A 70,845-nucleotide genomic window follows, 5' to 3' on the forward strand; every position below is an offset into this window, starting at 1 on the left:
CACAGGTTCCTCAGCCTGCCTCACAGGTCTAGTAGTTTGGGCAGAGAGCTGGCGGTTAGTGGGTAGCTGGATCCTATCAGCACCAAGCCCTGACAATCCCCCCAATACTAGCATCAGGACTCTCTGTGGCTGCAAATCTTGTCACAACCTTAGTTTTATTTTGATTTTTTAAAAAAGATATATATTTATTAAATTTTCAGATATACATTTCCCACCTGTAATGTGTATGGGTTGCTCGTGCGTAAGTTGCCGCCTCTCCAGGCTTTGTTGCCTTGCTAAACCTTTCAGTCTGGGCAGCCCTTCACTTCGTGGCTGCCTCAGTCGCTAGCAGAATCCGTCAGTGGGCGTTTCTTAAATCTTTTCCAACATAAAAGTTGTTTGACACCCAGTCTCCTCCAACTCTCTCTGCGCGGAAGTCTTCTGTGCAGGGTGGACGTGGGTAGCGGAGGACCCGTGCTCTCCCCGCTGGTGTCCGGTGAAGAGTCCTGGAGCCCTCTCGCCGATTCCCCCATCAGCCCCTCTATATCCCTGGTGTTGCGCTGATTTGCTTCCCCATCTGCGGAGCTGCCTCTCTCACTGCTGGGCCCTTCTCCAGCATCATTTGAGAGCCTTCCCTCCGCCTCTAGCTCCGATGTCAGTTCCCTGACACCACCATTCCACAACAGTACACCCAGCGACTTCCCTTCTTATCCTTCCATGGTTCCTGTACTTCCAAAAGTAACTGCATATTCTGTTTCCCCCATCTATTTCTTTCCATTATATCTTAATCTACATTATGTTGTTGAATTTACAATAATCCCGCTAGCGTATTCACTTGCTTACAATTGTTTTCTAAATACTCCACAAATAATTCCCATTCCTCTTTATACACCTGTTCTTCTTGTTCTCTTAACCTGCTACTTAGGCCTGTATTTCCATCATTTGCAGCTGCCATTCCTTCTTCCTTTGATATACATATATATATGTGTGTTTGTGTTTAAAAAATCATTAATTGACTCTTTAAAATTGTGGATGAGCCTTAGGAGCTATATACTGCTCAGACTTGTGAATATTCTGGCAACCGACTGCAGAAGGCAGATGTAGGAAGCCCACAGGAAAAAGCAGTAATATACAGAATTGCATCATATTAGGGGCAATCACTTACAAAAATGTATATGCTGGTTAAAACAGCATACCCCCCCCAAAAAAAAGTAGTAAGAGAAATTCATCCCCAAAATGTTGACAAGTTTTGATAAGGGCTTTAAAAAACAAACAAACAAACAAACAAACAAAACGAAAAAACCAACAACAAAAAATTGCTGTGGAAATGTGGAGAACTGAATTTACATTTGGAAAAATGAAAGAAACCAAAATCAACATATTCATCCTTAACAATGGCCACTGGTCAGCATTTGGCCAGATCAGTCACCAGCTCAGAAGAGCTAATACCCTGACCAGACTGTGCCACCATTTACCACCCTCCTCTCTGGTACCCCAGATAGATGTCCTAGCAGTGGGTGGACAGCAATGCAGGTTTCGGCTCCCTTCCACCATGGCTGCCCGTCATTTTCATTTACCCCAAATGTAGTGCTCTGGCCCACAGATATGCAAAAGCTGGTGTTGCTGCTTCTGCTGTGGCAGAATAAATGGGGCCCATGGGCAGCCCTGGCTGAAGGCTCCCCAGGAGTCTGGTGCCAGCCCTGAACGACCAGGCCGGTCAGCCTCTGCACATGGATTGGGAGGGGGGGGTACCATCTTGTTCTCTGTCTCAGGCAGCAAAATGTCTTGGGCTCTCCCTGCAGGCTGAGCGAACATGCCAACAGGAACCAGGCCAAGCAAAGCTGCAAAGCCACACAACGCTGGCAGCCAAGGAATCTGAGAGCTGACTCACAGAAGACACCACCTCATTCCCAGGGGGAGACAGACACCGGAGCCTGCAGAGGCACAAGGAGCAGCACGGTCCGTGCCCTTCCTTCTCCTTGAGCAGTTAAGATGGGGGAAAGGGAGGCTGGGAGGTAGGAATGGATGGGTAGGATGGATAGAAGTGAAGGAAGGAGACCGGAGAGAGAGAGAAGGAAAAAAGCTCTCCTCCTCTCCGATAGCCATTCCTAGCAGCAAAAACAACTCTGCAAAGTTACAGAGACAACCACAGCTCAGGAGGCCGTGCAGCTGGGTTGCTGGCTATAATCTGGAACATCCAGCATGGCGGCCAGTCGGTGGGCAACCTTCGGCACTCTAGACATTGCTGGACTACAACTCCCAGACCGTTGGCCATACTGGCAGGAGCTGATGGGTTTTAGAGTCCAACAGCATCCGAAGGGCTGCAAGCTGTGCATACCCCTGAGGTGTGGAGTCCTGGCTTGTCCTGTTATCCCACCTGACAGCAAACGTCCCTCACCGAGAGGCTGGTTGGCTGCCAAGATTCCCATTCCTGAGACTGCGCAGTTTTCTCTGCCAGTGCAGCCCGTTTGCAGACAGGAAGCTCAGGAAGACTCCTGCCGGCTTGCTGTTTCGCACCGTTGGACGGGCTTTGCTGCAGCGTGCCCAGATCACGTAGCTGTCATTTTGCCCTTGTAAGCGAAGTCGCTGTGTAGCTTTCTAGGGCGCAGTATGAGGTGGGTCGGGGCAGGGTGGGGTGAAATAATTGATTCTTAAAGAAAAAGAATTGGAGGGGGGGAATATTTTATTTTAAAAGGTGGCAAATGGTATCTTTCCCCACATACAGGGTAGTGGTTAGAGTGTTCCATTAGGACAGAGCGGGAGAGAATCTTTTGCCTGTGGGTCAAATTAAGCCCGTTAGGACTCCCCTGTTGGCCAATGAGGTCATTAGGGTGAATAGGTAAAGGTAAAGGGATCCCTGACAATTAGGTCCAGTCGTGGATGACTCTGGGGTTGCGGTGCTCATCTCACTTTTTTGGCCGAGGGAGCCAGTGTACAGCTTCCGGGTCATGTGGCCAGCATGACTAAACGGCTTCTGGTGAACCAGAGCAGCGCACGGAAACACCGTTTACCCCCCCGCTGGAGCGGTACCTATTTATCTACTTGCACTTGATGTGCTTTCGAACTGCTAGGTTGGCAGGAGCAGGGACCAAACAACGGGAGCTCACCCCATTGCGGGGATTCAAACCGCTGACCTTCTGATCGGCAAGTCCTAGAATCTGTGGTTTAACCCACAGCGCCACCTGTGTCCCTTAGGGTGAATATATGACATCAAAGGTGGGACAGGTAAAGGCGGGGTTTTGGATGAAAGACGCTTTGCAGGCACTGGACTTCCCAGGAGTCCACCGGCAGCTCATTCTCAATGCCTGGATAGCGCTGCACGCAAGACTTCTCCCAGGGCTGATAACCTGTAGAAATTTGGTGCTAGGAAGTAGTGCCTGCCCAATTTTATTTCAGAGCACATGGGGACGAAACAGGCCAACTGATGCCATTGTGACATCAGGTGATTGGCAGCTGGGTGGCCCCACCCAGATGCCAAAGAGGGCCCTGCGGAGGTGTGTGGAGATCAGGATCTGGTCCAGGGCTGGCCCAAGACATTTGGCCACCTGAGGCAAACCACAAAATAGTGACTCCCTTTCCTGGACTGGGAAGAAGGCATAAGTGAAGATCTACATTGGGAACAAAGTGGGAAGTAAATCACCCTTCCCTGAAGTTTGAAGTGGGAATCCAAGGCCACTGTGGGGAGAAAAAGGGCCTGCTCTGAATCACACCAGGTGGGTGCAGACCCCAGGAGTACCTAGAGGGCAGTTCCTGCCATTTGCTCCCTAGGGGTGGGAGGAAACCACCAGCACCTTCTCTTTCCCAAGAGTTTGCTGTAGGGTCAGCATTGTGGGGGCTTCCAAGGAAAAGGAAGATCCAGGCTCCAAGGAATTTGCCACAGCTGTTGCTGCTACTGCAGCAGTGGGCAGTTCATTCCGTGGAAGCCAGATCTGCTGTCCCTGTGGCTCCTGTCGCCTGAGGCACCACCTCACCTTGACTCATGGGTGGGCCGGCCCTGATTGAGTCTACCAGCCAGATCCAATTCCTCACTCCTCAGACTGAGACCTGGGAGATCACCACTCGGCCATGAAGCTCCCTGGGTGACCTTGGGCCAGTTGTCATCTCTCGGCCTAACCTACGTCACAGGATTGTTGTTGAAGGTGCAGTGGGAAGGTGCAGCTCCTGTGAAGAAAGGTGGGTTAGGAAAGTGATACCTAAAGGACGGCTGTGCCATGCCTGCTATTGTGGACTCGACACAGTGGGATATACTCCCAGTAAAAGCACAATATCCCACCCAAGTGTGGAAAAAAGTCCATTGCAAACCCACTTGGTGCTGATGACAGAAGAGCAATTATTCAGTTTGCTCTGGGACCCTGGGAGCACACCAGGACTGCGGACTAAACAGTGTTCGGAATCTGTTGTTTAAGAACCTCGGCTTAGCTGATGGGAAGGCCACCTCTGCAACTGCGAGGGATAAAGGAAGAAGAAGGAATTGAAATTCAGCCGAAGTTCTAAGCGGGAGACAGCTGTCTGAGAGCACCTGATAATAACCTACCCTGCTGATGATGCCTTGTGGCTCCAAATGGCAGTCACAAGGCAGACGAGGAAGAGGAGCGGCTGTTGGCTCGGATAATAAACAAACATGATAGGTTGAGGCCTTCGTGCCCTAGGAGAGAGTTTCTGTCAGGGAGTTGCCCTTGTCGTAAAAGGCTCCTTTATTGCGCTTCTCCAAATATAAGCAGAACACGTGAGTTCAGTTGAGCTCTGAGGAGAAAAGCTTGGGTTCCCCTTTTGGTTGGCTAGCGGATCTCTTTGCCAGGGGCTTCAAGCTTTGAAATTGGGCCCAGAGGCAAATTGGCAGCCAGTGCAGCTGCTTCGAGACAGGTGGAAACAAAGGGAAAGAAGGCAAAGCCCCGACCAGATTAAGTTGATGGATTATGCCGAAATGGCAAAAATGACTGGAAGAATCAGGAATCAGGAAGACCAAAATTTTAATAAGGAATGGGGGAAATTGATAATTCACCATAAAAACCATTGCAAACAGTTAAAATCATTGGTAGAATTGGAATAACACTTGTAGTTTAATGGTGAATTTTGGATATAATGGAGATGTAAAAGATTTGGATTATTATAAAAGTGGAAGGAGGAAATGATTAATAATAGGACCCACAAAGGGGAGGAGAGAAGTCCAGCAGATTCTGTGGAATCTTGTTTTTATGTTGTATGTTGGATATGTGATTGTAAAATTCTAATCTGAAAAACCAAATAAATATATTAAAAAAATTAAAAAGATAGATGGGGAAAAGATGGGACTGCGTCATCCGAGGCCCTTCTTTGTGTGTTTCCCCCTTTATGGGAGGTTTGGAGAGATGGGCAACGCAAGAGCCTTTTCAGTGGTGGCCCCTTGCTTGTGGAGTGCTCTCTCCAGGGAGGCGTGTCTGATGGCATATTTATTTTTAGGCACCTTTACCTGGGATTCTGGGCCTTTAATTTGAAGGGTGGCATTGTGGCCTTTTATCTGCATAGCTGTGTTTTTGTTTAACCTCGCAAGTAGTTTAGTCCTCAAATCTGCTTGCTCAAGACCCCAGCAAGGAGAGAATGAACGGAATTGGGGGGAGGAAGTGCTAAGGTATGATTTAACTCAGTAGCTGACACTCCCCTCTAGTTCCTTATTTTGATCTGTATTGTGATGCCTAACTCTCTGGAGCCTCGTGACCTAGGGAGGAAAGTCCACCTTCCTTCAACCTTGCCACCTGATACGTGATGTTTTACGCATCTTCAACAACCCTCACTCCCACGTCACACCCACAGCTGTTTGTGCTATAAATCCAGCGCAAGACCAGCAATAAATCTCCAATGTTGTGCCAGTGTCCAAGTGGGCACGTCCTAGCCAGGAAAGCAACCTCAAACAACTCATTTCGTTTTGTTCCTATATAAAGAACTGCCAACCTAGCAGTTCAAAAGCATGCCAGTGCAAGTAGATAAATAGGTACCACTGCAGCGGGAAGGTAAACAGCATTTCTGTGCGCTCTGGTTTCCGTCACGGTGTTCTGTTGTGCCAGAAGCGGCTCAGTCTTGCTGGCCACATGACCCGGAAAGCTGTCTGTGAACAAATGCGGGCTCCCTCGGCCTGAAAGTGAGATGAGCGCCACAACCCCATAGTTGCCTTTGACTGGACTTAACCGTCCAGGGGTCCTTTACCTTATTTATATGTATATATATAGAGAGAGAGAGAGATACCAGGAGCACACTGGAAGAGGAAGAACAGGATGCCCTGCCTTTGGTGCCTTGAAAGTTTATCTTGATGAAATGACAGGGAACCAAGTTGATGTCAAGCTCCCGGTTTATTATTTTTGTCTGTCTGTCTGTCTGTCTGTCTGTCTGTCCACCTGTCTTCCATTTAAGGCATTCATTCACTCAAGGGATTCCCCAGGGATCAGTTCCCCGCTTTGGAGGAATCTCTCTGAGCATTGGAGAGGTCACTTTATTTTGTCTTTGCTAACCACATCAATCAGAGGCTGCGTACAGTCACACCATATATACAATGCACATTTTCTCCCCTCACTTCAAGACTCCTGGGAACTGTAGTTTGTTCAGTGTGCTGGGAATTGTAGCTCTGTGAGGGGCAAACGATAAGGGCCAGGTAAAACCTTTCCTCTACAACTAGGCCTTTAACTACTTGTGGCCTTTTGGAAGTGAGTGGGATGTTTTTAATGTATTTATCCCTCCTCCCATTGGTTTTAAAGTATCTATGTGAATTTGTTTGTTTGTTTGTTAGCTTGCTTGCTTGGTTGTAAGTCACTTTGGGTTGTTCTGGGCAAGGTAAAGTGACTAATAAATTTAATAAATAATAATACTAATAAAACAACTAGGCAGTTGGTGCAAGAGCGTGGTGCTGATAACACCAAGGTTGCAGGTTTGATCCCCTTAAGGGACAGCTGCATATTCCTTCATCGCAGGGGGCTGGACTAAATGATCCTCAGGGTCCCCTTCTAACTCTACAATTCTTTAATTTCTAAAAAATCTATGAACTACAGCTTCCAGAATTCTTTGGTTGGGGAGGGAGAAATGTGTTTTTAAATGTAGGGTTGCCACCTGTACTGCATAGTACAGGATTGTCCCGTATTTCAATGTAAAATGCTACGTTCTGTATTGTAGTTTTGTCCTGTATTTCAGGTCTTCCCTCTCTGTCTCTCTCTCTCAGGCAAGTTAAGGGTCTTCTCCAAATGCATCTCTTTGAAAGGGTGTGTGAAAGGTCATGCATTTAAGCTCTGGGTAGCCAACCACAGACAGATTTGCAGATTCGTGTGCGTGCGTGCGTGCGTGCATGTGTAGGGGTGACAGATTCCTGAGGGGCCATCCTGTTAGGCTGCAATAGATTGCAATGGGTTGCTCTGAAGTCACTTCGGTACGTCGCCTCTCAGAACGAGTGCCAGCTCATCCTTCTCCCAGAGTTCAGCGGCGATGGAAATAGGGACATTCCGGGTTCAAATCAGAAGCTGGGATGATAGCTTTCATAATTCTGGGACTGTCGCTGCAAAAACAGGACGCTCGGAGGGTATGCTAACGCTGCTTCTTTTCCTTTCCCCAGGTGTGGAGCAGAGGTAGAGTCCCGCACCATTCTCCCTTACCCACGCCTGGTACTGTGTGGCGCACGCGACAGCTACATCCTGCCCCCCACCCCCCGTGACACCAGCCAAACTGGACACATCAGCTTTGGAGCAGGCACAGCCAGGCCGGAGCCTTCCTGATAGTAACCAGCCCGTTTTCCTCCTCAGCGAAGCACCGGCAGCTTCTGCCTCAACCCCGGATGGGCGACGGAAGCAACATGATGCAACCACCCTCACTGGTGGGTACTGCCAGGGGAGCACACCTGTATTTTGACAGCCAACCTCTCTTTACAGGGAACTCTGGGAATTGCAGCTCTGTGAGGGGAACAGGGGCTCCTGACAACGCTTAGCCCCCTTAACAAACTACAGATCCCAGCATTCTTTGTGGGAAGCCATGACTGCTTAAAGTGCTATCAGAGAGTGCTTTTCTTTCCTTAGGGAATTCAGGGAAATGTAGTTCTGGAAGGAGGGCAGCGCTAGAGATGTACAGTAAAGGATTCTTAGAAGCCTCCTGCAATTCTTGGGGTGTGTGTGTGTGTGTTGGAAGAAGCCTTAGCTGTTAAATGAGTATAAATTCAATATACAGTGGAACCTTGGTTCTCGAAGGGCTTAGTTGATGAACAAATCAGCTCCCAAATGGCAAAAACCTGGAAGTGCTCCGGTTTTCAAACGTCTTTCGGAAACCAAACATCCAATGCGGCTTCTGATTGAGTGCAGGAAGCTCCTACAGCCAATTGGAAGCCATGCCTTGGTTTTCAAACGGTTTTGGGAGTCGAACAGACTTCCGAAATGGATTATATTCAAGAATCAAGGTACTACTGTAAAGTTGTATATTCCCTTTAAAAAAGTTAGCAGAATAATTCCTATTTTCCTCAGAAGTAATAGAACTGGAATAGTTTATTTTGCATGTGTTCTTATTCAGCGCAATCTTATGCATGTCTACTCAGAAGTAAGTCTCCTTAGAGGTATTCATGTGAAATGTGTTAAGCCACTCCTGTTATATTGGGGGGGGGCATCCTGCTTATTCTTCTTAATGGGGCTCAGGACATTGCTCTGATGGTACCACCGCAGCCAGAAATATTATCTCACACATTATCTCACGCATAAAGAGGAAGGTCCGTATTATTATCTTTGCATTGCAAGTTCAGGACTAAGGCTGAGATAACAGCAACTCACCTAAAGTTTATCCTCTGGGTGCAATTTGAGCCAGGGACTTCCTGGTTCACAACTTGCCCACTTAAACTCTCCACTATTACACAAGCCCTCTTTGGGAATGGAAGGGCATTGCACTATCTTCAATTAAGGAAATGAAATGATGCTTTATGGAAATATGACCTTTCTGCCAACAGCAGGGACAGTCCCAAAGTTGGGGTCCTTATCCTATTTGGCCCATGCACCAACCCAGAAAACCTAGAATCTAACTTGATGCCCACTGGAGAGACCCGTTCCCCCATGGCAATTTCTATCCACTTGTAAATACGATGGCAACTAACTTAGAAAAAAGACCATCCTAGGCTGCTGCTTTGCCTTTTACAGTAGCTTTATTGACAGCAAGGATGGAGAACCGGAGGCACTCTGGATCCTGCTGGACTTTTGTCCAATGCTGACCGGCGTTCGTGCCAATTAGGGTTGATTGGAGTTCAACAAAACCTGTAGGTTGAACTTGCAACCTCCTCAACCCTGTTTTACAGCATGGAGATTGTGTCATCGCCTTCTGCAGTTTGCAGATCATGACACAGGAGAAGTGGCTGGCTTAAAAGCAGCTGTAAAAAAAAAAAAAGTTTGCAGCTGTAGATGTAATGCACCAGGATAGCAAAACAAGAACTGCAGCAAGCAAGAACTCCAGCTCTTATAAGCCACACCCATTTCATAGAATCATAGAATTGTAGAGTTGGAAGGGACCGTGAGCGTCATCTAGACCTGCGATGCAGCAATCTTTTGCCCAGCATGGGGCTCAAACCCACAACCCTGAGATTAAGAGTCTTGTTCTCTGCTGACTGAGCCATCCCAGCTTTAAAAGGGACTTTAGAGTTGAGTAGGAATATGGCTTAGGACTGTTTGTAAGGGAGGCAGAATTTAGTGGATGCAACATTTCCCCTGCACAAAGTTGCAGCGATGGGAAGCCTGTTGAATTTCTACCCGTTGTGCAATTGTTAGAGATACAGGAACCTTCCTAGGGTGAAAAAAGAAAGTTGGCAGAGAGAGAAAACCCTGCCTGTGGGCATGGGATTCACCAGCAGCTGTGGCCGTTCTCAATCTTTGCCACCTTAAAGAAGCCCTGAACAATTTCCTGTAGGAAAGGGAAACCAGATCCTGAACAGTCTTCACAAGTACAGGCCTGCAGTTCTCCAGGAGATCAGACTGCGCCACTCCCTGCCAACATAGCTGGTTTGGCTCCAATCACGCCTAAGTTGGCAACTTCTGATTAAAATGAAATCGAACCATTGTGCCTGGGTGGAGCCGATATGGAAAAAAGGATGTCTGTTTGCCATTGGGACTAGTGCTGGCAAGCACAATGAGCTACGCTGAGTCTGTCTTTCAGTTCAAGCTGCCCTGCTTTCCCCAATGAATCATTCTCCACCGGCTGCCGCCTGTTACAATGAGGCTCCCAGGATATGGGACAACTGTGGACCTTCCTTCTGTGTGGATTTCTAAGGTCTCTGTGTAGCAGGAGGAGGTACATGTGGCCCTCCCGATGCTGATGGACTACTGCAGCTCTCATACCCGGGACCGGTTTGACCTATGAGATCGCCTTACCATCACGTGTGCCCACGCGACTGCTTCAATCAGCGGAATTGGCACTGCCACTGGTGCCGCATAATACCCGTGCTGCATTGGTAAGAACTTGATCATTTGGCATGGCAGCACCAAAAGTGTAGGTGGGTTCCCACGAGGCAAGACACAGTGATAACAGCAAGAACCTCTACTTGAACAGAACTGGACAACAGGGGCAAAGCAACTACTTATATACATTTCTGAAGGTCTGGGCTACTCCCACTCCCAACGTGATTGGCTGTCTAAACTTCCAAGCTGCGAATCATGACTCAGAGTTTAAGGGCCAATGGCAGATTCCCAAATCCTGAAATGTTCTGGGATTGGATATCATGTATCAAATCAGAACACAGGGGCTCAAATTCCTTAGTCCAGACTCAAGCTCAGGCCACTGAATACCTAAGAGCACCGACACTTTGGAACTCCCTGCCTATGGATATCAAGCAGGCATCTCCACTGCGCTCTTCTTAGCTGGAAGCATTCTTATTTAGGTATCTGAAGAAGTGTGCATGCACACGAAAGCTCATACCAAGAACTAACTTAGTTGGTCTTTAAGGTGCTACTGGAAGGAATTTTTTTATTTTATTTAGACAAGTCTGCCTAAATGCTTAGAGAGCTGAGTCAATTTATAATCTGCTTTGCTATTTTAACTTTTGTATGTTTTACAGCGTTGTTGCAATTTTTAAAATTGAGTTTATTGTTTTTTTCTTTTTGCAAACCAATTTGAGGTTTTGTTTTGTTTTTGTTTGTTTTTTGTTTTTGTTTTAACAATCAAGCAGTGTATAAATTTTATTAAGTAAATGAGCCCTGAAGGTTGCTCATGCCAGCTAGGTTTGAACATTGGTTAAAATCCAGTGGTTATTTGGCAGCACACGTGCCTGGTTCTGCCCAACTTTTCGTGGGCCTGCCACAGCCTTGGGAAGGCCCAACAGGGCCCACCACAGCTGCAGAATACTGAGGGATCTTGGCACCCTCCTTGAATTTTTTGGGGGGACTCAGCCCCCCGCCTCCCCCCAATGGCACCCCTGTTTGGCAGGCCTCTGTGGTATAGCCACAGGCTCTTGTGGTCCTTCTGCCAAGCGTTAGAACATAGCTCTGCTTTCCGAAAACTGACGAGGAGTAAGGGCAAGGCACCATATATTTAAAGTGCTATGATACCATGGCTTCCCCCAAAGCATTCTGGGAGCTGTGGCTTGTTAAAGGCTCTGAGAGGGTTTTTTTTGAGGGGAGATGCCTATTCCCCTCAGAGAGATACAATTCTCAGAGTGGTTTCACAGTCAATCCGTCTTCCAAGGAAACTCTGGGAATTGCAGCTCTGAGGGGAATAGGGATCTTCTCACAGCCTCTCAGTACTCATAACAAGCTACACTTCCCAGGATGCTTTGGGGGAAGCCATGGCTGTTCAAAGTGGTATCATGGAGACATAACTCAGCAAGGCAATCCTGCTGTGTTTTACACCCACACACACATCTATACCTGAATCCCATACTCCTTGAAGAAAGTTTGAAAACAGAGGCCACTGTTAATCAACTTTCTCTCATGAGCCGAGGAGCTTGGAGGCAGATAATAGCCTTTAAGGGAGCTGGAAGTTGTTCGAGAGAGGCTTGGCTTACCAGCGTGATCAGCAGCCTTCAACTGCGTGATGCCAAGCAGATGGAAGGCACCAGCTGGCAGTGGCGTAGCGTGGGTTGTCAGCACCCGGGGCAAGGCAAGTAATTTGCGCCCCCTAACCCGTGGATTTGCGCCCCCTAACCCTAACCCCCAGATGTTGCGCCCGGTGTGGCTGGCCCCCCCTGCACCCCCCACGCTACGCCACTGCCAGCTGGCATCTGTGGCGGCTGCTGCACAAGGCAGCCCTCTCTTCCTGCTGCCTCTTGCTAAACCAGTTTTGCAGCTTTTCGGAACAGTTACAAAACCTTGCAGCAGCTGCTTGACTGAAAACAAGGCTGGATGAGTGTTCACACGCAGGAGCAGCAACTCCGCATTCAAACCAACTTCCGTCCCTCTGGAATAGTTGTTACCTGACTCCGGTTCTCTCCCCCTGAAAACCTCCAATTTCTTTCTCGCCGCGTTATCTACCCACATCCGCCCACAAGGAGGCAGCAGTTCTCTTTCAGTAGGAGAGAAAGCAGCGGTTTATTGCTGGTTGAAGAGGCAAAGAAGAAGCAGAGCTGCTCTCTTTGCAATTGCTAGGCTTTAGACTCTCGAAAAAGGAGATCTGTGTGGCCCTTCTGCACACCCTCACGCTCCAGGTTTCGCAGTTACAGAAAATGGGTCGGAATTCGTATTGTAGTTTTATTACATTCCAGAAAATTTCCTATACCATGCTAAATTATTCCAGATCTCGAGCACGTGAGTCAACTCACAAACTGCAAAGGAAGCCAGCTCCCCCACTCACAAACCCCCAAAAGTTCTTAAAAAGAAAAGACCTCCATATTTTTATGGAATGTATATATGCATTGGGACGTGGGTGGCGTTGTGGGTTAAATCACAGAGCCTAGGGCTTGCCGATCAGAAGGTCGGCGGTTCGAATCCCCGCAATGGGTTGAGCTCCCGTTGTTCGGTCCCTGCTCCTCCCAACCTAGCAGTTCAAAAGCACGTCAAAGTGCAAGTAGATAAATAGGTACCGCTCCAGTAGGAAGGTAAACGGCGTTTCCGTGCACTGCTCTGGTTCGCCAGAAGCGGCTTAGTCATGCTGGCCACGTGACCCAGAAGCTGTATGCCGGCTCCCTCGGCCAATAAAGCGAGATGAGCGCCCCAACCCCAGAGTCGGTCATGACTGGATCTAATGGTCAGGGGTCATGTATGCATTACGTTTATATCTCACCTTTCTTTCAAGGAGCTCAAAGTAGTATCTCTCTCCTTTCCCTTCGAGGTAGGTTAAGATAAGCACCTGTGACTGGCCCAAGGCCACCCAGGGAGTTGCACAGCTGAGCGGGGATTTGAACCCTGGTCACCCTAATCTGACACGCTAACCACACCACCACCACACTGGGCTAGATGATTCTGTATGTTCCGCAGAGCCACGGGTGCCCCATACCTGCAGTACGGACTCCCCCTGTTGGATGGTGTTTCCCAGGTAGAATAGCCAGGTGACGGGGTTGGGTGGGGAAGGGCAGGGTTCCTGCACACCCCTTTATTTGTTGTGTAGAAAGGGGGGGTTAGCAAGTCCCCTTATCCTCTCCCCTCCATCCCTGGCTACCCTAATCCCAGGGCTGATATGTTAATGGAGATATGGGAGCAATCACTTTGGGAAGCAGCAGATTTTGTGGGGCCCTGTCTCATTCCTGCTCCTAATCTGCCTCTCTTTGTACTGGTGAGCTAGTCCAAAACAGGGGTGCATGTGGGAAATCTCACTTTGGGTGTGTAAATGCTTAAAGCTGGCACTGGGGCCACATATGGTGGTTCTATCTCTGGCAGTGGGGAACCTGTAGCTGTAGCTTGTATCTTGACTACCATCAGGTCTGTGACTGTTGGGATCGGGGAGTCCAGCAGCATCTCAGAGAGTCAAAGGTTCTCCAGGCCTGATCTATCAGACTGGAGCTGATGAGAGTCAGAAACACCTGAACTGCACCAGGTTGGCAAAAGCTCAGAGCCAAAGACCCCTTTTCTGTCCTTCCCAAATCCTTTTTAGCCGAAGCCATAATATTTCTTTACTCTTCCCCACAGAGCTCTGCAGTAGCACCAATGTCCCTGAGGTTGAAATCATCAGCCTCCTGGGAGAGCAGCTACCCCTGTACCAACTCCGGGCAGACACCGTGTTTGGGTACGACCACGGCGATTGGATTCACACGCCGCTCATCGCTCTCGACGCTGCCAGCAGCCTCACGCCGCAGCAGACTGAGGAGACCCTGGAGTATTTCTGTAAGTGACCTCCAGGCTATTTGTCAATCTAAGGCTCATTCTGCTGGAATGGCTATAATTTGTCTGGTGCTGAGAATGCCCTCACTGCCTCCATGTGTATGCAGAGTGCTTTCTCAGGTCACTTCCTGGTAGGGCAGACCTACTGGCTCTGCAGAGATGTGCCACTCTCCCTCACCATGTTGAACTTGTCTAAGAATCCAATAGGCAAAAGAGGAAGCAGAATGGTAACTTGGCCACCTCTGCAAAATACAGACATGGTATAGATATGAAGGTCTGTGTATACGTGCATTGAGGGGATAGGAACAGAGAACACGGTTGCACACTAGTCTGAAAACACACCTCCCCGTGTGTGCAGACAACTCTTGAGAGCCTGTGTGGTGCAGTGGTCAGAGGGTTGGACTAGGACATGGGTAGGCAAACTAAGGCTCGGGGACCAGATCCAGCCCAATTGCCTTCTAAATCTGGCCTGCGGACAATCAGCGTGCTTTTATATGAGTAGAATATGTGTTTTTATTTAAAATGCATCTCTGGGTTATTTGTGGGGCCTAGGAATGCTTTCATTGTTCCCCCCCCAAAAAAATATAGTCTGGCCCCCCCACAAGGTCTGAGGGACAGTGGACTGGCCCCCTGCTGAAATAGTTTGCTGACTAGGATCTGGGTAGGCCAGACTTCAAATCCCCACTTGGCTCAAAATTTGGAGAAATGTGCATTTCAAAAGATGGCTGCGTTTTGGTTTGCATATTCTTTTGGAAAACATGAATTTGGTTGGTTGGCCTTTAAATGTGAACTGAATCAAATTTCTCCCTAAGACACTTTTCAGTCTGGGTTTGGCACTGAAATGGCCTTGCTCACTCTGGCTGATTACCTTTACTGGGAGGGTGTGACCTTGTTGATTCTCCTTGATCCTTCTGTGGCTTAGGGTGCCATTGACCCATGACATCATCCTGGATCCACTCTGCCGGCTTCTACAAATCTTCCACAGGCTTCCAGCTTGTTTCCAGGGCTTTTCAACATCTCTGTGTGTGCAGGCAGCTGTCATCCAGGGATATGGAGTTGAGTGTTGGCAGTACGAAGATGATACCCAACCCTATCTCTCCATTCCACCTGAGTTAGGAAAGGCCATGCAGATGAAGGACCAGTGTCTCAAGGCAGTAATGGGGGCCTGGAGACTGAATCCCAGTGGCTCCTGGATTCAGGAGTTGGGTAGGCAGCCTTCTGTGGATAGAGCTGCACTTCTCCTGAAGAGCAGGTGTGCAACTTGGGGGGGGTGGTACTCCTTGAACAGGTTGGTGGTGAACCCCTTCTCAACCTGAGGGCCACATACCCTCATGGACAATCTTTTGGAGGCCACAAGCTAAAGGTAGGTGGGACCAGAGACAAGACTGGGCATGGCCAGATGAAAAAAACGAGCACAGCAATAGCTGTGGCTCTTAGCTTTGTACAGCAGGTGACATCCCAGCTATGAACAACTGAGAGGTTTCTCCCTCTACTTGCCAGCCCCTGCTTTGAGATCTGCAGGAGAGGCACTGCTTGTAGTTCCACCAGTGGGAGCGATCCGTAGGGCGGTGCCACATGCCAGGGCCTTCTCTGTGGTGGCCCCTATATGTGGAACTCCCTCCCTGGGAAAGTCTGCTTCTTCCCTCTCCCTGATGGCTTTTCAGTGTCAATTAAAAGCATTGCAGTTTATTCAAGCCTCTGGCACGTAGTTTGAGGAATGCGAGTCTACCCAGGTCTGACTGCTAGATATTGTGCTTATGTTTACATGCAGTGGATTCTGCTATACAGTGGTACCTCAGGTTAAGTACTTAATTCGTTCTGGAGGTCTGTTCTTAACCTGAAACTGTTCTTAACCTGAATCACCACTTTAGCTAATGGGGCCTCCTGCTGCTGCCGCACCGCCAGAGCACGATTTCTGTTCTCATCGTGAAGCAAAGTTCGTAACCCGAGGTACTATTTCTGGGTTAGCAGAGTCTGTAACCTGAAGCGTATGTAACCTGAGGTACCACTGTATAGGTTTTTAACTAATGCTTTATAGTTTTGTTGTGATGGCCGCTTAGGGGTGGGTGGGATAACTTTGTGGGCGGCTCTGAGTTTCTGCGAGAGGAGAGGTGAAAACAAGGAAGCCCAACAAATGAATGGATATTCACTAACATATGCCAGGTTAATTCCTGTAATTCCTTTGGCTGGCCTCTGGTTGGCAATTCTGAGAAGAGAACTCTGGGCTAAAATGGTGGTCCAGAAGGAGCTGTTCTTATGTCCTTGCCTGGGAAACTCGTTCTGAGGTGGAAGCGCCCCCTCCAGCTCAAATGAAAGCCAGCTGGACAGCTCTGCTGGTGGCCCTAAATCAGTATCCACCCTACTTACCCTCTGGACAAGGTCACCGAGAGCTAATCGTGTCTTAACAAGGTTGGCCGGGGAGATTTCCGGACTCCTAGAACATCCCTGCTATTTCTGAGTCTGAGCTGCGGCATCTTCTTACTATCAGCTATTAAATACACACACCCCACCACCCTCCTGCTGCTCTGCCCTTCCTGATTCCGCAAGGGACTAGGAAATTGCATTAAACGGGGGGAAGGTGCGCTCTGAAGGACAATGAACAAGCAGTCCCCCCTTCCCAGCTGTCTAAAGCACTCTCCCCATTCAACAAAGGTGGCCTGCCTTCCTATAAATGGAATCCCAGAAAAGCATATAACAGTAGGTGGGGTTTAGCAATGTGTGCCTGGACTCTGCCACTGTGCTCACATGAATTATAGAATTGAAGAGCTGGAAGGGACCTCAAGGGTCATCTAGCCCAACCCCCCCGCAATGCAGGAATCTCATTCAGTCATGTGAGCAGACTGAAGTGGCACAACCCAGGCATCGATACACACGGGACTCTGCTATACAGCTGCAAATAGAACGTTTTAAGTGTGTTTAAAGTGCATTATACAAATGTGACGCTAGATGGTCGATGGTGAGCTAATGGCAAATTCAATATAAATTTTAAAACTTTTTTTTATTTAAAAAAACGCATTTTCACAGCGGGGTGTTTTTGTTGTTTTTTTTGCATATATCTAGATTCAGCCACCCCACCCCCCACCCTGCACACAATAAAACAGTGTGTCAGGGAAAAGGCTAGAACACTCTGCTACATTACTGTGTGTGAGGACTTTTTTGTATTAGAGGGTTTGTTTGGAGCATCCTTTTTTTGCTTTCGCTATGACATGACCTCCTACCAGCAGTCTGAAGTAGTACAGCTCAGACACAGACTGCTAGCTGTTGCGTTTTATATTGTGAACTGCCCTGAGACCTGTGGGTACAGGGCGGTGTTCAAATTTAATAAAGAAGGAGGGGGAGGATGAGGCAGAGGAGGAACGGCTTTGAATTGGCATTAGCTTCCCATGTAGGATCCATTGTCTAGAGTAAGTAGTTGCCTTCTTACCATTTGGGGGGGGGGCTGTTCACGCAGCACTTTCCGCATCCGCATGAGCAGTTTGGAGGACTTGCTCCTTGGAGGTAAACTTGTGGCGTGCGGGGAAAATGTGTTGTGTGAACAGCCCTCCACTTACAGGCATGGTCCAGCAGCATAATGAAGATCTGCTCCTTTCTCCAATTGCCGCAGTCACCAGAATTGTCACCGGCTGCCTCCGTTCTGGAAGGGTTCATGTTCTGCTCTTCAGCCGAAGATGCATTGCTACCCTAGACCAAATTACCTTCTTCCTCTCTTTGTGTTATCTTTAGTATGCTGTGTGTTCTTTTTCTGAGTGGGTGGGCGCATTTGAGGCTGCACATGTGTAGGATCGTGTGCTCGAAAGCATGGCTTGCATTGTGACACCCCCCCCAAAAAAAACTGAGCTCTCCAACTAATCTTCCTCTGCAAAGATCCCCCGGGTAGCTAAGCAGATTGCAGGGTAACCAAAACAGGACAGCTAATTATGGAGGGGGATTACCTGCCTCCTGTGCGCCACTTACCTCTGTCCATATTTGCTTCTATCTATAGCTGTCTCAGCCACACAGGGCCTTCTGCTTCCCTTCTGTGCAGTGCTGGGAAAGGGTTGTAGCTCAGCAGGAGAGCATATGCTTGGCATGCAGAAGGTCACAGGTTCAATCCCTGGGGAAGTTTATCTGGCACCTTCATTTTTGATCCCCTCAAAATCCAAACCTCCTTCTAAAATAGAGGGTGGCTAACCCATGGCCCTGGATCCACATATTATGGGACTGCAGCTCACATCTGCCTTAACTAGCAGGGCCCAATGGTCAGGGATTATGGGAGCTGTAGTCCACCAGACACATGGAGAGCCACAGGTGAGCTGCCTCTTTTTTAAAATGCAAACCTTGGTGATGGTGGTGTCTTTCCTGCTGCCCTGTCATTCTCCACAATCCTTGGCAAGAGCTCCCTTCCTCCTCCTTCCAGCAAAAATGTCTTCCATTATTAAAGCCCCTACGTAAATTATTCAGGACTCCCTCGAAACCTTTTCACGCTGCCTGAAACGCCACGTCTGATGGAAGCTCTGCAGCTGCCAAAACCCTACACTATGCAATATGTAGGTGACCTGGACATAGGGGACTGGTATTGAGCCAACAGAACCATATAAAATGATAGCAGCAGCTCTAGCAGTTCCCCAAAGGTGGGGAAAAACTGATCATGATGGATTACTTTTATATAAAAAGGTGGGGTGTGTGCTTAAATAATTATTAGCTAACTCCAAAGGCAGATCCTTGGTGAGAGTCTGCCCAGGGTTTGCACAATGGGCTGCAGCGAAGTGGCAGCAACAAGCACACCAGCTTGACATGAAGAGGCTCTTCCTAGAGACCCCCGTTTAACCACTTCTCAAATGCTTAACCTGATCACACTGGGATCCGCTTCAGTCTCCTGTAACTGTCCCTAAAATACATCGCAGGAAAGTCCCAGTCATGCCACACTGAGTTATTTCACTCCCCACAAAGTGCCTATGGAAATCTGATTGCTCTCTTTTTAGAAACTACCCTAGTCCCTCTAATGCAGATTGAAATCCTTCTCAAGAGGCGCTGCCTGTATGCTGTACTGTTGTTAAGTACCACACCATGCATTCACACCAAAGTTAGGACCACCAACTTTTTTTTGTTTTGTTTTCTCTAGCTCCTTTGCCTTTAACAACAGCCCAAACTGCATGCAGTAGCAGGTGATAATGCTGATCAGTATTCCATTAAAAGATTCCTCCACATACAAGCCCAGGAAGGGCTCAGAGACTGGAAACTACTACTAGATCTCTAGTCCTTGACAGTTTCTAGTAAAGGCAGACTGCCAATACCTTATGTGTGTAAACATGCTTACATAAGTCCTTACACCCTTTCCAGCCCCCTTTGCTCAGATGCATGTAACACTAAGACGATTAAATATGGCTATCTATCTATCTATCTATCTATCTATCTATCATCTATCCTTCCCCTCCCCAATGCATTGTTATGCATGGGGTAAAGAGTCCGACTGATCTATGCTACTGAGTACAAAATCAGCATGTGGTGGTTAGTTTGGGTGAATTGATCCAGAGAGGAAGAAAGCGTGTCCGTGGTGAAATAGCTGAAACCACACCAACCCACACCCTCCCATTCAGAAAAAAATACTGCATAAAGATGGAGCTGGGAGTGGGATAGACCATTCTGCTGCATAACAACAGGGGGAGGCTGGCTGCTTCTCCCCCACCCGTCCCCCGCCCATTCCCCATTTTCCATTTGCAACTCTACTACCCAAGCCTTCGGTTCTCAGCTAGCAAGCTGCGCCCTCTGTGCTTTGCGCAGCTCTTTTGACGAGATGCTCTGAGCTGTGCGAATGGTCTATTTTCGCCCCTCCCTCCTGTAGACCCCCCCCTATTTGTTGAGGCGACAGTGGACTCTTCCCAAGCAGGTGGACAGCAGACTCTATAAATAAGGGTGGGTAAGGGCAAGTAGAGGCTGCATTGCAAAACAGCGCAGGAGGGTTGCGTTTGCTCCGCTTATACACGCGTTTGCAGCCCCTCTGCTTGCTTTGCACAACTGTTTGGCCTCTTGCTGGGAGGAAGGGAAGAGGCGCGTGTCCTCCTGTTAGATTCATGTTGCCCACGGAGGTCGGGGAATTGCTGGTCTCGCAGGGGATGGAATTCTGGACCAGCCCTGCCTCTTACGACGAAGTCAACGGGAACACGGAGCTGGCTGATAACACGGACTTGATATCCCAGGAGCTGGAGGAGGGTAAGAAGGCAGGGGGATAAATGGGAGGTAGGGTTGGGAAGAGAGGGCAGCGCGGGTGCGAGGATTGATATTGCGGTCTCTGACCTTCAGACTCCTTTGAGCTCCTGAAGATGTTTGTGAACAGACGACCTGAGTTGGTGGTGGGGAGATTGCAAAGCATTGTCTCTGGACCCAGATGCTATATGGTAGGGATAGACGATGGGTTTCTGGTGTGTATGTATATAAAAAAAATCTTTATCCCCCTGTGTGCTGAGATGGAACAGAGTTGTTGGAAGGCTTGCCTGTTGGTATTTTACTTACTGGACTTACGCACCACTTTTTTTCTCCCTTTACAAAATGTAAAGCGACTTACAGTATAATGCAATGCCAAAAATCAAAAGCGAGATGAAACCAAAACAAAAGGAAAACTAAAAACAGTGATATACGTTTAAAAAGCAGGCCAACAAATCCCAGCCACCCAGAGAGGCTGCAGTGTCTGGACCCTGCTATACCTGACTGCAATAGATGCTGGGCAGGTGTGTGTCTGGGAGAAGCTGGCAGTTACTGCCTGTAACCCACCTTTCTTCCAGAAGGTTAGCAAGGAAGTGTGCCTGTTCTTTTCCTCTTTCTGTAGGGCTGGCCTTCCCAACCCCACCCAGGCTCTGCCCCTGTGGCTTCAGCATCCACCTGACACACACTTGCAGGTGTGTGCTTTCTCCACCACTTCGTTGTCACGGCTGAAATAGCCTCCCTGGTTTTGTTCCTGCTTTTCAGGGATGCTCTTGAAGGCCCCAGGAGCGCAGCCAGTTTTAAGGGACAAAGCTGGCTCCCAGCTTGATGGTTTAAACCACTTTGTTGGAGCTTGCCTCTTCAGGCTGAGAAAAGAACCCAGAAGTCCTGACTGACTCTCACTTTACTCCTCTGAGTTCTTGTTTGTTTTATTTAGCATTGCACTTCCATCCCACTTTTCCCGCAAGAAGCGCAAGGTGGTGCACGTAGCTCTTCCCCCCCCCCCACCTCTGTTTTTAGCCTCGCAACCATCCTGTGAGGGAGATTGTGTAGAGAAACAAGGCCTGGCCCAAGCTCACCCAAGTGGCCGAGTCAGGATTCGAACTCTGGTACCCCAGGTACTGGTTGGACACTCTAACCTCTACACTGACACCTTCCTCAGTTGGGAGTAGAGAGAAATCTGGAGTCTGGGATCACCATTATAGGTAGATGGTCTGTCCTGCCTTTCAACAGGTGAATTAGATCAAATGACCTTTGCAGATTTTCCCATCTTAATTCCCACTTCTTTCTCTTCTTCACCCACCAAAGCGAAGCTGGAAGTGAAACATCATGATATTTGGAGTTTAAGATCCCATGCAGACAGTTAAACAAAAATTATATGGGTGTGTGGCAATTCATTACTGTTTACTGGCATCTCATAGGGAGGAATGGGGCCAGGCCTGATAGTTTAAAGAGCCCTGGAAGTGTTTTTTTGGAGTGAGGGAGGAGGAGAATAGCTGTTTTCTTCCCCTCAGAGTTGTCTCTCTATTAAACTGACAAAGAAGTGTTCCTATTAGACCCTTGTTTAAATGTAATTAAGCATGGTGATTTTGAGGGGCTGGGTGGTCTCTCTTGTGTGAAAACAATGAAATGCTTGAGGTGAGCAGAGGGTTCCCTGATCTATAGAGAGAGAAGTTTTGTAAATAAGAGTTTTATCAACATTTCCTGTAGAAGAATGTTGGTCCTCTAAATGCAGGGCAATCAAGGACAACAGACTTCGAAAAGGGAGGCGCTCCGTTTTCTGTTAAAAAATAAATGAGGCGTCTGAGGATCTGCACAATCTCTGGGCCTCATATGTTCTTTCATACATGTTTGTATAGGAATAAGACCTGGCTTTGGGAGAAAAATGTATTATGCAGGATCACTTGCCAAGAGAGCTGGGGACAGACTGCAGGTTCCTTTCGTTGTTGAATATATACATTTTTTTCCTGTGTTCATATACAAAATTGCCACGTGTGCAATGGGACGCTGGGAGTTCAATAGAGCTGAATTCACATATGCCTCTCTTGATGACTCACCATTAGATTTTCTGCACCTGCACTTATAGGAGAAGTTGTAGGAAAATAAATTATCTTGTGGTTGAAAGGATTCCAGGTGATGGGATTTGCCTTTGAGGTTTGAAATGCAATGGCTCGTTCCTACATGCAATGCCATGGTTGGGTTATGATCAAACCTTTGAACTTGCTTGTGTGAACTTGGCTCCATATTATTTTTTCCATGGGTTTTTTAATGAACTTGGAGGTGTGGGGTAGGAATGTCCACTCAATGATTCATAGGAATGCTCTGCAAAAAGCAGGTGTCCTACCAATCGTGTGGTGGTCCCTGGGCAGGATAAGGTAGACCAGCCTTGCAAATAAGACAAGGAAACTCACTAGTTGAAGTCTTGGGTATTTTGTCTGAATATGCTGCATTGTTTGCTAGGCATTGTAGTATATCAGCCTTGGTGTGACCAAGGCCCCTTGCACCTCCAGTAGTTTAGCATCACTGTTAGGTTTTAATAGCTGGCTTCTTTCTTTCAATTGGTGCTGGCTGGTGTCCTTTGGGGACAGGTAGAGCAGAAGACAGGGAGAAGGCGGAGCTGGTGCCAATGGGGACTGGTAGGGTGGGAGGCAGGGAGATCAACAGTAGGGGGCGCCAGAGCCAATGCCACCACTCTCTGATTGGTTGCAAGAAAGAAGGCAGTCAGGTAGGGGCTGGCTGAGCCTGAGAGCAAACTCAGGTGGGTGGGGCAGGCTCTCATTCACTCTAATGCACCATCCTTCTCTGCTAATTTGATGGCATGCATGTGTAAGATTGGTTGCTCTTTTTGTGTGTGTGTAAGCTGCCTTACACAATTATTATTATTTTCTAAAGCTTCATTGGGGACACTGTTCATGAGATCAGCCAATACGCACATACCGATGTAGGATGTGGAATATCCACCAATACTTAAACCAACACCCAAACAATTCTGTTCCCAGCTACCTGTTTCCTCCTTTTCCTTGGGGCTTTTGTGTCTCGAGTTGACCTGCTTCATGGGCCAAGATTTGGGTTGACCGTCTGGCTGCGAAAGGGATCAAGGATGCCTTCTGCCCGCATCCCATTTTGAAGTTTACCTCACGGTAGCTGCCCATTGTTTCATTTATCACTATTAAGCTCCTGGATTAAGGCCTAAATAAAGGCCTTAATCCGAAAGCTCAATAAAGATAAAATAAATACTCATCATTTATCTTCCTTCTGAAGTATTGAGGGGGTATTTTCTCTCCAAGGTATTTGAGGGCCGTTACAATGAGAGACAGGAGGACAATATTTCTGTTTTAGTGCTTATTGATTTATTTTATATAGAGAGAGAAAATGTTGGTTTTATTGTTGTGTCCTGCCCTGAGATCCCTTGACAGTGAAGGGAGGGAAGGAAGTTTTGTAAATAAACTAATATAATGCTGAAACAGAAATTAATTTCCTTTTGGGGAGACCTAGTGGCTGTGTTTTGCTTGATGCTTAGTAATTCTAATTCTGCTTTATGTGGGGTGAGAGAGTCATTTTCCTTCCAGCACACTGACACTGGGTTTGGGGCTGTAGATTTTTCTTTCAGCTTGCTGTTCTTAAGCCTATTGAAAGTGTCCTGGCTTGTTTGAAATGTATGGTGTTACGTTATCTTGTGCTGTGTACTATATAGATTATTTGGTGTGACGTATGTGTGTGGGGGGGGGGGCGTGTGTGTAGGATTTAGCCTGGAGGCAAGACTTGAACTTGTTGATCTGAGCTCCGTGGACCCATTGGAAGCCATATTCCACTGAGGCTGCAAGGATTTCACCTGTTTAAAAGCCTTGATGAAGTGCAGTTGCCATGGGTCCAAATGTGACCACATGAAAATCTCTGGATGCCTAGAGGACCTGAAATATTTTCCTTGAAGCTTGAACTAGTTTTATTCTGGATTGTTTTGTTTAATGTTTTAATGTGTTGTAACCACTTTGTTCTTTAAAATATAAAGAGGTATAGAAAGGAAATGAGCAATATTATCAATATTCATCCAGCGGGGAGGGGAATGGCACCTGGATGTTTCATTGTGGCGACTGTAACCTAGGTTTAAGGTACCATTTGGCGCCTAGCTTACATATCTGAGTTTCTAGCACTGCTACCCAGAGATGCCAGGCCTTGAACATTCCCGCATCCTCCTGCAGACTGAGTCATGATCTATGGATCACGTGTATTGCCAGCACCCTGGTCCTTGTTCATCAGGTCACTCTTATCTCCCCTGTGCACCAACCACAGCAGAAAGGGAGCGACTTGTAATAGCAAAATTGTCGGGAGCAGACATGTCTGAAAGCTGGGGGTGTACCAATGTTTAGAGTAAATAATGGAAGCTGCCTGATATGTGTAATGAACCACCCTTTGACAACAGGGTGCTCTCGATGCACTAGCTATAATGTGTAGACCAGCCTTTCCGATGGAGGGCAAAAAACAGAAGGGGATAAAAGTGAAGCATATTCTTTACATGCCCCTAAAGACTTCAGCTTTGGAAATCCCACTAGCAGCAGCGCTTCACATGCCTTGCACTTAGTGATCCTCACCACACCCCTGCAAAGTAGGTCAATACTGCTTACTTGAATGTTACGGCTTATAACAGGAGGCTGCCTGATGTGTTTTCAAAGGGGGCATATTTTGTAACGCTAGACCCGGAAAGACTGGAATGTCCGAATCCTTAAAATCTTGGACCCTGACTTATTTCCTATGTTTGTTGTACAAAAGCAAAGGAGATGGTAGAACGGCAAGTCCGTGCTGGCTGTGCAGGGGAATAGCTAGGTGAACAAGGGCCACGGGCAACTGCGCAGCTGTCTTGTTTATCCCTGCTCTGCTGGAATTCATGCTCCAATTATTTCCAATTATGGCTCATATGGATGATGAGGTGCCAAAGGGAGGGGGGTCCCTGTATGGCACGAAGGGGGCTGGGCAGGCAGGCGGGCATGCCGACTGCAGGACCATCATGGCGTCTCCCCGCTGTGCAGACATGCCACTAGGCACGCACGCAAGAAAGGAGGCGGGGTTAGCTGGCTGGCTGGCTTGCTTTAATGGCAGCCGGGTGGGGAAGGACTGGACTGGGTGAGGGAGTGGACAGGGATCATAACCGCTTTGACTGTGGCCCGACTCCATTGCGCAACAGCCTCATCCGAGAAGTGCATAATGGGATTTGATGTCGTCTCCGATAGTTCCAGCTAACCTACTTTCCTTGCGTCAGACGGCTGTGGCTGGGAACAGATAGGCTTAGCTCTGCAGGGCAATGATCTGCAGTTGCTTGAACCCAACAGCGTAAGGGTGAGAAGCCGAGGTGAGCAGAAGGGACTTATTTGGGACCGTGGCTCTGAGTGAAAACTTCAGAGAGTTCTGGATCTCTGTCATCCCCTTGCTTGGACATTTCTCTGCTCCCTTTATTTCAGACTACAGTGGTACCTCAGGTTACATACTCTTCAGGTTACAGACTCTGCTAACCCAGAAATATTACCTCGGGTTAAGAACTTTGCTTCAGGATGAGAACAGAAATCGTGCTCCGGCGGTGCGGTGGCAGCAGGAGGCCCCATTAGCTAAAGTGGTGCTTCAGTTTAAGAACAGTTTCAGGTTAAGAACGGACCTCCGGAACGAATTAAGTACTTAACCCGAGGTACCACTGTATTAGCACAGTGCATAACTCCTGTTGGAACGGTTGCAGGGGCAAAAGCCCCCAAGCAGGGCAACATGGTTCCTGGATCTTAGATCTCGATTAGATCCGGTGGAATGTGAAATATTCTTTCCCCTCACCTACAGCAGATTGTGCTTGAACAAAATGGAAATTTAGAGGCAACTGTTTACAGCTGATTTCCTAGTGGGATGGGTTGTATCTCTGAGGTGGATCACATGGTTTGCCTGAATAAGGTCCCAGGTTGAACCCAGGCAAGGCAGTGAATCACTCCTTGTCAGTCTGCATAGACAGGAGGTAGCCAATGTGTTTTCCTTCAGATGTAGTTGGACTCCAGCTGCCATAATCCCTAGCCGTTGGTCATGCTGGGAGTCAGGAGACCAACGTCGGCAGGACAACAGCTATCCTTGATATTGACAATATTGAGGTGGATGGATCAGTGGTTTAACTATGCATAAGGCAGCATCCAAATACAGCCTAGATCTAGGCCCTCGAGCTGCGGTTCCCCCATCAGCTTCATCCAACATGGCCGATGTTAAGTTGTGGGTTGACATAGCAGACGACACAGCGATTTCTCCAAAGCAGCTCTTTATTTGTAAGCTGGAACAGAACTAACTGAGCAGCTCAGTCAGCCTGCTTATATAGAGCTCCAGAACAATGTAACTGTTGCCATTTTCTAAAACTAGCCAATCACTGAATGTCACTTTCGATCCTTCATTTGCATACAAACTATCCAATCACTGAACGTCACTTTCGATCCTTCATTTGCATAACTATCTACAGTATCCCCCTGCTGGCCCAGGGTGAGAACTTCAGTACATAACAGCCGACATCCAAGAATAATGGAAGTTCTCCGCCGTTGTGGGGAAGGTTTCTCCAGAGTTCCCTAACTACCTACTTCACGCATGACCTTGAGTGCCTTTTAGAAACAAAACAGCTTACTATTGTGCTGAAAATTTTGGAGAACAGGTTGAATCACATTGGATGAAGCATGCATCATAAAGGCATTTCAGCCCAACAGAGGCCATTGTGGAAACATTCTTTTTGTTTTCCTCTGACAAACGTATGTTGAATTCTTCCTATCCCTCATTAACATACATCCACAGAGTGGATAAAAATCAATGATTTTTTTTAAAAATAAAAAAGATTTTTTTTATTTACATTGGATTTTTTTGATTTAAAGTGGATTTTTAAAATAAAATGCTTTTGGAGGAAAAATCTTTCTAAAGCTAGTTTTCTATTTAAGTTACATTATACAGTAGTCCAAAGGCTATTCATCAGGGAATAAGGATTTGTTTTAAGTTTTTCATGTGTGCTAAAACTCAACAAACATTATACATTATACATTTGCTATAACGTTACTGTTTAAATTAAATAAACTGTTTAAATTGTTTTTAAGGAAATGATTATTTTTCTCCTTCCAGTAAAGTACAGCAGAAAAGTTGTCCAAATATAAACAGTTAACTTATTAAACCTCACAATAATTTCATAATTATCTGTCAATGTACTTCTAATAGTATAACCAAATCAGCAATTCTTGATATAACTATAAAAACTACTCTGAAAATTTATTATTCCAAAAATGAAATTTTCCTCTGGTTGTAAATATTAAGATTATACCAGCAAGAATGAGTCTTTCTGTAAAAAAAAATGATTTAAATCAAGTCTTACTGACTAGTGATTTAAATTGATTTGATTTCAATCAAACCCACCCTGTACATCCATAAGACGCCACACTTATAGGTAACCATTTTGTAATTGACATCCTGTTGTCGGTCCCTTTCAGTGGCTCCGCTGCACAGTTCCTGGCATTAAGAGGGGAGAGAGGTCACTTCCTTCAGTCTCTTGTATTTGGAGATGTCAGATTTTCCCTTGCAAAGAAAGACCATGAAGCCAACCTTAGCTAAGGAGCCTTGGGCAAAAGGTGTGTGTGGGGAAGTGATGCAAATCTGATTGGAACTGACACTGCCCTTAGAGAGAGGCTAAATAGGGCAAGATTGACTCCGTAGAGGAGCTTGTTTGAGCACCGGAAATGTCTCCTTCAATCCCATCTTGGCCTGGCTGTTTTTCCTTTTTTCTCTTTTCCAGCTTGAGACAACATGCATTTCGCTTAGCACCAACACGCTTTTGCTTCGGAACGGGACGTTACTTGTCCCTGCCAGGAACCAAATTTAGTAAATGCAATTTATACCATCTACTTGGCCCTTAGGCTAGAGTGGAGCATTTTCACACACTGCGTTATAAAAACACTTTTGAAGCACTTCTTGCGTTCTATGTGAATATTGTTAACTGTGGGCTGGAAAGTGGGAAGAGAGCAGTTTATAAATGGAGCAAGTCTTCTGGCCTACGTAGCTGACATTGTTGTGTTACAGATGTGCGGGAATGAAAAAGGTAATTGTTACCTGGAAAAAGCTTAGGATCTGGAAAATCTGGGTTCAAATTCGAGTACAATGGTACCTCGGGCTACATATGCTTCAAGTTACATACGCTTCAGGTTACAGACTCTGCTAACCCAGAAATAGTGCTTCAGGTTAAGAACTTTGCTTCAGGATGAGAACAGAAATCGTGCTCCGGCAGCGCGGCAGCAGCAGGAGGCCCCATTAGCTAAAGTGGTGCTTCAAGTTAAGAACAGTTTCAGGTTAAGAACGGACCTCCGGAACGAATTAAGTATTTAACCCGAGGTACCACTGTAGTCTTGAGGGTTCACTGAGTGGTTTTAAGCAAACAGAGAAAGTGGGAGTGTCTGTGACTGTTACTCCTTGCAGAAAACCGGTTTCTGTAGTGCAAGTTTTTTACAGTTTTTTTAAGATGCATGATTTTGGCTAAAGAGATGCAAATGTGGTTTGGGGGGGTGCTGTTATTGTTGTTAAAAAATAATTCAAAGGACAAAATCAACCTTCTAAGTTGAAACAAATGTGACAGCCAATGCAGCTGGCACAATACAGTACTGGCATAATGCTAGCAGAATGCTTGACTCCGTTGTTTTCACACAAAAAATTGTGCGCTAAGCTTTGGGGAGTGTTCCCTCCTCCTGGAATAAAATTATCTCATGGCTGGATGTGTTCTATGCCAGCACCGAAAAACTACTGATGATGATGACTATTATTAACAACAGAATTCAACATTCTGCAAATCTCCACTTTCATGATTTACCGTAGTTATAAGTCTCTGTCCATAATGGCTGAAAACATATGCTTTGAATAGTATAGGAGGTGCCTGCTGAACAGGGATGGTGATGGTGCAAGGTTCTTAAAAAACTTGTGTCATCGCACAAATTTGCATTATATTTGCATCTGCTTCTTTGTAAGTGTGAATGCAGATTTGGGCTGGATTTCAGACTTGTGGGGGCAGAGGGAACCCCAACTCTGGCTGTTGTTGTCAGGGCATAGGAGCCAACTCCTAGGGGCTAAGGGGGCTTTGCCCCCACCCAATAAAATATTTGAGGGGGCCGAACCCACCCTAAAGATGATGGGCATTGCCATTCAAATGGTGTGTGCGTGTGTGTGTGTGTGTGTGTGTGTGTGTGTGTGCATCACATCATGTGATCAATTATATGTGGCAGGGCTTACCTGCCCCCCCCCAAATATTTTATTCAAGTTGGCACCCTTGTGGCAGGGCTTTCTCTGATGAGCAATAACAGGCTTTTCTGAGCCCAGTGCATTGGATGTGGATTGGGCCCTCAGCCCTGCCTGAAATCTGTTGGCTACAACAGCTTGGGTAGATATCAAAACTTAAACAAGCCTGGGGAAATAAAGATGGCAGATGTCTTGGGGTCTCGCTGGCACTCTGGTATGCAGTATGCCCAGCTGCTCTGTAAGCAAAGGTTGTTCTTTTTAAAGATCATTTGTGTTTGTGTGTGTGTTTTCAGTAGACTTTCTTCTGGGATAGATAGCTCAGCAGCTGAGCCACTGCTTTGCATGCAGAAGTCTCAGGTCTCAGGTTTAGTCCCTGGCATCTCCAGGTAGGACGCGGATGGCGCTGTGGGTTAAACCACAGAGCCTAGGGCTTGCCGATCAGAAGGTCAGCGGTTCAAATCCCCACGATGGGGTGAGCTCCCATTGCTCGATCCCTGCTCCTGCCAACCTAGCAGTTTGAAAGCACGTCAAAGTGCAAGGAGATGTATAGGTACTGCTCCAGCAGGAAGGTAAACGGCATTTCCGTGCACTGCTTTGGTTCGCCAGAAGCGGCTTAGTCATGCTGGCCACATGACCCGGAAGCTGTACGCCGGCTCCCTCGGCCAATAAAGCAAGATGAGCGCCGCAACCTCAGACTCGGCCACGACTGGACCTAATGGTCAGGGGTCCCTTTACCTTTATCTCCAGGTAGGCCTAGGAGAGATCAACCTCTTGCCGAATATCCTGGAGAGGTGCTGCCAGCCAGTGTCCACAGTGCAGAGCTCGCTGGAACAATGGTCTGGTTCTGTATAAGACAGCTTCAGGCTAGAGAATGAATTAAAGGTGCCTCAAGACTCACTTTTTTTTGCAGGAGGGATATAACTGCATTCCCAAACTTCAGGTTTGCACATTTGAAGTGGAATGATGAAGGACTCTATTGCCCTAGTGCAACATGTTGATATTGCAGAGTCCTTTAGCACAACGGAATGACGAACAGTACGTGCCACATGCTTAAAGTTGCTTTATTTTCAGTTCATTGTTGAGAAATTACAAACATGCATCTTGCCTCTGCGGGAGCAGAGAAGCAACCGTCCTTCTCCTTGGAATAACTAACACCGAGAGAAAAAAAGTGAAAAACAGGAAACCAGTGTACGTCACATCCAGCTTCCCATTCCCGTGGGAAAACCCAACAGTACTCTGACTGTGGAATGTAAACATTGTCTTGTGACAAGCACTTCGCTGCACAGTGAAGGAAGCAGAAACCAACATCCTCCCCCTTTCTGTGAACATCACTGGGCAGCGTGCTCGTACAATATCAGTACAAACCCAACTTCTGTACATAGGTACAGTGTTGATCCCTTGATACAATCTTGGACAATACATCAGCAGGAATTTCATTACCTGGCATATAGGACACCGTTACGAGTCCCTTCTGAATATGTTCCCTAGCATGTTGCACCTTCAACTGCAAGTGCTTCGTGCTTTGCTTACAACCTTCCGAATTCAGCAAAGCCAAACATGCTTTGTTGTCCTGGTAAACCTGGATTGGACATTTGACAGGAATTTTCATGTCTTTGCACAATTGTAACAACCATTCACAATCCTTAAGTGAATAAGACAGTGCATTCAGTTCAGCTTCACAAGTACTTAAGCTAATTGTTGTTTGCTTCTTGCATGACCAATCAAATAGACCCTGATTGTACATGTAGCAAACTCCAGACGTACTTTTCCTGTCTGTAGTGTCACTTCCAAAACTTGCATCTGCAAAAATCTCAAGACCACCAGACTTCTGATTGTTAAATCTCAGTCTGTAATGCATAGTGCCTTTCAAATAGCGTGCTATGCGTTTCAGAGCTTTCCAATCCTTAACAGTAGGATTGTTAACTTGTCTGCTTAGCAAATTACAGCTAACAGCAATATCAGGTCTTGAATATCTGGCAATGAAGTTTAGCTTGCCTAGCACACTTCTGTACAGTGTAGTGTCAGAAAACGCTTCTTCAGTGTCTTCTACCTGATAACCTGTTGTCATCGGTGTGTCTACAGGGTTAGCATCCATCAGGTTTAGTTTGCTTAACACATCAGCAATTTTCCTTGACTGATGTACTAGAATGTTACCACTTTGATCTTTCTCTATTTCCAGAGATAGGTAGTTGTTTACCTCACCAAGATCTTTCATGTCAAAGTGCTTTTTCAGTTGAGCTAGGGCGTTATTGTACATTGTGGCATCTTTCCAAAAGAATAAAATATCATCAACATAAAACAAACAATACAGCTTCTTTTGCCCCTCCTCTTTGACAAATACACATGGATCAGCTTTCCCTTGCTGAAAACCTAGAGAAAACAATGCTTCAGTGAGTTTCGTGTGCCAACACCGTGCACTTTGTTTGAGACCATAAAGGGACTTCTTCAGAGCACAAACAAATCCCTGTTTTACCTGTACGCCATCAGGTGGAAGCATATAAAGTGATTCACCTAGAGATCCGTACAAAAATGCTGTATTCACATCGTGGTGACTAATGTGTAAGATTCTCCTCTGCAGCTAGCTTGAGCATAAGCCTAATGCTCTCATATCTCACTGTGGGTGAGTAGGTCTCGTGATAGTCTTCACCTGGTACCTGTGCAAAACCTCTGGCTACCAATCTGGCTTTGTGTCTGACTATCTTGCCATTTTGATCAGTCTTCGCTTTGAAGACCCATTTGCTTCCAAGCAGTTTCATTCCTGGAACTACTGGAACTAGCTCCCAAGTTTTGTTCCTTTCTAAGGAATCAAGCTCAGCCTTCATGGCATTTAACCATGGCTCAGCTTCCTTAGAATCCAAATCCTGGATTTGTTGGAAACTTGAAGGTTCAAAAACCTTCTTGGAGCTTTTAACAGCTGCTACTGCTGTCTTAGCAAATTCATCAGCAAATCTCTTTGGAGGTCTGCCTTTTGTGGCTCTTTGTGACCTGCGAATCAGTCTTTGGTCTTCAACACTCTCCTCTTCCTTCTTAGGAGAAAAGTGACCTATTGTGAACAATGGTTCTTCCAATTCCTGATCAGAGCTTTCAGAGGGTCGCATAGAGGCTTTCGCACTCTTGAAATCCTCTGAATTATCCGATTCAGTTTCAGACTCAGAATCAGAACCTTCATCAGTGGGTGTGGGTTGTTGTTGCTTATCCTCAGTCTCATCACTGTCATCAGGATAACATTGGAAAATTCCCACGTTCTCCCCCCACTTGGCATTGTACTCAACACTTCTTGTGAGCCTAATTGTCTTAGAGTCAGTCATCATTATTCTGTAAGAACCTTTCTGATAACCTAGAAAGATACCATGCAAACCACGTTTGCCTAATTTGGAGCTTTGTGGTGAGTGAATCCACATATCAGAACCAAAAATTTTCATGTGTTTGATGTATGGTTTCTTGCCAAACATCTTCTCATAGGGGGTACAACCAATCGCTGAAGATAACCTGCGATTGTAACTGTAAATAAAACACGAGAGAGCTTCGGCCCAATAACTCTCTGGAAGATTGGCATCATGCAGCAAGGTTTTTAACCCTTGAAGCAATGTTTGATTTGCCCTTTCGCAAAGTCCATTCTGCCATGGCGAGCGAGGACTGGACAAATCGTGTTGAATTCCTTTCTCAGTCAGAAAAGCTTCAAACTGCTGAGAAGTGAATTCTCCCCCGCGATCTGTGAAAAGAATTTTTATCTTCTTACCGTGCACATTTTCCAACCAAGCACAGAATTCCTTAAACCTTGGAAAAGCCTCTGATTTCTGCTTGAGATTGTACACATAAATATACCTGGAAAATGCATCAATGAGAACCATGAAGAACCTATTGCCACCCAAAGAGGGCGATAGTGGACCAACTAAATCAGCATGAACAATCTGGTACGGTTCTGTAGCTTGCCTACTAGACACCTTACCTTTCACAGCCATTTTTACCTTGTTTGCTGCGCATGCCTTGCACTTCATGTGGTACCTGCAGGGTTTAATAGTCATACCTTCAACCAAGGCAGGCATTTTCGATACTGCCTCAAAATGCAAATGACCAAATTTCCTGTGAAAATCATGAATACATCCTGCATGCAAACTTTTGTTAGAACCTGCAATGCAACAAGTATCATTCTGCACAACATCATCATAATACAAAACAAACAAACGATCAACACATTCAGCATGCAAAACATAATCGTCTTTCTTTGTGATGGTGCATTTCTTGTTCTTGAAGGAAACGTCAATGTTGTGTTCATTCAGCTGCATCACACTTAGAAGATTGTGTGTGGCATCTGGAACATACAGTACATCCTGTATCGATAAGTCCAAACTGTGAAGCACAACAGTTCCGTAGCCTTGACTGGGGATCGTGTGGTCATCCGCCTGGTGAATCGCACCTTCCTGCGGTGTAAAAGACACGAACAGTCGCTTATCGTTGCACATGTGGTGGGTAGCTGCTGAATCAACAACGAAGAAAGATCTAGACGTCTTCTGGACCTTTGCGACGTTTGGAGTGAAGCGTGAGACCATTGCCTTGTGCTGCGTTGTCCTGGACACCGGACCTTTGCCTTTGCTTTGGCCTTTTCCACGCGATGAGCTTCCGCTGCGCTGCTCTGTCTTGGGCTTGGGATATCTGCATTCCCTCTTCATATGGCCTAGACGTCCACACGAGTAGCATTTCTCTGCCTTCAAAGCTTTGGCGCCCTCTGGTGGTTCCACTGCACTCTGGGATGACGTCTGTGAAGACTCCCCCTTACCCATGCAGCTAGCACCCCGGCGATCTGCTTCATTCTGGATCACGGCAGTAACATAGGCTACTGTGAGCTGAGCAGTTGGTTGAACAGCAATCTGAGTGGCAACGGACTCCCAACTTGGACCCAAAGAATGTAGTATCATGAAGGAATACACAGCCTCTGGAAAGTTGAGTCCTCTCTGTTGCAGCTCATGTCTCAGATTCTGCATCTCCATCAGGTGTTTACGCACATCTCCACCTTCAGCAAGAGCCATACCATGCAGCTTGGCATAGTAGTTCATTGAGGAACCAGCTTCTGTCCTCAAGGCCCACTTCGCTGCACAGTGAAGGAAGCAGAAACCAACACAACAAACCCACTTTAAAATAATGATCGGACTATTTGCTGCATGGAAATGCTGATGCTGTGTGTGTGTGTGTGTGTGTGTGTGTGTGTGTGTGTGTGAATGAACGAACGATTGACTGAAAGACACACAAACACTCCATAAGCAAATTGGGACGAATGCAGGATGAATGTTCATTATCGTGTAACTGCCCCGTATGCATGCTCAGTAAAGGCTGGATATGGTCTGACCTCTCTGTAAGCTATGCACAAAAAACCAGGGTGCATGTTGAACAATCAGGCCATCTTGAGGGGCCCTAAGTTTTGCAAACGTAAGAGGATGCATGCGAAATATGTTTAATGTGCATAATTCATACAGATCACAGAATTCAGATTTACTTTGTTTAGGATTTTGCTCTTTGATCTTGATGCTTTGTAGCACGAGGTACACTGCCCTAAGTTGGTCCTGCCTTAACAGGATTACTGATGTACAGATGTCAACTAACTCTTCCCCCCCGCCCTCTGTTTTCCCACAGTGCTCTGTTCTGAGCGGGTTAGCAGGATCACTAAGACCTACCATGACATAGATGCCGTCACCAGCCTGCTAGAAGAGGTAACCTTCATTTGCTACTGACTATTTGAAGATCAAACACTGCGCCAAGTCCTGTTGAAGTCATATAGTGGGGTCGGAGAGTTGAAAGAAAAAAATGCATGCATGCATAGAAAAATGATGTATAGATAGTATTTAACTCCAACTAAATTACCATAGCTAAAATGTATAGAATGAGAAGAGGGATGCGGGTGGCGCTGTGGGTTAAACCACAGAGCCTAGGGCTTGCCGATCAGAAGGCTGGCGGTTCGAATCCCCGCGACGGGGTGAGCTCCCGTTGCTCGATCCCTTCTCCTACCAACCTAGCAGTTCAAAAGCACATCGAAGTGCAAGTAGATAAATAGGTACCACCCCGGCGGGAAGGTAAATGGCGTTTCCGTGCACTGCTTTGGTTCGTCAGAAGCGGCTTAGTCATGCTGGCCACATGACCTGGAAGCTGTACGCCGGCTCCCTCGGCCAGTAAAGCAAGATGAGCGCCACAACCCCAGAGTCGGCCACGACTGGACCTAATGGTCAGGGGTCCCTTTACCCTTTACTTTTATAGAATGAGAAATAAGAATTGTTGGAAAAGTAATGCTAAAGAAGGGGATTTTTACCATATGTGGTGGGCATACAATAAAGCTGAACTATTTTGGGAAAATATAATGAGTTTAAAAAAATGTTTAAGTATACCTTCCCAAAAAACCCTGAAGCATTTCTGTTGGGTATGACAGGAGAGGAAATACCAAAAGTCGACCAGAAATTGTTCATGTATGCCACTACGGCAGCTAGACCTTTATTAGCCCCAAAGTGAAAACAGCAAGAATTACCAACGGTTGAAGAATCGCAGATGAAGATGATGGACTATGCAGAATTGGTAAAGCTGACGGGGAAAATCCGAAACCAGAGTGACCAAGTGTTCCAGAGAGAGAGGAGTAAATTTATTCAGTATATAGACAATCATTGTAAACATATAAAGACACTAGCAGGATTGAGATAAACCTCACAATGTTTAATAGAAAGAACCTTCTACATGTGCTTGAAGACTAAAATAATTGTTATGTACTGAGTTGAATAGGATCCAAACTGCAGCAGTCTGATTGGTCCAATATTAAGGGGAAAAGCTAGAATAGAGATGATAACAAATGTGTGGAAATATGATGTAGGTATACAAAAACCAGATAACAGGATGGAGGGAAGTTGAGTGGCTCAGTAGAGCTAAAAATTTGTAAAAGGAAATAAGACGTTATATTAATGTTAAAAATGGAAAACCAATAAAATATATACAAAAAGAAAGAAATCACATCTGGCAATCAATGTGCCCCTTTAGTTTAGGTTGCACATGGGTAGACGAGTCTAAAAAGCCCGAGACACAAACTTTCATATGCCCCTCTAGCAGCTATGGTGGGTCATTTACCAGAAGTAATGTATTCAGCGTTTGCTCTGGAGGTGTATACTCAATTTTGACCAAACTAAGGCTTCTGATGTATATTTTAATCTAGGAGGCTTAGTGCTCTGACATAGCTCAGTTGGTAGAGCAGGAGACTCTTAATCTCAGGGTCGTGGGTTCAAACCCCGTACTGGGCAAAATATTCCTGCATTGCAGGGGCTTGGACTCCAGGGCCCTCTTGCTCCCTTCCAATGCTACGATTCTACAGCTCAGCCTACCCATGTAGTATCTGAAACCCAAGGGGCGCGTTGGTTACTGGAGGTGAAATATATTTGCATTATGTTCAGCTCTCCTACCCCACTGATAGAAGTGATGGCAGTCCCCGATAGATGGATAAAGCCAGCTGGCTATTCAACAGTCAGGAAAAGTCCCCCAAGAAGGATCTTTGTTTGGAGTGGCATGGGCAAGAAGGGAATAATAATAATAATAATAATAATAATAATAATAATAATAATAATAATAATAATTTTTTATCTATATCCCGCCCATCTGGCTGGGCTTCCCCAGCAACTCTGGGCAGCTTCCAACCAAATATTAAAATACCGTAATGCATCAAACATTAAATGCTTCCCTAAACAGGGCTGTCTTCAGATGTCTTCTAAAAGTCTGGTAGTTGTTGTTCTCTTTGACATCTGGTGGGAGGGCGTTCTACAGGGCGGGCGCCACTACCGAGAAGGCCCTCTGCCTGGTTCCCTGTAACTTGGCTTCTCGCAATGAGGAAACCGCCAGAAGGCCCTCGGCGCTGGACCTCAGTGTCCGGGTAGAACGATGGGGGTGGAGACGCTCCTTCAGATATGCTGGACCGAGGAGCTCTTGAAAAGTGGATGTTTCAGAATCAAATTTCAGCAGGCAGCATGGAGCAGGGAAGGGAGAAGGAGGAGGCAAGAAGCCTGCTCTGTTATAACTGCTCCTGGGCTTTCCCCCCATCCCCACAGAAGGAGCATGACCTGGAGCTAGCCGCCCGCATCGGACAATCGCTGCTGAAGCAGAACCGGAGCTTGTCGGAACGCAATGAACTCTTGGAAGAACAGCTTGAATTGGCAAAGGAAGAGGTGAGGAAGCCCCTTCCGGTGCCCGTTGCTGACCAGGGAGGAAGCTGACACTACGTACGTGTACATGAAACACGGGGAGTTTGTTTGCCCCCCCTCACCACCCCACTCAGGATGGATAGGAGGTGGAGAGATAAGCTGAGGGCTGGGAGAAAAAGTCAGCTGGTTGTGTGTATGGCAGTAAATGCAGGAAGGATGCGTGCAGGGAATATATTTCTGTTGGGTGCATAGGGTACTTCTCAAGCTTGGGTTCCCAGCGGTTGTTGGACTACAACTCCCATCAACCCTCTCTATCCAGCCCTTAGGACTCTCCCTAAGGGCACGCCCCTCACCAACTCTACTTTGCACCCTCCTTGAGTCCTTTTGCTTTGCTGGAATGTGTCCTTGAACTGTAATAAGGCCTCTTGCTTGCCTGGATGGAGAGATGGGTGTCTGTGTATTAAAGCTTCTGACTTTGCATGGCTGGAATGTAGCCTCCTCAATGAAGACAGGATGTATAGCTCAGTCAGTAGAGCATTGGCCTCTTAATCTCAAGGTCGTGGGTTCAAGTCCCAAGCTGGGCAGAATATTCCTGCATCAAACAGGGTTTGAACAGATGACCCTTTTAGTCCCCTCTGATTCTTTGCTGTGCTCAGTTTTGCCTCTGACACCACTGGTGTGCAGTCCCTGGAAAGTTGTCCACAAGGGAATGCAACCTTTTGGGCCTCAAAATGTCCCCCACCTCTGAGCGACTATAAGATCTTAAGTTAAGGGGTAGCAGGGCTTTCAGATTAGAAGGTTCAACTTCTACTTTTTCCTTCCATGGGACCCATTGTGCCTCTTCTCTCTCCCCCTCCCCACTTCAAGATAGCTCAGCTTCGCCATGAGATATCAATGCGGGACGACCTTCTGCACCTGTACACCAACAACACAGAGGAGAGCGAGCCGACCTCTGCCACCTCCACTCCGTGAGTATCTCAAGCTGGGGTGGAAGGGGAGACCTTCTGCACAGGTCAAACCGTGTAATTTCTGCTGCCGTCCTCCTGCCCATCCTCTCCATGTAGCGAGACGAATCCAATGTGGAACGAGGAGAAAGAAACCCCACCTAGAGTCTTCGGAAATTCTGCAGTGTACATCGTTCATGCCAGCAGATCTGAAAAATGGCTAGCATCTCCCCTGTGCTTTTCTCTAATTGCGTTAAATGCAAAATTAAAACGGGAAGAGGAGCTGTTGTTCTTCATTTAACCACCAGGTGGGGTGAGAGATGCAATGGCCTTGCAGGCGAGGCAGGAAGAAATACCGTATTTCCTCAAATCTAAGGCTCACCTTTTTGGGCCAAATTACTTTGCGAAAACTAAGGTGCGCTTTAGATCTGATGGCACATTTACATTCGCCAGCAAATACTTTTTTTGGTTTTAAGGTTCTGAAAATGGAGGTGCACATGAGATTCGATGGCACATTAGACTCGAGTAAATACAGTACAGTGGTACCTCGGATTACATACGCTTCAGGTTACAGACGCTTCAGGTTACAGACTCTGCTAACCCAGAAATAGTACCTCGGGTTAAGAACTTTGCTTCAGGATGAGACCAGAAATCATGCTCCGGCGGGAGCAGGAGGCCCCATTAGGCTAAAGTGGTGCTTCAGATTAAGAACAGACCTCCGGAACGAATTAAGTACTTAACCCAAGGTACCACTGTACTACAGTTCTCATGTTTGAACTTGAACTTGGGTGTTCCTCTCCCAACAATATCTCTTCTAGCTACATCTCTCCTGCAAGACAGAGCTGTTCCACCAGGCCTTTTGTCAGGGCGCAGCCTGACCCCCTCCTCTGGCAATCTGCACAAAATTTTGCTTGATGGTTGCCATTAATTTGATTTTAATTTGATTTAATTAATTTTATAATGAATGTTTTAGAATGTTGGACTATTTTGATTGTTGTTAGCCGCCCTGAGCCCGGCTTCAGCTGGGGAGGGCGGGATATAAATAAAATTTATTATTATTATTATTATTATTATTATTATTATTATTATTATTATTACATTGCCACTCACCTCAACTCCTGTGTTGTTGCTATTATTATTATTATTATTATTAATAATAATAATAATAATTATCCTGCCCTTTATCAAAAGATCCCAGGGCAGTGTCCAACAATAAAATCACATTACAAAGCACTAATAATAAAAAGCACAATAAGAGACAGCATAATAGCAACAACAACAACAGCCACATACTCCCCCAAGCTTTAACAGGCCATAGATTATTTAATGGCTAAAGGCCTGGGTAAAGAGGAATCTTTTTGCCTGGTGCCTAAAGACATGCAATGATGGCTCCAGGTACTCCAACCATCTGCAAAACGCCTCTTTCACTACTCTGTGATTGTATCCAGGCCAGCTCCAAGCTAGGAGTAGGCTAATGGAAGATTCTCTAGTCAGAAGGTCTGGCTCCTGGGCGAGATTGAGCCCTGCAGTACTGCTGCTTCTAGAAATGAAACATTAATTCCAGGAGCCGTCTCAGGCCACTGCTGTCTCCCCTCCCCTCTGCTCTTCTCATGACTACATCTCTCTCCCGCTCCCTCCCCACAGGTTGCGGAGGAATGAATCAGCCCTCTCTTTACAGCAGTGTTTTCAGTACGACACCCTACAGCAGAAGCTCAAAGGGCTGGAGGAGGAGAACCAGAAACTGCGGACAGAGGTGAGGTTCTGAGTTATGCTGGGCTGGGCTGCAGGTGTGTGTGATTTTTCTTCTCTATCACATTGTCCAGTGATCAAGGAAAGACACTCGGCACATGCTCAGATGCTTTCGCTCAGTTGTATTACCAAGCTGAAATCCTAGAATCCAAATTGGAACGCAAGAATCATGCAGCGTCTAGCACAGGGTGTATTGCGATTGCTACAACAGGCAGGAAAATCATTAAGTGGTCTGCGAAGACCGCCGGCCATTTTGAAGTGGTCGATGGGAGGCATAAAAAAAGCTCGGGAACCACTGTCTTAAAAGGTTTTAGGTGCATTATCTCCCAGAGTGCTGCTACGTTTTCACAACGTCTTGGTGTAACATAAAGATAACCCCTTAATGTTATATATGTCTGTCTCTTTGAACCCAGGTCACAAGCATTGCCACGGAAACCTCTCAGTATGAGGAACAGGAGCAGAAGCTGATGATCGACTGCGTGGAGCAATTTTGTAGGTTCTTAGTTTTGGGCAGGGAGTTTGAAATTAAAGCCCTATTAATACCAATAGAAGGCTGCTTTCAGGCATAATTCCAGGACTGGAGGGATGATATTTGGGGGGGGGGGTTCTGGTGGGGTGGGGAGGCAAAGAATAACCCAGTCCTCTGTATCTGCTCTGACCTGCCTCTGCTCTGGAATTAAGTTTTGAAACAGTCCTCTATTATTTGTCTGTGTGTGTGAGAAAGGAGGTGTGTGGGGGGGGCACATATTTACACATGTGTGTTGCCCTGCCCTCGGAGGGTTGGCAAAGAGGGAGCATGGCTATTGGTGTAAACAAACAAAAAAAGGTTCCCCATCCCTGCTATACACACTTACCTGGGAGTAAGTCCCCTTGAGCTCAGTGGTCCTGCTTCTGAGTAAGATACACATAGGAGCACACAGCAAGAGCTGCCATTAAAACACATTCATGCATTTATGTCCCACCGTTTCTCAAAGGAGCACAAGGTGACACACACGACTCTCCCCCTCTTCACTGAATCCCCACGACAACCCTCTGAGGTGGGTGAGGCTGACAGGTAGGGACTGTCTCAGGGTCACATCCTGCAAGCTTTTATTCATGGCTGAGTGGGGATTTGAACCCTGGTCTCCGAGGTCCTAGTCTTAACTGCTGCACCACAACGCATGTGTACAAACTCCAAAAGTGAGGTTCTGATCCCAACCACCTTCTGTGGAAGGAGACGATTCATACATGTTCCGCCTATAGTACCATCATAACTAAAAAATACTTGAGGTGTGGGGCATATATGAAAGAAGGTGGCTTTTGACGTGGGAAAGGGCGGCTTAAAATGACCTCTGATTACAGACGTTCCTGACTTTCATGGATGCTTAAGGAAGGTGGGGCACACTAATAATAATAATAATAATAATAATAATAATAATAATAATAATAATAAATAAAAATACCCCACCCACTGGCTGGGTTTTCCCAGCCACTCTGGGCAGCTCCCAACAGAATATTAAAAACACAATAAAGCATCAAACATTAAAACTTCCCTAAACAGGGCTGCCTTCAGATGTCTTCTAAAAGTCAGATCGTTGTTTATCTCCTTGACATCTGATGGGAGGGCATTCCACAGGGAGGGCACAACTACCGAGAAGGCCCTCTGCCTGGTTCCCTGTAACCTCCCAGTGAGGGAACCACCAGAAGAACCTCAGAGCTGGACCTCTGTGGGACAGAAAACATGTACGGGGGTGGTTGGAGTGGGCTGGGGTGGCAGAAAGCTTTGCCCCACTTTCTGGTCGTCTGGATCCTGCTGTGGGCATATTGGAAGCTGCGTCCTGGAGAGTTGCATGCTACTGGTGTCTCTTGAGTTGTAATGATCCTGTGTGTCTCTTCCCACAGCGGATGCTAGTCGAGAAGTGGTCCTGCTCTCCGAGGAGCTGGCCCGTAAGACGGAGGACACGGCACGGCAGCAGGAGGAGATCAGCCAGCTGCTGGCACAGATTGTGGAGCTGCAGCAGAAGTGCCGCGTGGTAAGCATAAAGCAAAGGGCCGGTTGGGGCCAGAATGGGCACCCAGAAACAAGGCTGCTCCTTTGTGAAGTCAAGGGTGCCTCAGGGAGGTGGGTGTGATACAAGGGAACATTCCTAGCATATCTAGGAAGTCAAGATGAGCAGCCCTGTGTTGCGGTGGATGTGTCAATGTGTTCAGCACTCCCTTTAATTAAAAAAACAACAACCAATTAAACTCTTGGATTATGCCGAAATGGCAAAAGTGACCAGGAAGCTCAGGAACCAAGAAGACCAAATGAATGAATGAATGAATCTTTATTTGCATCAGCCATCGGCCATGGCAATAAAACAACAATACAACAGACAAAGAATAGAAATAAAAAGTCAATTATGTAAAATACATTTTAGGGTTTTGAATCAATAGTCAAATATTATTATATCTTATTCTGATTGCCCCAGCTAAAAACCTTGCAACCTTTGCTGTCACCTGCTCATCTTGATCTGCCAAGAGAAAGGACACTGTGGCAGTGGCTGGGCGACCTGGAATGGACAATAAAAGAGGGTTGATCTCATTCCTCAAGTCTTTATAAAGAGTGCAAGAATACCAAAACTTGTAACAAAGAGTGTGTGGGGAGGGTGGAATTATGGGAGGGTGTGGGGAGGGTGCCTCAGCTCGATTGGGTGTCAAATGTTCCGGCTCCTGAACAATCAAAAACCTGAAGTGAGTGTTCCGGTTTTTGAACATTTTTTTGGAAGCCGAACGTTCGACGCGGCTTCTGATTGGCTGCATGAGCTTCCTGCAGCCAAACGGAAGCCGCGTCTTGGTTTCCGAACATTTTGGAAGTCGAACGGACGCCCGAAACGGATTCCGTCAGACTACCGAGGTACGACTGTACTATGGAGACAATGGAGTGTTACAAAATATGAACTGCTGAATAATATGCAGTTGAAAGGGTTGACAATAGGACCCATGAAGGGGAAGGTGGGAAGTCCAGAGATTCGGAGGCATCTTTAAATATGAATGTGTAGGATTGTATTGCCGTATTCTTATAATTGTAAAATCATTTTTTAAAAAAAAACAAAACAAAACCCCAAGGGCACTGTGGATGTTCCTGGTGGCAATAACTCTTATCTTTCTTCCTCCAGTATGGTTCAGAAGTGGAGGAGCTGCAGCAGCATCTTGCTGCTGCCAAGGAGGTCCAGCAGCAGCTACGAACAGAGGTTTGTATCTTTGGAGACGGGGTGGCAGGGGTGGTGTTGGTGGGTGATGGCTGGTTGCATCTGTCCAGTACAGAGAGGAATCTGAACAACAACAAGCAACACGTCAGCAAATAATATACTGGCAATATTTTTATAATGCCATGCTGTTTCAATATTCATAAGCAGAAGACATATAATATGTGCCTGGAGTCACAAACTAACAGCAATCAAATAAATGTTCCGTGAACAGGAATGGTAGGATGGTTAAGTCGCTGTCAAAGATCACGGAAACGGAGGCAGAATGCCTTTCCCACAGTCAATATCCTACAGACGTGAGATGATGGGTACTCTGAACGTCGCAATAGGGTGCTCCGAGCACAGCAGCAAACAGGACAGTTCTTCCAGGATAACGAACTGTTTCAATGATAAATCTTCATCAGCAAATTAATACAGTGGACGCTCTGGTTGCGAACGTGATCCGTGTGGGATGCACGTTCGCAACCCACAGCGCCACGTCTGCACACGCACGGGTCGGCACTTCTGTGCATGCGCAAGTGCTGAAGCCCGGAAGTAACCCGTTCTGGTACTTCCAGGTTTGGCGCGGTGCACAACCTGAAAACATGCAACCTGAAGCCAGTATGACTGTAGTTCCCAAAGGTACATCAAAGGGCGCCACTACCGAGAAAGCCATCTGCCTGGTTCCCTGTAGCCTTGCTTCTCGCAGTGAGGGAACCACCAGAAGGCCCTCAGCGCTGGACCTCAGTGTCCAGGTTGAATGATGGGGGTGGTGACGCTCCTTCAGGTATCCTGGGCCAGAGTTGCAGCAGAGTTATGCACTGCAAATCAATTCTAGAGTAAAACAAGCTGCACAGCAGTGGCGTAGCGTGGGGGGTGCAGGGGGGGCCGGCCGCACCGGGCGCAACATCTGGGGGTTGGGGTTAGGGGGCGCAAATCCACGGGTTAGGGGGCGCAAATCCAAGGGTTAGGGGCGCAAATCCACGGGTTAAGGGGCGCAAATTACTTGCCTTTCCCCGGGTGCTGACAACCCACGCTACGCCACTGCTGCACAGGGAGCCCCTAGTTTCTTCTCTCATTGTGGCTTGGCCTGATTAAGATGGGGTGCCTCTCCTCTTTCCCTTTCAGCTCCGAGACCTGCAGGAGAAATACGTGGAGTGTGGGGCAATGTTGCACGAAGCCCAGGAGGAGATGAAAAACCTCCGGAACCGCAGCCTCCCCAACAGCACCATCCACCGTCACAGCTCCCCTACTTTTTTGCCCCTGGTAAGTACAGCGCATCTTGGGGGGGGGCTGCGTAAAGGAGGAGATATTGGGGAAACAGAATTGGTTTGTAAAAGAGAGTACTCTTGATAAGGAGGCAGAGCAGTGGGGATGGCAGAAGATGGTTATTTTAGGAGGCGGCGAAGAGCATGTCTCCTTATTGGGAAGAGCAGCCAGGTTGCTTCCGTCACATTCCAACAGGTGCATTTCAAGCTCCTAGTCCTCAGCGAGGGAGGAGGGGAAAGTGGAATAAAGAAGGGCATGCCTCGGGATTTCATTTAAAAAAAATATTTTATTTTTTACCAACCACCAAAACACAAACAGTGAAACCCCCCAGGCGGCAGAAACATTGGGTATACATATTCAATAATATACATATTCAATAATATTCAATAATAACATATTCAAATCAACCATATGCACACTTCTATATATCTTAACACTCCTCCCTCCGCAAGGTTTATTTAACTTTTAACATTTTAATTGCCCGCCTCGGGTTTTCATTTGAGTCAGGACTGAATTATGGGGATTTGGTTTTTCCTCAATGGGTTCTGTTCCATGAACCATGCTAACAGTGCCTCTGAGCATGCACAGTCCGACCACTAAGCAGCTCCAGCGTGTTTTCCTCACTTCCCCATTCCCCAGTCTGACATTCCTGCCTGGTTTGAACACAGGCACAGAAGCCCCCCCCCCCCCCCGGTTATAGGTGAGGGTTTTAGCCAGCCCAGTCTGCCCTGCTCTCTGTTCCTACCTCCTGGGGAAGCACAAGTGGAGTAGAAGAAAAAGAAAATGATTCTGGGAATTCCCTGGGCATCTTTTACTAGTGAAAGACCACCTGCCCACTGTGACTTTTTGAATTGCAGGATTCCCTGGCTGCAGAGATCAAGGGCACAATGAGAAAGAGCGTGGACAGCTCTGGTTCCTCAGAGTGCAAGTAAGTGGGAAGGGCGCAAGATACCTGCTGTGTGTGTTCATGGGTGCAAGATAGACCCATAAAAATGAGTGGCGAGAGCAAGAAGCTCTCAGAGGATGGCGTTGTGAATGCAGCACAATCCCTGAAGCCAAACAGGGGAAAGAGGAGGAGCCTTTGGATCAGGAGGTGAAATTCAGAATGATGGCGGGGTGTGTGTGTTTTGTTAGCCCAAAAATTAGAAAACGAGTGAGGTCCCAACTAAAGGAGAATGGCAACTTAAGCTGGCGGAATATGCGCAGCTTGCAGACTTAACATATAGAATAAGAGAACACGAAGAACATAGGTTTAGAGAAGATTGGAAAATGTTGATTGAATATATGGGGGGAAATTGTGTACACCGGAAAACGTTGGCAGCATTAAGATAATGAATTCAACAGTGCAAGTAAGTTATGATGGATGCAGTAATGAAATGCTGAATGGTATAGTTTCTGTAAAATACGCATGGATTTATGATATGTAAAATGAACCATGGAAAGAGAAGAAGGGAAGTCATTGATATTTTAAGGATGTAAAAAGGAGTACTTTAAATTGTAAAACAGAAAATTTAATAAAAAATTTATATACGGAATGATGGCAGGGGAGAACCTGTGTAGCTCTCCAGCTGTCCTTGGACTCCATTTCCCATCAGCCCCCGTCAGCAGGACCAGTGGCCAGGAATGATGGAGACCGGGGACAGCAGCAGGTTTCCCCATCCCTGGTTTAAAAACTTGGGTTGGGGGCAGAGCTAGGGTTAGAAAAGGTAACTCTCAGGGACCAGAGGAGGAGGAACCAGTGCAAAATTTAGGGTGCTGCAGATGGTTCCCCCGCACAGGGCGCTGAGCTGAGGGGGCACAAAATAACAACAACATCAGGATTTCCCAAGCTTGGGTCTCCCGCTGTTGTTGGACTACAACTCCCATCATCCCTAGCTAGCAGGACCAGTGGTCAGGGATGATGGGAGTTCTAGTCCAATGGGAAATCCCGGCCTATATTAGTACCACGAGAAGATCCATTTAAAAAAAGCAACTGGACCAAAAGGAATTACTATGACAAATTAAGAAATATGGGAGGGGGAGGCATGCTAATTTTGTCCTTGCTCAGGGCGCCATATTACCAGAGTCCTGCCCTGCCATGACCTCCCTTTCTTTCCCACTACTGACCCTGTCTCCGCCTTGTGTGTAAATCTTAGGGGTGTCCGTCGGGTCTTTGAGACGGTGAAGGCTGTGAACCAGGTGGCGAAAGCCAGATCGCGGGCAGAGTCTCCCCTGAGCCTCCCTGTGTACTCTCCCAAATTTTCCTCGCTGGGCTGCAGCTGCCTGAGCACGCCGCGCACCAGCTTCTATGGTTCAGACAGCCCCATTGCCGGAGGCCTGGAGGGGCAGGACGGCCATGCTTCTGAAGGGCCGGACGAAGCGCGGTGAGTCCTGCCAAGACACGGCATAGGCACCTTGCCACAACCTATTTTCAGATGGTAGTTTCCTCGGAGCAGAGACCTGTCTCCTGTACAACACCACAGGCCTTGCTGGTGGCAGTGATCAGCGTGGCTAATTCCACTCCCTGTTCTGTGGTTTCATTTAGCCGGCGTGAGGCTGGCACACCGGGCACACCTGGCCGGCACGACTTGGAAGCTGCCGTCCGGTGCTTGTCGGCCCGCCAGGAAAGCCACAGCACCGAGCGCTCGTTCTTCGAGATGGAGAGGGAAAGCAAGCTGAAGCGGCTGGCGAGGGACACGGAGGACTCCAGCGGGTTCCTCACGCCCAACGAAAGCATCACGTCCACCGGCACCAACTATTCGGGCAGCTCTGGCGGTTCCGGGTTCTCTCTGGGCTCCTTCTCTTGTTTCCCAGACAAGCTTCAAATCATCAAGCCTCTGGAAGGTCAGTGGGAGACGGCAGTCAAGAACTGGGGGGCAGGGATGCTCCCTTGGAGGGAGTGGGTGATCCGTGGGACACTTTGGGCTATATTTTGCTGAATTTATTCCGATGCGTCCGTCTGTTGAATTAGCTTGCAAGTGCAAAGGGACTGGAAGCATGTGATTGTTTTTAAAAAGTCATTTGGCAGTATTCATTTATTTGTTTATACACTTTACATACCACTTAGGGTTTAAACAGATCTCTAAGCAGTTTTCAACACAAGCTGAAACATCTTAAATCAGTGGTGGCCAAACTTGGCCCTCCAGCTGTTTTTGGACTAGAACTCCCATCATCCCTAGCTAACAGGACCAGTGGTCAAGGATGATGGGAAATGTGTGGGAGGGAGTGAAATCTAGTTAAAGAATCCCCATCTGGTGCGCCAAGGCGCTGAGGCAGTTCCCCCCCCATTATTTTTTTAAGGGGCTGAGCCCCCCAATATTCAGGGGGTGTTTGGCTCGGCCTCCTGGCTCCTCATGACATTGTGCAATGTTGAGTGCATGATGTCATGCCGTTGCACAGTGTTGCACATGAGGCCCCTCAATCATATTAGGAAGGTGGCGCCTCTGATCCCCATGATCCCTTGCCCTGGAAAAGAGGGAAAGTGAAAACTGGGGTTGCAAGGAAGAAGTGCCTGTCCATGGCTCCGGGATTTGCTTGAGGAAAATCCCCGTTTATGCAGCTTCTCAGTGCAAGAGTATTTCCAGTTTTAATGGGATGGATTGGGGCTTGGGGGAAGATCTGTACCCTCAGCATCAAAAGTGTCAGTACAACTGGCAATTAGTCAGGTCTATGTTTCTATGTTAGGGACGCAGGTGGCGCTGTGGGTTAAATCACAGAGCCTAGGACTTGCCAATCAGAAGGTCAGCGGTTTGGATCCCCGCGATGGGGTGATCTCCCGTTGCTCGGTCCCTGCTTCTGCCAACATAGCAGTTCGAAAGCACGTCAAAGTGCAAGTAGATAAATAGGTATCACTCTGGCGGGAAGGTAAACGGCGTTTCCGTGTGCTGCTCTGGTTTGCCAGAAGCGGCTTAGTCATGCTGGCCACATGACCCGGAAGCTGTATGCTGGCTCCCTCAGCCAATGAAGCGAGATGAGCGCCTCAACCCCAGAGTCGGTCACGACTGGACCTAATGGTCAGGAGTCCCTTTACCCTTTACCTTTATGTTTCTGGCTATTCTCTGGCCCTAAAGATATGGGGTACAAAACTTAACACTAAGGAGCTGGACCAGTCCTGTTGCAAGGTGTTTGATAATCTTGCTTCTGTCCAGCTTTGCTAACCTTGGCCAGTTGACTTTAAACACAAGTTACTTGGCATCGCTTGCATTCCTGCCTATGTCCCTTTCCCTCCCGGTCTCTCTTTAGGCTCCATGACCCTCCACCACTGGCAGCAGCTAGCACGACCTCACCTGGCAGGGATCCTGGACCCTCGGCCAGGTGTGCTCACCAAAGATTTCCGGCAGCTTGACACAGACCTAGAGGAGGTCTACAACCTGAATGACCTGGAAGAAGACGATGTGGATGCAGGCTCCTTCCCGGCCCTTGCTACCTCGACACCTGCCAAGGCCAAGGAAAGGCCTAGTGGTGAGTCCGTTGGTTCATTTCTAAACGTTGTGTGCCAGTAGGAAAGCTTGGGGAGTTTCCCGGACAAGTTTCTGTCATATGGCATCCCCATGGTGTGATAACCACAATCTGAGCATATGCGCCAGAACCTAGGGACTGAGGCACTTTTGGCCCCCACAAGGTCCTTTTTTTGAGGGGGGCATTGAGTCCCCCTCAGTGTTCAGAGGGCCTTTGGCTCCAGCTCCTCGCAACGTCAGGATGTTGCATCGGGCCCCCTCAATCATCTTGAGAAGTTGGCGCCTGTGTCCCCAAGTCACACTACTTTTGCTTGAAGTCCACTGGCAGCCATTTTGTGAACCAACTGTTGAGGTGCTCTGTAACAAATTGGCAGCTGTTGTGTGTGTTTGTGTCTTGCCCTGAACTGCTAGGGGCTCGCAGGCTGGGGGGCTGCTGTTCTAGTGACCCCCAGTTCTGCCAGTCCGTCCCGTCTCCCTTGTCCACTTGGGAGCAGGGATACTACAAACAAAACACCCATATTTTTTCCCCCTGTGAGGTATACCTAGGTGGTGGTTTGGCAGTCTCGTTTAACTCTTCACGACTCCCTCAGTTTTTAAAAACACGTATGAAGAATAAGTTCCACCACCTCAGGTTTGTGTGTTTTAACGTGATTCCGGAGGCTTCAAAGCTGATGGTTTGATTTCTCCTTGATTTCTCTCTGCTGACCACTCGCAAGCCATGAATTTATAACTCTTGCAGTTGCCCTTTCTAATTCGAAGGTGGGAGCAAAATAGTATTTGGGGGCACAGGTGGGGGGGGAGAGAAGAGGAAAATTCAGGAAGGATGGGAGGAAATACCCTGCTTACATTGTCAAAAATCCCACTGTACTTGCAATTTCCTTTCATATTTTTTTAATACTTCACAATAACTAGCATAAACATGGGGCAAACAGCCATTGCTAAGACCTGACCTCTGCAAAAGCACCTAGACCTTTGGGTTTGTATTCAGCTTACGACCCACTCCATTAAAATGGAGATACGAGGACCATTTATTTGAGGGGGGGATCTGTCCTGAGTAAAACTTAAGTTGAACACAGTCCACAAGTTGATTGTGAGGGATGTCCTTTCCCACAGGTAAAGCATTTCCTGAAAATCACCTCGAACAACGTGAAGGGGTTGGGGGCAGAGGGAGAGAGCTTCATCCCTGTCGGCATTTACGAAAAACGTCTTCCTCCATAGCTCCCCCTTAGATAACATGGCATTTGTCTCTGTCTGTCTCCACGCCCCACCAACACCACCCTGCCCCACTCATTAACCCTCCGTTTTCCTGTCCGTTTCAGTATTTCACTCCGTTAACAATCTGCCCCAGACCCCGCCTACTTTCACCATCACCACCTGTTGCTTTTCGCACCCTAGCAACGAGGTTACCATGGTGACACCCAGGTAAGCATCCTCTGTGGTCCTCCCTTCCGCCAGCTTTCCATCATCCTTTTGCTTCTGCTCCTCTGTCATCGCCGTAAGGAGGATTTCCTTCTGTGTGTGTCTTGTCTGCCATTTTTAACCTGCAATCTCCCTCCCCACCATTTTGGATCCTAGGCACTGCTGACCCCGGTATGGGCATCTCCTGCAGCCCTTGGCGTATTGATGGGGTGGGCTCCGAAGTAAGAAACCTCTTCCCTGCCTCTTTTCTCTCTGTCCTACCTGGGGAGAGCTGGGCAAGGAAACTTCCCTCACCCGTTCACTCTCCTTCTTGAGCAATGCTGGCTTGAGGACAAGGGATCCCAAGACCCATCAGCTGATGCCTGCAGAGGACCAAGGCCTTTATCTAGGAAAATACAGGCACCCAAAAGTGGTCATGTGGCTCATTCTCAGGTGCTGCGGCTCAAACCTGTCTGGAAAGTCCACCTGTGAGACCTTGAGGGTCCTGCCCTTTAATATAAGGCACTGGGGAGGGGGCGCTGATGTTCAGAAGGAAAGGCACTCTGCACATGGTCAGAGGCACACTTGCTCCACATTTTCTGGAGCCCAAGCTGTGGCGTCTTAAGCGCAGCTGGGGTTTGAAACCTTTTTGCTGCTGTTGTTGCTCTGATCCACATTAAGCCATAACCTGGAGGAGTCCTTGGACATCACGATGGCTTAAGAAGTCAGAGTGGGCTCCTCCCAGGTGATGTAGAGCCTTGCCTTGAACCAATGTCAAGTCTTGATGTGTCTGATAAAAATATTTCCACGGGACCCTTAGGTCAATCGGCAGCTGCTGCAGCAACCTTCCTCCTCCACTTGTCTCTCAGCCAGCGGTCTTGTTTTTATGAAGGAGAATGGGAAGTTTCCTGCCCAGGGTTCAGAGGAATCAGAGGTTGAATGAGCTGGCCCTCCCCACCCGAAGGGAATCCAAGCCTTCTTATGTGCTCTTTTAATGATAAAAAAACTCTTGCAGCAGGATTCATTCCCTGTCCCTAGAATTCAGGTTGGCTAATGGCAATAATTTTGAGCAATATGAGAATAACAGAAAGAAAGAAAAGTGGCAGCCCTTATAAACGCCACCTTCAAATACACTCTATTCATATACTAGTTATAGAATCATAGAGTTGGAAGAGGGTCCCAAAGGATCATCTAGTCCAACCCCCTGAAATGCAGGAATCACATTGACCTGTATAACTAGAGAACCTTGTAAGTAACAGCCTTAAGGTTTGTTTGTTTTTTTATAATATTAAAGTCCACATATCATAATATACAATTCCCTTTTTTTAAAAAACAAGCTGTCCAAAATTAAAAGCCTTCTTAAAGTACCTGTTTAAGAAAATCTCCAGCTTTTTAAAAACCCTAATAATAATAATAGTAATAATAATAATTAATAATAATAATAATAATTTTATTATTTATATGCCTCCCATCTGACTGGGTTGCCCCAGCCGCTCTGGGCGGCTCCCAACAAAATACTAAGAACGCAATAAAAACATTGACCATTAAAAACTTCCCTGTACAGAGCTGCCTTCAGACAACTTCTAAAAGTCATATAGTTCTGTATCTGTTTGATATCTGATGGGAGGGGCGGTCCACAGGCAGCCCTACTGACTTGTGAATCGACTTCCCAGCCCCAAACAATATGCTACAGGCCATTGATTACTTATTACCCTTTCTTTCAAGGGTAGTATCCATGCTTCTTCCTCCTCCCCATTTTATCCTTGCAAGAGCCCCGTGAGGGTAGGAGAGGTTAAGAGGCAGTGACTGACCCAAGGCCACCCAGCAAGTTTGGTTTAGGACCCCTGTTCTCCCAGCCCAGCACTCTGACCACTGCACTGCACTGCACTGCCTTGCTTTGAAGAACACGAAAAGAAGAGGATTTGATGGTGGGGACAGGCAGCTACATTCAGCCACTGGGCGCAGCCACATCTATTAACCCACTAACCTTTCTCTCTAGCCTTAGCACTAACCCATCTGCTTTGCACAGGTTAAAGGGGCACTAATATTGCAGGGTCAGACTGAAAGGGCTGCCTCCCTTACTCCCATTTCCTTGACTGCACAGAGGAGTAGGGAGAAGGGGGTAGGCAGAGGAACAGACAACTGACTTGTGTGACTGGTTTATAACATGAACTTCTGATAACGAGAGCAATGAATGGCAGTGTTTGTGAGCAAAGAAGTTATGGCTCAGTGTTTCTCTGTCCTCGTGGCGTTTTCAACCAGCAGGAGGCAGTGTCGCTACCTGTGCCTGCCCTTTTCTCCAGTCCCCTAAAAACAGATTCACACATTCAGAATCTCTGGGTTAGTTCAGGTATGGCACCCAGCCTGTTAGCATCTGTAGATGTGCTACAGGGCCAGCTCAAGGGCAGCTGCCCGTATCCTGGCGCCTCCCAAGGTCATTGTGACTACAACTCCCATCATCCCTGGCCACTGGCCGTGCTGATGGGAGTTGGAGTCCAGCAATGCCCGAAAGGGTCCAGGTTGGGGAAGGCTGAAGATGGCAGTGCCCGGGCAAGGAAAATCCAGCCGGCACATTGCCTGCCCCGCCCCCCGCTGTGTCTCAGTAATGAGCAACGGGTCACAGTCCATCAGGGTAGGAAGAAGGTGCAGCCCCAATTGTGCCTTTATTGGCACTTCTGGGTTGTTTTGTCGTGCTGATGACCAGAACGAGGGCTATGGGGCTTTCCCCACAGAGATTACAAAGAGAGATTCCACTCTGCACCCAATAGAGAAACATGGCGCATAGTGGCTTTCCATTTTAACCCTGGCAGGTCCAAGCTATGTGGCATCTGCATCTCCCTCTCTGTGCCCTGAAGACAATCGGTGCAAATCCCTACTTCCTGCTGGATTGGGTCCCAATAGATAGATCAAATCCCTCTGGTTCTCAACCTGACCAGGCTTAATGGCGCAACCCCAAAGTCACAGCCCAAGGCAGTCACGTCATGGGGTAGCGTTCTGTTGTTCTGTGCCTTCAGTCCCCTTGCGGGATGGAACAGGAATAAATTCAGGAGTCAACTCAAAAGGATTTGCACCACAAACAGCTTGCGATTTTTTGCAAGAAGGTGGCAGGCAGAGAATGCTGCTTTCAGATGGAAGTGGCTCCTCTGTTCATTTGATTTAGTTCTGGTTTCTTTTGTGCTCTGAATGGCAGCAAACATGGGGGAAGCTGCCTGTTCTCTGTATGTGTTCTCTTAGCTCAGTCTCTTGGGTTGCCAACGTCCCACATATAGTAGGAGGTTCAGCATTTCCATGGCTCTGCTTGGGGATTTTCTAGTGAGCTGTAATGTCAGCCTGAGCCAACCTGCTTGGCCACCAATGCTGCACATTAAAGAATGCACCTATCGCTGCAGAAGGAAGCTGAACTTGTTCCTGAGCGTCCTATGCATGCCTTTAGTGACTGCAGCTACTCCTGCCTCCAGTCCATGGAACTGAATTTCTCTCCTCTTTTTTTGTCTTTGTGTCCACCCCTTCCTTCTCCAGTCTTTATAATACAGTTGTGCCCTCTTGTGGGTCCGGCACGGGGCTGAGCCCCCCTCACCCTCCCCAGCTCCCCCTGCAGGAAGAGCCCAGCTGTGAAGAGCAGCAGCAGCAGGAGGACCCCCCTCTTGGACTAGTGACTCTGCTGACGGAGCAAGGCATTTCTGCACAGAGAGGGGCAGCCTCAGCCTTGGCTCTCTTCCCCAGAGGCTCAGGCACCCTGCCTTGGCTGTCTCCTCCTTTGGGCTCCCTGTGGCGCTGCCGCTGGGGCGGCCTAGGGGAGTGGGCCTTGGGATCACCTCACTTGCGGCAGAGGGAGGAGGAGGAGGAGGACAAGCCCAGCATCTTCAGCTTGAACCTGGTGGAGAAGCTGCAGCAGCTGGGGCTGGACAAGGTGGTGAGAAGAGGGGAGGCCTCGTACGCAGCTTCACACCTGCAGGGGCTTCATCGCAGGAAGAGGTGTCTGTCGTGAGGACTCTGCAATTTTGCGCTGCCCTCCGCTGGTGGGGCGTCTGTGAGACAGAGGGGGCTTCATGCGGATTGCCTCCTGGACAAAGCCCAACTGTGATCCTGAAGTTTGGGGTGTGGTTGTGGGGAGGGACCCTTGGCAGCAAACAGGGGGTCTGCCAACCACAGTGCCCTGTTGCCATTCTGTCCTCCACTTCCTGTGGATCAGGAAAGTTGGGGAATCATTGTTTCGATGTCTGATAAATCTTTTCACAGCTTCCTTCTGCCTCCATCCTAGGAACCCTGGGCGTTGTGGTTCTGTGGGCCCTTTTTTCTGTGGGGGGCCCTTTTGCAAAACTGCAATCCCCAATGGACTTTCGCTATGAAGGCTATGGGGCATGGGTAAGAGGAATGAGCCCTGTGGAAAGAGCTGGCCCAAAGCCCAAAAAGCACACAGCTCCAAGTTATCTTCACGGACCATGACTCTCCCTGCTACCTGCACTATAGTCACTGCCTTCACTGCTAATTCCCTGAAGAAATGCACACCTTCTCTGTCTCTCTCTGTGTGTAGTATGTAAAGGCAAGTAGTGGTATCGGCAGGACTTGTGGGAGTAATAGGTTGGGCTTTTTGCATGCATGATGGGCTTGAGAGGGGATGTTTCTGTCCTTTACGTCTCCTGCCAACTTCAATTTTCTAGCCTCGGGCAAATGCAATAGTTGTGGCTATTTCTCATCTGGATCTGGTGAGGTTTTCTCCATTAAAAGACACTGTCTCAGATCAATGAGGAAAAGGGACAAAGAAAGCTGACCGGGATCCTCTTGTGCCCCCCCCCAAAAAAACGACACTCCCCTGTGGACCCATTTAGTGCCCCTTCCTTTGCCAACACTTAGCCACCCAGAGCTGGCTTTGTTCACCCCACACCCTGAGCTCCCCTTTTGGGGAAGCAAAGGTCTCCTCTCTTTCTTGTGTTGCTGAGAATTCTGCTGCACTTTACTCTCCCCCCCCCTCCTCCTCTCACCACTGAAGTTTTTAATATTGCATTGCCCCTGCAACCACAGAATCTGCCTCGTGTCTGTTTTGTCCTTGCCGGAGCAAGGCAACTCTGTTTGTCTTCCTTCAAAGCGTCTTCTAACAACAGTTACAGTAATTCTCAGACTTGGGCAGCTGTATGGCTGGTTTCCACAGATTGCTGTGTTGTGGGTCTCCCCCCTTCAGTGGGCGTTCGTATTTTCCCATTTATAAATGTTAACTTAAAGTCCCACACCCATTCCTTGCACGCTCCTGTATGTGTGCTGCACACCACTTTGCATAGCCAGTCCCTCATTTTGACACATGCGTATTCCTGTTACGTTCCTGTGTCTCCTTTCAGTGAAATAAACATGGTGTTGCTGTTGCTCCTAAGCTCTGTCTCTTGTGGTGTTTGGCCAGTGTACAGTAGCTCTGCTGTTGCCTCTCTCTTTTCTTCTCGCCCACCTCTTCACGACAGCCTGAGCTTGGTTTTCGTAACCAGCTGACTCGCAAGGCAAAGCTTCTTTAAAGACCTAAACCGCTACAGGCAATAGGGGTGAGTAGCAGGGTAGTCATCAAGGGAGCAGGGAAGGAATGAAACTATAGCAATGTTTCCTGATGCCAAATGAAATTGAGGGGCACCAGTGCAAAGAATGAAGGTGGTACCACGCAGACACTGCGGGGAGCGATTCTGCTTCAAATACCATGGTGGTCAAATGGAAAGTAAGGTTATATCTAACTTTCCTAACTTGTGGCTGTTGGATCAATCCATCAACCTCTGATGGATGAGAAGGATTGGGTCTGGCATTACTTTGGCTGTGCATGTGTGCCAGTATCCATACTTGGCAGAGTCACATCTCAACGCAGCTCCTTCCTTGGAAGCGTCTTGGAAGGGGTTGAAGGTACACACAGGAGGCAATAAACACTCATGGACGCCAAATGTAGAGGTTTACTTGACAAGCATAAAAGCATATTGGTAGCAAATATATACAGACATTCCCCACTGGTCGTGGTCAAGGCATGCTTAGAGTCCAACAAGAGTACAAGACACAATGCTTCTCTCACCGCAAGGTGCAAGCAAGAGATTCACAGAACCATTGTTATCAGTACTTCCTGTCACACTGCGCATGTCCAAAGAACAGTTCCCACAGAAAACGTCCTTGCATAGACAAAACAATGTCAGCCTTCTGCTGCTTCTTGAAACTTCTTCTCTGCTCTTCTGTGTTTCTGGAATAAATGGTTCTCTCTCACACAGAGAGAATATCCAACAGTGGCTGTGTTTCTATGCAGCCCCCGCCACCTGCTTCAGCCGGTAGGTTTTGTTGACTTCCAACAGGTTTTGTGCTGCCTCTTCGCTTCCTCGTTTCATAACTATTTGGAGCAAGGGTGGGGACCCTGTGCTGCTTCAGGCATCGTGCTCCCTGTCATACACCCATCAGCTCCAGCCAGCCTGGCCAGTGTTGAGGGGTGATGGGGGATGTAGTCCAGCAACAACTGGAAGACCACAGGTCCCCAATTGGTTGGGATAGCCATAAAATGTTGCATTAGGCTACCAGCTCAGAGCTGGTATCCTCATGGGGAAGCAAACCATGTCATGTAGGTTTTTTGCAGTCTATGTGTGCATCATACAGAAACAGGACTGGGCTGTGGTCTCGTACATGCACACCAACTGGTGGATAAATCCTGCAGCTTTGGTCCATTTCTTCTAGATCAGTGTTTCTCAACCTTGGGTCTCTTGCTGTTGTTGGACTACAACTCCCACCATCCCTTAGCTAGCAGGACAAGTGGTCAGGGATGATGGGAATTGTAGTCCAAAGAAAGCTTTGGGAAACTGTGCTAGAGGCTGAGTGTCAACGTGTTTAGGGCTATTCCTGGCCTAGAGGCAGTGGGATAAGGGGCTGCAGTTACATGGTTTTTCCACTAGAGGTAGGAATGTAAAGGTAAAGGTACCCCTGCCCGTACGGGCCAGTCGTGTCCGACTCTAGGGTTGTGCGGCCATCTCACTTAAGAGGCTGGGGGCCAGCGCTGTCCGGAGACACTTCCGGGTCACGTGGCCAGCGTGACGAAGCTGCTCTGGCAAGCCGGCACCAGCGCAGCACACAGAAACGCCGTTTACCTTCCCACTAGAAAGCGGTACCTATTTATCTACTTGCACTTTTTAGGGTGCTTTCGAACTGCTAGGTGGGCAGGAGCTGGGACCGCAGACGGGAGCTCACCCCGCCGCGGGGATTCGAACCGCCGACCAAGTGATCGGCAAGCCCTAGGCGCTGAGAATTTACCCACAACGCCACCCGCGTCCCTTTTGAGGTAGGAATGAACAAGTGGGAAAAGCTGAAAAGCCAGCAAAAGGGGGAAATGGGAAGTGAAATGGCTTCATTTGACCACCAGGTGGCTGCAGAGATTTGTGGCAAGCGCTGCCTGTTCCTTCCTTACTCAGTGGTACATGAATGTCCAGTCCAAACACTCAGAAGCCCCCTTGTTGGATCCCACTTCATTCATTCCAGGTTGAGGTGTGTGTGTTTTAAAATAACTGGTTCTAGAATTCAGCCCTGGGAAGCATTGATTCAAACTAGGCACAAATTAGTACACCTCTGTACATGCACAAGTCATTTGAGGATCAAGCCAGCCTTCATGCCCTGAGCCACTTGAAACTGGTTTGTAGTAGATGCATGTTAACCCAACTTGAATGCTGCTTGATGCCCTGCGGCTGAGCATGGGCACAGACTGCCCTGAGAAGAGTCGGGTCCTGGAAGTTCTGTCCGTGGTGCTGGATCTGTGATGGTGCATTCACAGTCACAAGACATTTCCTTCGCGTGGTTGATTAAAATACATATATATTGCCTTTCGGCTCTCATGTCTGTTCAGGGTGTTACATGTGAAGCTGCCTGTTACTGCTCCACAGGGCATGGGAGCGGCCCACACAGACTTACCATATCATGGTGGCAAGTTGTCAAGTGTTAAGCAGGGGCTCAAGACATTTTGCTGGCTGAGCAAAGTGGTTGCTGCCTCCGACTCCATTCCATCTACTGAACAAGATGGGCAGTTGACTCTTTGGTGATGAGGTACTGCCCTCCATTACAAGGGTGCATGTAGGACCCATTGCTGTGTACGCCAGCAGAGGGTAGGAGCTCAGGAGATGGCCATTTCTGCCTGCCCCCTCAGGATCCACTGCCCGAAGCAGGTACCTCATTCCGCCTGATGGTAGGGCTGGCCCTTCCCCACTGCCTGTTGTGCTACAGCAAGGGTGGGCATCTTGGCTGACCCATGCCCACCTACCAATCACCTAACATTGTGTTACGTATAGGGCGGGCCAAACTGCGGGAGGCAGTGGAAGACAGGAGTGCCTGGCATGCTCTGGTCCATGGGGTCACAAAGAGTCAGACATGACTAAATGACTAAACAACAGCAATGGAGCAGGCAGCTACAAAAGCTCTGCCCTGGAGTGGCTGGCTGACAGGTGGGTTGCCCTGCTGTCCACAGGAAAGGAATTACTGGCATGGAGTGCTGCAGACAAATAAACAACAACCCCTGTATCACCACCTGTCTATTGATGGGGACATCTGGAGAAGGGCATTAGGAGATGAGCTGAATATCTGAGTGGCCTGAAATGGGAGCAGGCATCCCTTTATGTACCTGTGTTCCAAATGTTTAGTGTTTTATAGATAAGGAGACTCTGCCCAGGAGATATTGTAGATGTCCTATCAGCCAAAGCTCTTAAAAAGCACGCTAAGCCACCAAATCTGCTTGGGCCTCAATGACAAAACTAGATCTAGGAGCACACTCAAGCTGCACAGCATCCCCTTTCTGGGGAACTTCACCTGGAATTAGGGAATCGTTCACCCCATGAACCACCGTCTTGTCAGGATTTAATTTGTTGACTGGGCCTCATCCAGGCCATTACTTTAAAAAAAAAATGTTTTATTGATTTGCACATAAGCCCAAAGTTTAGAAAAGCAAAATAAATAAATATTAATACTTTACTGATAACCCCAAAGAACAGCAAACACCAAAATGACAGGTTGGACTTTGGCAAACTTAACTGGATTGACAGTCCTGGAGAGGGGGAAGTGGGTCTTTTTTGTAATTGTTATATATTGGAAATCAGTAAAACTGTATTTTTTTGTGGGGGGGAGAAATCTCCCAAAGTATAATACAACGTATAACAATATAAGAAAAAAGGTCATAAGTATATTGTATGGTTTTTATAATTGTCAAGGGAGACAACAAACATTAATAAATAACAGTGTCCCCAGGTGTTTTGAAAAGAATCCCATAGTCTAGTCTGTAACTGATTTGGAGGGATCATTCAGCCCATCCACTGCCTTGCTTGACTTACAGTGTCATGCTATAAATACCTCCTCATAAATGGGGCCTAATCCCAGATAAGCAGGAGTGGGTAACAAGGAGAGACACAGCTGGCTTGTCAGCATTCTGGTGACACATCACATCTGGACCTAGTTTGTAGTGTGTACCTGGCCCCTACTGAATTGGCCAGGCATGTCTTTTGATGGAAATCAGGCTGGTATAATTCCCATCTGGAGATCCTAATTGTTATGTGAGGAGGGCTGTTAGGTGAGAAGTCCACCTGTTGAGTTTTGTTATTTGGCCGGGTAAAAAAAAAAGTTGAAAGGCGATTTGTAATTATCTTCCTTTATGTAAAGGGGGGGCCCCCAAAAAAACATTTGTACCTTGAAACGTGCTTTAGGAAGGGCAAATAAGGGCGTTTCAGAGGCAATTTCTACCTCAAAATTCATTTCAGTGCAGTTTCCCAGCATACCTACCTGCCTCTTGGTATAGCACACCCTCGGTGCTTGTGGTTGCAAAGACTCAATTCTAGTGCCTATTCACACACCCACTTTGCTTTTTCAAGCCCAATCTCGTCAGAGTGATAATTTCATGGCTTGCCAGGGGTCACAAGCCCCTCTCCATTCTGCCTGAGTTAATTAGCGGACCCCATGGCAGAAAGTGGCAAAATCCATCAGGTGACCTTGGCAAACGGAGGCAGTCGAAAGTTAATGTTCCTGGCACTCCCCTGAGAATTTTAATGAAGGTGGCCCCAAGTGGAGAAATGGAGGGGATCCGGTAATAATTGCCTCTAGCCGCATTGGAACAGGCCAATCCAAAGGTGTGAGGCCTTATTGATTACCAGTGGAGGGATTTTCATCTTGGGGTTCAACAGAAAGGACAGCACGTCCAAGAAGGAAACAATTTAGTCCTGTACAGAGCTTTTGCTCCCTCAGTCCGCTTCTGGCCTTGTCTGGAAGTTTCTTAAGCTAGGCCGGCCCTACCATTTGGCGGGTGCTGCAGGTGCAGAGCAGCGACACAGTGTCAGAAAATGGAACTGTCTTTGCTGTTCAGTGTGCCCTGCACCCCCTTAACTTTGACCCTTGCTTCTCATTTCCCTCATACCCACAATGCTTTGCGCTTTTTTGGTGTTCTTTGTTTTTATTATAACCAGTCTCTTTAGTAATGTTGAAGTGGCCAAGAGGCTCCGGAATTTGGGTTCTCCTTTCTCTCCGCTCAGCGTTTCTTTCCTTTGCCCCGGGACCTGGCATCTCGGCTCTTGCTCCTCTTCCGCCTCCCCCAGGAGCAGGATCTGATGAGGGAGATAATCTTGCTGGGCCTCCGGCTTGAACCTGCGGAGGAAACAGGAAAAGGAAGTAGACACATGACTCCCTGGAGCACCAGGGCCTGCTCATGGACACAGCGTGCAGGCAAACAAGGAAGTGGGAGAGATGGAAAGATCAGGCAGGCAGGGTTAGGAGCCTGAGTTGAAAAAGAGAGACCCATTAACTTAAACTGGGTTAATAGCCATTTCCTCCTCTTAGAGAAATATGGGAATTGTAGTTCTGTGATGGAGAGGAGGGATAGTGTAGGCCTAATCCAGGGATGGGAAGCTTGCAGCCTTCCAGATGATGTTGGTGTCCAGCACCCATCATCTCAAGCCAGCATGGCCTAGTGGGTAGAGAAGTCAGGAGTTGGGGGCCACCAACATCCTCAGCATGTGAGAAGGTCTGAGCTGGTTGCTCCAAGCTCAGACCACATGGCTTTAACAAGCCATTCTTGTTTTCCTATACCACTTGGCTTCTGTAACTAAGCCAGGCTTTCCTGCCTTTGCAACATTTTCTGTATGCTGTGTGGAAGAGCACATGAATCTGACCTTCAGAGAGTTTGTAAGTAAACCATTTTAATGTAGTCTTTTTCTATGCTGGGGGAAGAGGAGACTATTTTGTAACTCACAAGGGCATATATTAAAGGTTCAACAGTCTATATTTCCACATTTTCCTAGCTGCATATTTTGTGATTTTAAATCTCTGCTGGGGTTCTCCCACCAAATAATAATTGCCCCAAGCCGAGATCTAGGCAGCCATTGAATTCTCCTTTTATACCTATTCCCCCCCCCTTGTCACCAACAGGTAGGGCATAAGGCAGGAGGCCAACAGTAGGGGGAGCTAGAGTCAATGATGGGCAGAGCCAACTAATTCTGGTTTTGCCTCCATCTTTATCCCTGCTGATGTCTATAAGGACAGCACTGAAATTAAGGAGGAGGAAGTGGATAGGAAACTAGTTGTAAGTAAGAAGGCAAACAGTCACTGAAGACAGACTGAACATTTAGCCTAAAGGATCAGCCTTCACTGTGAGGCTTTATAATGGCCTTTGAAGGGCTGCATGGCCCTGGCCTGGCTTAAAGAAGAAGCCTAAGAACAGAGACTTGATGTTGCCCATCAGCAGTGGACACCTGGGCAGCTGCCTGAACCAGGGGCACTGGTCACACTATGGCGCGATGCATTTCTCTTTAAGCAACCATAATGACAAAACTGTGGCCTGTTTTAGCCTCATTTTTGGCAATGCAAGAAGTGGCCATCCTAAAGAGACCAGTTCAGAACCTAAGCAGGGCTGGTTATCAGCTAGAGTAGGAAGGTGATTGATAGGAGCCACCAAAGGGCAGAACTGTCAGAACATTTAGCATCTCTTACTTCTCCGGGGAGACTTCCTTCTGCTACTTCTGCTCTTACTGGATTTCCTGAAATGAGAACAGCCCGTCAAGACCACTCCATCCAATGACATCTAATAATTCCCTATGGCCACCATGGGAAATTTTCCCAGCTTTGGATCCCTGGGAAAATTTAGTTACCTTGCAACCTTATTTTTTAGGATGCAAGCAGGCTTGCCTTCAATACCCGCCCCCTCTGGTCTCCTGGTTTCTTAACCCACTAGATGCACGCCCACAACCAATAACATATGTATACTGGAGGTGAAACCTACCTAAAGGTTGTCCAGACTTCCTTTCACACCATGTTTCCAGGCACAGATCCAAGCTCTAAAGCTCTGTGATGGAAACGGGTGTTCTTCCGCCCTATCCCTTTCCCCAGGAAAAACCACATTTTACCACTGAGTTGGAGCAAATGGCAATCAGGTTTTCTGCCAGTTGCCATTTGCTCCAATTCAGCATTAAAGTGTGGGTTCTCAGGGCCTGGATAGCTCAGTTGGTGAGAGCATGCCTGGTGCTGATAACACCAAAGTTGCAGGTTTGGTTCAGCTGCAGATTCCTTCATTGCAGGGGGTTGGATTAGATGATCCTCAGGGTCCCTTCCAACTCTATGATTCTATGATTCCATGAAAGCGCCGTGATAACAACTGCTTGGACAGGGAGCTTTAAAGTGCAGGCCTGGGCCTGGAAAGCATGGCACAAAAGGAAGTCCAGATGAACCCTAAGTCCGAAAATCAGTTTGAACATTTGATGTGTTTCAATTTGGGGTGGTTGCAACTCAGCTTTCAGGGGGCCACAAAACAAACAACCCAACTCTGAAATCTGTTTTCCAAATTGCAGAGCTATAACGCTGTTTGTCAAATCCAATACTGAATAGTAATTCTGTTCTAAAAGTTGCGTTTTAGGTGTTAAAACACCCTGAGATCTGTATGTGGAAGGTTGGGATAAAGAAATAATAATAATGAAAATAAAAATAAGCAATAAGCAATAAAATACATTTCACTGTTTGATTAAATAACCAATAGATACTGGTTTGCTAATCCCCAATCGTAGGGTGGCGCTGTGGGTTAAACCACAGAGCCTAGGACTTGACGATCAGAAGGTTGGCGCTTCAAATACCAATGACGAGGTGAGCTCCCATTGCTCAGTCCCAGCTCCTGCCGACCTAGCAATTCGAAAGCACTTCAAAGTGCAAGTAGATAAATAGGTACCACCCTGGCTGGAAGGTAAATGGCGTTTCCATGTGCTGCTCTGGTTCGCCAGAAGCTGCTTAGTCATGCAGGCCACATGACCCGGAAGCTGTACGCCGGCTCCCTCGACCAATAAAGCGAGATGAGCGCCGCAACCCCAGAGTCAGCCACAACTGGACCTAATGGTCAGGGGTCCCTTTACCTTTTTAATCCCCAATCATTCCTAGTCCAACAACATCTCAGAGGCTTACAGGTGCCACCCTTCCCCGTTTACAGGCTGAAATGACTTGCATCTTCCAGGTTCCTAAAGGGTTTGGTTGACTACCAAGTGATGGTGGTGGCTCTCTGTGGTATCCCCTGCAATCTTTTCAGCAACTTTATGGCTGCGTACAAACAGCATACATTTAAAGCATGTGGCTTTCCCTCAAAGAACCCTGGGAGCTGTAGTTTGTGAGGGGTGCTGGGAATTGTAGCTCTGTGAGAGGTAAGTTGCCATTCCCAGGGGGTGCGCATGCGTGCCTAGGAAAATGCGCTTTCAGTGTCTGCTATGTACGCAGCCTCTGTATGGTGCCTGGCCCCAGGGCACTCAAATCAGCTTCACGGTCAAGTGGGGATTTGAAGCCAGGTCTCCCACTGTCCTGGTCTGTTGCTCTGACCACTACACCCCACTGCCTCCCAGTAGTTGCTTGCTCTCTCTCTCCTGCTTTTCAAAACATTGAGTTTGAGCTGGAGTGCTGCAGATTTCAGCTCCCTTAACACTCCTCCCCTCTCCCAAACAAGCCCTAACCCAGTACCTGCTCATCCTAGGGCTCCTCTCAGTCCTCTCGGGCTGACTGCCCTGACTCCTGGTGCTGGGCGGACGCTCCAATGGCTCTGGCACCCCCAGGTCCTCAAACTCTGTTGTCCTTCCTTCGCTTTCAAATGGAGAAGGGCTGGGGGCTCTGGAGCTGGGCTGGCTCCCCATTGAGAAAACCAGGCTGCGCCTGCTCCTGACGTCCTCTTGGGCAGGGCTGCGAACTTCAGCGGGTGAATAGATACTACGGATGCTCACGGTTTCTTCTTGGTTTAAGGATCCCAGGCTCTGGAGCAGAGAGATGGATCAGGACTGTTGAACGCACCACCAAATAATTCTAACCCTTATTTTCACAATAACCCTGCCTGGTAGGTTCGGCTGAGAACCAGTGGCTGGCTCAAGGGAACCCAGCGAGCTTCGTGGCTTTGGGACTGGAACCCAGGTCTCCCAGGTGCTAGTCCAACACTCTGACCAGTACACCACACTACCAGGGTCTGGAGTGGGCTGTAGTCTTGGAAGCAAGGTTCAGATGCAACATTTCTGTGTGCGCAATTGGCACATGAGGGCCCACACACTCCTGTCTCTTCCCTCACCATACCTATGGCTATTCCATCACTTGCCATCTACACCAACGGGAGGAGCAGCACAGAAAATATCCCAGGTGTGTGTGTGTGCGCGCGCGCGCTTTGTGTGTGTGTCCCTTTCCACCAACCATCCCCTCCACCCAGCTTACGGAATCAATCTGCCGTTTGCTCTTTCTTTAAAAAAGCAGAAATGTTCATACAAATCTGATTTAACAGACTCCTGCAAGAGCTGTAAGAGAAGCAACCTGATTTGGGGGCTGCTTCGTGTTCTTCGTGATATGTGAGTGCATGTACCAAGCTGTTTGTAAATTAAAAGATAACTCCTCTCTCTCCCTCTCCCTCTCTCTCTCTCTCTCTCTCTCTCTCTCTCTCTCTGCCTTCTCTCCAACGGATGTCCAACCAGCTTAAAGCATCCAAGGATCGAATTGTGTTGCTAAGAGGTGGGAGGGGAATCAAATCAGTTCTGAGTGTCTTCTTACTGCTTCTCCCTGTTTTTCCCACCCCAGACCTCTCCCATGAGCTTCCTGCAGCATCGGAGATATTGGTATGGGGCAGCAAGGGGTGCATGAAGAAGGCAGAATACAGCAAGGGTAAGGTTACCAGATGTCCCCGTTTTCCAGGGACAGTCCCCAGATTTACAAATCAGTCCCCTGGCAAAATTCATCTATTTAGTAGTGTCCCCGGATTCATTGGAAAAAATCTGGTAACCTTAAGCAAGGGGGCATGGAGACATGGGGAAGGGCTGTAGCCGAGTAGTAGAGCATCTGAAGATGGTTCCAGGTTTGATCTGTGGCATCTTCCTGGAGGCCTGGGAGAAACCCCTCTCAGGAATCCTGGATAGCTGCTGCCAGTCAGTGTAGGCAATACTAAGCTAGATAGACCCGTTTCCTGTGCTCTTGTTGCCCTGCAAAGTGTCTTGTATAGCGATTACACTATATAAACAGAAGGAGTTGCACACCTGTGCCCTATCGGTCATGGCCTCCCCAGACCCCCCAGGGTCTTCGCTCTTGCTGTGCAATAGGGGCCCTTGGTCCGAGGGTGGCCGCAGCATGTTGACCACCTTGACCCACAGTTTGAAGACATCCTCTTTCGTGCCAGGCTGGGGGCAGAGCTGCAAGTAGAAGGTGCGGCCGCTCGCCAGCTTGAATCGCAGCTGCTTCTTCTCTGCGTTGTGGAGCGAGATCTTGACAAAATGAAGAGGGATAAGCCTGTAGGCAGTGGAAAGGAAGAATTAGGGGCATGATTCAGTTTGGGCGCTGATTCAGCAAGTACAAAAACAGCCCCGATTTGGTCCAAACAGCTTCAGAAAAGTTTTTGTGCCTCCCAGTTCACTATTAGTGAGGAAAATGAAGAAATGGTTTTAGCCTCTCTCTTGTTCTCTGTTTGGCAGAACTGGATGAACTTTGCAAGCATAGCCTGGATGGATAAATCCCGCCAAATTCTAGACAAATAGGTCCAGGGTTCTTCATCTATTTTAAAAACCAACAAATATTTCTACACTGTCAGGCTGCTCTCTGCAATCCCTTTCAAGCAGGTGAGGCTTGTCGAGTAGCCGGTAGCCAACAACCATCAAGACCACTGAGTAAACACCTAGCAAATGATACAAAACCCTCCAGAAATGGTCACGGTGCACATTCAAAGCAGGTGCTTGTAACAATACAAAATTGCCTCTGTTTTTCCTCCCTTTACCATACAAAACTGACAACACACACACACACACAGAGGCACAGCTCCACCTGCCACCTTCCATTCCTAGATGACCTTGGTTGCTCATTAATCAGCATTCATTGTTAGTAGCCAGCCCACCAAGAAGGATTGCAAACCCTTCCAGGAAAAGTTGGCCAAGAGGGGTGGGAAACAGAGAGCCTCTGCCAATCCGTGTAGACAGTCCTGGGCTAGACAGACTAATGGTCTAACTCAGCATGGCAGTTTGCTGTGGACTTGGGGACTGAGGAATCCAAATAGGACAGGAAGCAGAGCTGAATCGAAGCCACGCTCAGTCACGGAAGCTGTCAGCGGTGCCAAAGCTACTAGTCTCCTACCTGCCAATAGCTGCCTGTCTGCCCGGGGTCCTTGCCTGCCTTTGAATCTGAGTATTAAATGGGAGCTGTTAAATTAAATCAGTGCTATTCACCCCACTTCTCCAAGCAGCGAGGATGTTCCAGAGATGCAATGCTTACCTGGGTTCAGTTTCCTTTGGAAGGAGGTCACTTGTTGCATTTTTTATTATTATAAATGTACAGGTTGAGCATAGGTGGAGGAGGAACAGACAGCCAAAACTGTCCTCCAGCAAAGCAGTTAGCACCCCAAAGTGCTCCTAAAGTTTTCAGCTCAATTCTCTTTCCCTCACCCCATTCTGCCTCATTCAAAATTTCAGTCTGTCGCCCAAAATGCTTGTCTTGTTCTCCACTCACACATAGCATATTTGCTACCTTTGACTGGAGGGGGGATGGATAAGGATAACACAACTTCTCCAAGCATCACCTAATCACCTAGGACAAGTTTCCCTGTCCAAAAGATGAGCCTGACAACTTTGCTGCAGTACACAGAATCAGAGAGTGGGACGGGACCATGAGGGGCATCTAGCCCAGGGGTCAGCAAACTTTTTCAGCAGGGGCCAGTCCACTGTCCCTCAGACCTTGTGGGGGGCCAGACTATATTTTGGGGAAGAAGAAAAAAAAGAACAAATTCCTATGCCCCACAAATAACCCAGAGATGCATTTTAAATAAAAGGACACATTCTACTCATGTAAAAACATGCTGATTCCCGGACTGTCCGGATTTAGAAGGTGATTGGGCTGGATCCGGCCCCTGGGCCTTAGTTTGCCTCCCCATGATCTAGTCCAACCCCCTGCAATGCAACAATCTTTTGCCCAATGTGGGGCTCAAACCCACAAATCTCATTAAGAGATGGCTGAGCCATGAGCCATGATAAAGGACACCACCATCATAATGAGTACTGTACTTTTCTGTGTACTTCGGGTTAAGAACTTAATTCGTTCCGTTCTTAACCTGAAACTGTTCTTAACCTGAAGCACCACCGGAGCACAATTTCTGTTCTCATCCTGAAGCAAAGTTCTTAACCTGAGGTACTATTTCTGGGTTAGCAGAGTCTGTAACCTGAAGCGTATGTAACCTGAAGTGTATGTAGCCTGAAGTACCACTGTATAGGACTAGGTTTTTTTATTTTAAAATTATGCTGAAAAGTGGGGGTTGCCTTATACATGGATAGTGCATAGGTTCCTTCCGCGGCTGTCAGTGGCTATTGGGTGTGTTACTGGTTGCTGCGTCAATAGCTGGTGTTGATTGGCTGACACTGCGGCAATTGGGTGGGCGATTGGCAGCTTCTGATGGCGAGGTGACAGACAAGAGGCAGATTTTGCAATGCGTGCGGGTGAGTGATTTTTGGCATCCCCCCCAAAAAAAACAACTCTGTGCCATCTTCCCTCACTTTCTTAAATTGGAGTCCCCCAAAATACATGGGGGACTCTTATACATGGGGGCATCTTATACATGGAAAAATACAGGTGGAAAACCCAGCAGGTCCCAGGGCACCTGACAACAATTTAAAGTTCAGGATTAAAAACAGTTAAAACAAAATTCAGAAGTCATAGTGTGGTCATTTGGGTTCTACAACCCTATCCTGTCCACCCCTACCCCAAACTCACCCTTGTAAGATTGCCAACCTTTTAAAAAAAGGATTGCGAGAGTCTTCAGTCCAGGAAAAGCTGTGGCGTAACAGGCAGAAATGAACAGGTGAAGCTTTTTTTTACAGCCTAGAGATACCATGAACACTTCACCTATGAGCTTGCCCTGTTCAAGTTGCAGCATCTCCATCCATTAAAAATGGTGGCCTGTCTTACATTACGAAGCCTTGAAAGGCATTGCAGCATCGGCAGGATTTTCTGTATGGAGCTGGGAGCTGGGCTTACCTGGTGAGCTCTAATCCTAGCGACGAGGAAGACTGGCGGAGCAAGGTTTTAAACTTCTGGGGCGTCTCTTCGGGAGGGTAGGTGGGGCGAGCCAGAAGCAGAACGTTGGGGACCGTCATGCTGGAGGAGGTGCAAGCAACCCCGACAGTCACGGTCTGGACTTGGTTGTGCACGTCAATCACCTCTCCTCGTTTGTTAATCTGCAGAGAACAGGAAAGGGCAGTGGCAGATATACAGGGCCTCATTCAACAGAATGAGCAGGCACTGATGGTGTATCACATCATAAGTCTTTCATAAGACCATCTCAAGAAGGGCAGTGCCTGAGACCTCACTGTGCCACTCAGAATGCTGTTGGCATCAACAGAGCATAAAAGTAAATTCCTGGAATGTTTTGTTTCCTCAGTTTTCTGACAGGCCAACTCAAACTTTATGAAAGCTGCTCAGCCTAAGCAGCCACACCCCAGTTGTTCTGGGTTCTTCTTGTTTAAATACTGTGTGGAAACCACCATCGATTAACTGAATCTTTGGTGGCCACCAGTGTTTTAAGAAGTCTAGCTTATGGCTGGGATCCAAAGGATTGCTTCAGATATGACCAAGAGACTGGCAATTATGCCCAGTGAAGTTGACCTCTTTTAAGCAAGTTGGTGCTTCTCCCATATTACAAACTTTATGAGGAATGGTTGAGGGAGTTGAGTATGTTTAGCCTGGAAAAGAGGAAAATGAGAGGAGATATGATAGTCATCTTCACATATCTTAAGGATGGAAGATGGAGCAAGCTTGTTTTCTCCTGCTCTGGAGAGTAGGATTTAAACCAATGAATTCAAGTTACAAAAAAGGAGATTCCGCCTAAACATCAGGAAGAACTGTATTGACAAATAAGACTCCCATGAGAGCGGGTGGAGTCGCCTTCACTGGAGGTTTTTAAGCAGTGGTCGGATGGCCATCTGTCACAGATGCTTTAGCTGAGATTCCTGCATAGCTTCACCATTAATTTCTGGGGGGTGGAAGATGTCAGATCGATTGTGTGTCATTTATGTTTTAAGTAACCTTAACATTCAGTATGGCAAGCTCCATTAAAAAAGCGATAGAGGAAAGAAAAACAGCTTTGGACACACTGCTTACTATTGCCATTCTTCAGCAGATATTTGCTGAACAAATAAAATCTTACAGATCGGAGACGGATGAAATGAGGAATGAAATAAAGCCAGGCATGAATGAAATGGGAAAAGGGATCAGAAATGATATAGAGGCTCTAGACAACGAAGAACTGGCAGGACTGAGAGATGAAACCATGGCAAAACTAGAAGGAGCAACTGATGAAATGGAAGAACCCACTATACAAGTGAATGGAGAAATGAAGCAACCAAATGATAAAGCAAAGATTTTGGAAAACAAAAATAAAGTTATAAATGGAGAGATGCGGAGTTATCTGGATAATCTGACATCAATGGAATTGAGAGAGAAAGAGTTCTACCTATGACTTGGAATGATCCCAGGGGATAAAAGCAATTTTTCATTTATTTATTTTTTGGAAAAAGAATGGAAGAAACACAAGTGGAAGAATCAATACTAAATAAGTC

The 70,845-nt window shown here is 47.4% G+C and overlaps 2 protein-coding genes across 5 annotated transcripts in view; one reads left to right on the forward strand and one right to left on the reverse strand.

The window, feature by feature from the left end:
• The first annotated feature begins 19,913 nt into the window (after positions 1 to 19,913).
• LOC309517756 (trafficking kinesin-binding protein 1-like) lies at positions 19,914 to 56,166 on the forward strand. Of its 4 annotated transcripts, XR_014213253.1 has the most exons (16): positions 19,916 to 20,390; positions 35,271 to 35,347; positions 37,709 to 37,825; positions 38,669 to 38,769; positions 40,390 to 40,498; positions 40,908 to 40,986; positions 42,376 to 42,506; positions 43,632 to 43,706; positions 44,829 to 44,966; positions 45,827 to 45,897; positions 47,105 to 47,332; positions 47,494 to 47,792; positions 49,191 to 49,409; positions 50,725 to 50,827; positions 50,981 to 51,045; positions 54,323 to 54,395. XR_014213253.1 is itself a non-coding variant. In XM_082197222.1 (15 exons), the coding sequence occupies exons 1-15, from the start codon at positions 20,252 to 20,254 to the stop codon at positions 54,789 to 54,791; spliced, it is 2,355 nt and encodes a 784-aa protein (XP_082053348.1). In that variant the 5' UTR covers positions 19,914 to 20,251; the 3' UTR covers positions 54,792 to 56,166. The 4 variants fall into 4 exon arrangements, 1 of the variants encoding a protein (XP_082053348.1); XM_082197222.1 differs by lacking the exon at positions 50,981 to 51,045 and having other exon boundaries at positions 19,914 to 20,390; positions 54,323 to 56,166; XR_014213252.1 differs by having other exon boundaries at positions 50,725 to 50,995; positions 54,323 to 54,458.
• A 5,034-nt stretch (positions 56,167 to 61,200) lies between these two features.
• The window catches only part of LOC309517807 (Golgi-associated RAB2 interactor protein 4-like), a 19,172-nt gene continuing 9,527 nt past the window's right edge, over positions 61,201 to 70,845 (reverse strand). Inside the window, exons 4-8 of the mRNA XM_082197371.1 lie at positions 69,266 to 69,465; positions 66,292 to 66,541; positions 64,751 to 65,037; positions 62,753 to 62,799; positions 61,201 to 61,411 (exon numbers count right to left, since the gene is read on the reverse strand). Coding sequence (XP_082053497.1) covers positions 61,296 to 61,411; positions 62,753 to 62,799; positions 64,751 to 65,037; positions 66,292 to 66,541; positions 69,266 to 69,465 — 900 coding nt within the window. The 3' untranslated portion in view covers positions 61,201 to 61,295. The remainder of the gene's footprint in view (positions 61,412 to 62,752; positions 62,800 to 64,750; positions 65,038 to 66,291; positions 66,542 to 69,265; positions 69,466 to 70,845) is intronic.

This window comes from Podarcis vaucheri (genome assembly GCF_965113315.1).
Source record: "Podarcis vaucheri genome assembly, chromosome: 13".
Taxonomy (NCBI): domain Eukaryota; kingdom Metazoa; phylum Chordata; class Lepidosauria; order Squamata; family Lacertidae; genus Podarcis; species Podarcis vaucheri.

Bases quoted from the DNA above. Each gene is read 5' to 3' on its own strand.
- LOC309517756 (XM_082197222.1), top strand. From the start codon at position 20,252: ATGTTGCCCACGGAGGTCGGGGAATTGCTGGTCTCGCAGGGGATGGAA. The intron at 49,410-50,724 runs GTGAGTCCGTTG...TGTCCGTTTCAG, and splicing joins GGCCAAGGAAAGGCCTAGTG to TATTTCACTCCGTTAACAAT. The intron at 50,828-54,322 runs GTAAGCATCCTC...TTCCTTCTCCAG, and splicing joins GTTACCATGGTGACACCCAG to TCTTTATAATACAGTTGTGC.